General features: G+C 52.4%; 1 protein-coding gene and 1 pseudogene across 1 annotated transcript; one reads left to right on the top strand and one right to left on the bottom strand.

Annotated features, from left to right (window-relative positions):
• The first annotated feature begins 10,680 nt into the window (after positions 1-10,680).
• On the top strand, positions 10,681-24,686 carry LOC131562093 (serine/threonine-protein kinase pim-1-like; annotated as a pseudogene).
• Positions 24,687-25,196: 510 nt separating this feature from the next.
• LOC131562092 (hydrocephalus-inducing protein-like) lies at positions 25,197-55,834 on the bottom strand. The gene is made up of 16 exons (XM_058811668.1): positions 55,805-55,834; positions 53,879-54,013; positions 52,440-52,639; positions 49,675-49,799; positions 48,207-48,411; positions 46,836-47,025; positions 44,299-44,391; positions 42,976-43,199; positions 41,018-41,085; positions 38,626-38,858; positions 36,536-36,636; positions 35,154-35,289; positions 34,542-34,604; positions 31,460-31,615; positions 26,946-27,227; positions 25,197-25,238 (listed from the first exon to the last, which is right to left on the bottom strand). The coding sequence occupies exons 1-16, from the start codon at positions 55,832-55,834 to the stop codon at positions 25,197-25,199; spliced, it is 2,283 nt and encodes a 760-aa protein (XP_058667651.1).
• Positions 55,835-70,200: the final 14,366 nt, after the last annotated feature.

Here is a 70,200-nt window from a genome sequence, read left to right as displayed (position 1 = left end):
CCAACAAATACCGAAACCCCCCTTTTCTTGGGAGTTCAGAAAAATCAATTTGCCATACTTCACCTGGGAATTTACCTCGATTTATGGCTCCTTGATGTACTTTGGTTCCTGTGTTCGGGTTACTTTTCAGACACCGCTCGCACTGGGATGTGACGTGCTTTACAGTAGTAAATAATTTCGGTCCTGCTATCCTGGCTCGCAAATGTTGATAAAGCGGATCTAGACCCCAATGGGCCTTTTCATGCTCCGCCTTCACAATCTGCCACATTATGTTCCCTGGTATTATCAACTGTCCTGTTTCTAATTGTCCCCATCCACTGTCTAACAGTTTACCTTTATTCTTTTGAATCCATCTATGATCTGATTCTTGGTATTCTGGCTGGATATTGGTATCCAGCTCTCCTGGTATTAGGGCCACTATTTCCACTTCTCTTTTCCTTGTGGCAGCCAATTTAGCTTCTGTATCTGCCTTCCTGTTCCCTATTTCTGGAATAGTGTTACCTTTCAGATGTCCTTTACAATGCATTATGGCCACTTGTGCTGGGAGTTGGACCGCCTCTAGCAATCGCAGAATCTCTTCTGCATGTTTGACTGTTTTTCCTTGTGTAGTCAATAGTCCTCTTTCTTTCCAGATGGCCCCATGAGCATGTACAACAGAGAAGGCATATTTAGAGTCTGTCCATATATTAATTTGTATGTTTTCTGCCAATTCCAGGGCTCGGGTCAGAGCTATCAGCTCTGCCTTTTGGGCTGAGGTCCCTGCAGGCAAGGGGTTTGACTCAATTACCCTTTCTGTAGTGGTGACTGCATAGCCAGCCATTCTTACTCCTTGCTTCACGAAGCTGCTGCCATCTGAGAACCAGTTGTCCGCACCTTCGAGCGGCTCTTCTTTGAGATCTGGGCGACTGGAATAGACGGCTTCAATTGTTTCCAGGCAGTCGTGTTCGATGGGTTCTGCTGGGGCTCTCCCTTCTAGAAATGAAGCTGGGTTCACAATGTTAGTTACCTGAATGGTTATGTCATCTGATTCAGCCAAGATGGCCTGGTATTTTAGGAATCTGGAAGGGGACAACCAATGGTTGCCTTTCTGTTCCAGCACAGCCGACACAGTGTGAGATACTAACACAGTCATCTTTTGGCCCAGTGTGAGCTTTCTGGCCTCTTCTATGTTAATTATCACTGCGGCCACTGCCCTCAGACAGCCTGGCCATCCTTTACTTACTTCATCCAATCGCTTGGAGAAGTAGGCCACAGCTCTCTTGTGTGTTCCCAACTGCTGTGCCAGGACTCCTAGGGCCATCCCTTGTCGTTCATGGGAGAACAGCCAGAATGGTTTTGATACATCTGGGAGACCTAAAGCCGGTGCTCTCATTAGCTCCAGCTTCAACTTCTTGAAGGCCCCTTCTGCCTCGGGAGTCCAAACTAGAACATCCTTAGTTTCTTTCAACAAATCGTACAGTGGTTTAGCGAGTATCCCGTACTGGTAGATCCATAGCCGACACCAACCTGTCATCCCCAGAAAGGCGCGCAGATCTCTCACTGTCTCTGGTTTAGGCATTTGACAGATGGCCTCTTTCCTAGCTGCTCCCAGGGATCGCTGTCCTCTGGAGACTTCGTATCCCAGGTACACCACTTCTTTTTGCACCAGCTGTGCTTTCTGTTGAGAGACTCGGTATCCACTTAAACCCAGGAAATTTAACAAGGAAATAGTCCATTCAATGCATTCTTCCTCTGTCACTGTTGCTATTAAGAGGTCATCTACGTATTGCAGAAGGGTGCCATCTCCCAGCGGCCTTTCCCACTGTTCTAATTCTTTGGCTAACTGATTCCCAAAAATCGTAGGGGAGTTCGCCCATCCTTGGGGCAATACCGTCCAGGTAAGTTGGGTCTTTCTTCCTTTATCTACAGATTCCCATTCAAAGGCAAAAATCTTTTGACTCTCGGGAGCTAAGGGAAGGCAGAAGAATGCATCTTTCAAGTCTAATACAGTGAACCAGGCCAAATTATCCTTGAGTCTAGTTAAAAGCGTGTATGGATTAGCAACCAAAGGATGTAATATCTTGGTTATTTCGTTTACTGCTCTCAAGTCCTGAACTAGTCTATAAGCTCCATTAGGTTTTTTTTTTTACTGGCAAGATTGGTGTATTAAAATCCGATTCACATTCTACCAATAACCCCAGTTCCAGAAACCTTTTGATTATGGGCTCAATCCCCTTCCTGTCTTCTATTCTCAAAGGGTATTGTTTTCTTACCACCGGTCTTGCCCCGTCTTTAAGTTCAACAACAATCGGTGCTGCTTGTTTTGATTTTCCAGGTATATCAGTAGCCCATACTAATGGGTATGCCTCGCTCAGGACTCGCTCAAAATTGTGATTCTCAGGTTTAGGTTTCACACAACTGATTGTTAGGCTTAGGGCTGTAATCAGTTGTTCTTCTTTTACTTGAAATTCAAATCTGTCCTTTTTGAACTTTATTATGGCTCCCAAGTTCTCTAGTAAGTCTCTCCCTAGTAGAGGTTTTGGCGAATTTGGCAAATACAAATCTGTATTTGATAGGTTTCAAAAAGTAAGCTTTTTCTGGTTGGCCTGTTGCTCCCACAACTTGTACAAATTCATCACTTTTAGGTACCAATTCTTGATTTAAAACCGAAAAAGTTGCTCCCGCATTAACCAAAAGTACTGTTTGAACTGTGCTTTAACCCACTGAGTTAATTGATCTACTATAATTAACAGATATTTCCACCGACCTACTTTAAGCAAGTCTACAGAATTAACCTGGATCTTTTGAAATAGCCGCTAGGCTGTTTTGCATCCTCCAGAGGGAGGGCTTTTAAACACCTTCTTATTTACCTTTTAACAGGTGAGACACCCCTGGGTAATTTGCCTTTTAATTTCAAATATCCCCATACACCAAAAAATTTTAAAAGGTGATCACAAAAGGCTCTTGTTATCCCAGTATGTCCGTCTATACAAGTTATCTAAGATCTAATGTGCCACTGGTTTTGGCATCATAATTCTATCATCAAGAAAAACTCACTTTTCCTCCTTAAATGTTGCTCCTAATTTCCTTATAGCTACCAATTTTACTAGCAGGAGGGAAAGAGTCTCCTGCTGGATTTCTATTTTTATTTTTGTAAGGTCATGATTTTAGTATCTCCTTTTCTTGAGGTCGCTCTTCTGCTTTTTTTTTTTTTATCAGCCAAATTATTTTTCTGACTCTATTATCCTTAAGTCCCCTTTCCTTCCAAACTTCTTTAAAAGTATGTACTACACTAAAAGCATATTTGGAGTCTGTATAAATAGTCCCTTCTTGCCTTTTTAAAATCCACAGGCTTGCCCCGACCAGGAGGGACTAAAGGGACCAGACTCCTTCACTCTAAACCTTTTTCTACCTCACCTGGATGCCAACCCATGTCATTAATTTCTAGATTGTCTTCTTCAGGTAAAGAATGAATTTCAAGTTTTCCTTCACAGGGTTTTATCTGTAAATTTAGGGCTATTATTAGATCTCTGCCTAACATATCTTCCTCGGCCTCTGGTATCAACAATAAATCATTTACTCCAAATTTGTCATTCGTTTCAACTTTTACTCCTTTTATTACAGGAACAGGGAAAGCTTCTCCTGTAACTCCGATTACTGAGATTTGTTCACAACTGATCTCACATCCCTGGGGTAATTTCATCACTGTTGACCGAGAAACTCCTGTATTTACTAAAAATACAAATTCTTCACTCTGAGGACCTACTCTTAGTTTTATTATCAAGGGCTCTTCTAGGTGTAATTCGATCCTCTTCGTTAAACAAAACTCTTGCCCTTTCTGATTCTCCTGAGAAGTTTTCTCATCTTGCTGTTTCTTCTGTTTCTTTCTGCAATTTTTTTTTGCAGGTGCCCCTTTTTATGACAATAAAAACAGGTAGGTCCCGCACCCTTCAAAGTGGGGCAAGAATTTTTAAAGTGGTTTTTTTTTTTTTTTTTTTTTGTTTTTTTTTTTTTTTTTTTTGCTGCGGGAAAAATGCACAGGTCTTGTGTTCCTAAGAATAGATCCTGGCATCCACTGTTTGTCTTTCCCTGCAAATTTTCTGTATTCAAAACTGTCTGCAATTCTTGAACTGCTGCCACCAAAATTCTGGCATCTGCTTTCTGCTTTTTCTCATTTCTACTACATGCATCACAGCAACGTTCTTTAGGCTTCGAACCTTTCTTATCCTTTTCCAGGGCGAGTACCAGGGGGTCCTGAGGTGCTACGTTTACCCCGCACTCTCTTTGCCACTCCTGTTTATTTCTTAGGGTAAAGAACATGTCAGCATACATCACTTCGTACTCTGTTGACCTCCCATAGTTATTCCCTGTGTTGGTTTAACACTTCACACACAATTTTCAGTCGCTTTGTCCTGGCTTCTCGCGTCGCAGCGATGCTGCGTCTCATTCACTCTCAGCCATACCCACACACCTTTATAAAATAGTTCCTACCTTATGGTCTATATCAGAACAGACTGTTTTACCAGGTTTGGTCACAAGAGGTCGCTTACAGACCATGAGACACCGGTTTGCCAGATTCATACAATCGCAGCCGTAGACAATATAACAATTGCAGGGGGTCACAATTTTCTTCCGGATGTCTATCAACTGATTCTCTTCTAAAAGATTACAAAGAGAGTGACAAGGCGTTTCCTGTAAAATTTTGCAACAGACACATAGAACAGACACAAGAAGATCACCGGCCGACAAACCTCTCAGATAGCAGTCTCAGTTCTTAACCCTTAATTCGCAGTATTATAACATCAAACACAATGTTGAGACAGTTTCCCATACAGTATAAACGAACCAAAGATACCAAGATAAACAAATACTCCTTTCAGCAGGACTTTAACCTGCGTTCTCCCTCTTCTTTGTTTTTTTTTTTTTGTTTTGTTTTGTTTTTTTTTTTTTTTTTTGTTTTTGTTTTTTTTTTTGTTTTTTTTTTTTTTTTTTTTGTTTTTTTTTTTTTTTTTTTTTTTTTTTTTTGTTGTTTTTTTTTTTTTTACCCCTGTGTTTCTATTACCGGGACTCTAACCCAGTGTGGCAGGACTTTAACCTGCGTTTCTATTACCAGGACTCTAACCCAGTGTGGCAGGACTTTAACCTGCGTTTCTATTACCGGGACTCTCACCCAGTAGCAGGACTTTATCCTTTTCTCTACAAAAACAATGCCGGGAATCTAACCCTGGCAACCCAATGCTAGCAACCCAATGCTAGCAACCCAATGCTAGCAACCCAATGCTGGGGTTTTAACCCAGCTGGGATTCGTTACCGGGGCGTCCCCCAGCTTTCCCTTCGGGCGGTCACGTCTGACCCCCGTTTCCCTACCAATAAAACCAATAAACAATTAAAATACCTCTTAATTGAAGCAGGAGATGCAGGGAACCCTCCGTCCACCAAGGCGCCGGTCCAGGGGGGTCTCTTCTGACAAAAAATTCGTCAGGGGCGCCCAGAGAATCCCGACCCCGGACCCGGCCCGGGAGGACCTCAGGGCCCGGATCTCCTGTCTGGTCCCATCTGGGTCGCCAGAAAATGATGCCGAATTTTGCCCCAAAAGGCGAGAATAACTGCTTAAGAGACTCAGCCTAAGTCAGATAAGCAGGAGGTATTTTATTACGACGCGTCGGAGAAATCACGAAGTGGATTTCTGAGTTCACATAGCAAAAGCAAGCCTTATATACAATTTTGGGTATAGGATTACATCAGATCAGATACATAATCATGCATATTCATATGGGGCGTGGTGTAGGCGGAGCGTAGGTGGAGACATCTCTTTTGGGGAATTTTCAGGTGGTCGTTCCTGTTGCCTTCATCATAGATGGGGTCTTTCCGATGAGTCTTCCTCTTTAAACTTTTGAACCTCTTCCCTAATTTGGTTAATTCCCGGTGTACTTGGCTTGGTCTCTATAGCTTGGCAGAGTTCTTAGGGTCAGTTTGACATTGTTGGCTCTGAACATGCTTAGCCCATCAGTTCCCCCTATTCCTATCTCCTTCCTGTCATTGTGTTTCATGCTTTAGCTGATTAATTGCTCTATGTGTTTCCTAATACTATGCCTTCTTCAAATGCCTCACATTCTATGTTTTAACTCATTATTTCTTGGAGGCTATCTGCTTTGGGGCTTCAGTCTTTTGATTCTGTCTTTAAGTTTTTATGAGGTTTTTTTTTTTAATTCTAGCTATTTTATTTTGATGATGAAAAATAGTAAATAAATAAACACAATTGAAAAAACCAAAAGGAGAAAGTGAGACCAGGACCTGCTAGCCTAGAGATTATGGGAGTGCAGCTCACTCAATGTGCCAGTGTCTCACCACATCCTTTCCTCATTGGGCCTCTCCTATTCCTCTTTGGCCATGTTTTCTTTGTGTCATCTGTGCTGCTCTTTGTTACTTGGCATTACAACGGGGCCACACATTGACACGTTTGGGGGACAATGGATCCAAAAGATCCTGTCTAGTCAAAGGTTTTCTACCTAGGTGTGTTCTGTGCTCACCAAAGGCCTGAGCAAAGAAACCAAGAGAAGTGTGCCCAAATCCCAAAGCTTTGCTCCTTTGCAATCTCCCACTGATCTGGCTCACAGGTGTCTTCAATCACAATTCCATAGCTAAGAAAAGGTCATGTATTTCACTGGGAAATGATGCACTGCTTTGGCAAAGTTCACCTGTATGTATATTTACCCGGGACAGCAGTGCAGCTGTGTTGTTTGCACCTTGTTTGCAGAAGATCATTTGGGATCTCCTTTTTGTGTCTCATGCAGAAAGGGAGCTCTTAATTATACCACGCTACCTAAACCACATTGGGATGTAGCTCTGTAGTGGTTCACAATGAAGCAGACGGCCTGCTGTGTCACTGCCAGCCCTGCTGAGCCTGCGAGGGACTGTAGTGTATCCCATGCCTGTTTTGCCTCCAAGCAGAGCTTGGTTTTCCTTATTAGTGTGGAGTAAATACAAGAGTAATAAAATGGGCAATTAAACTGGCCCCTTTGGAGGATACGCTCATGCTTTGGCATGTCAGTCCTGTACCTCATGCACCCAAGGCTTGTTACTCATCATGAAATATTTTAACAAAAAACCTCCGCTCTCATGTTACATCTGAATAAAACTGCATCAGATCATCAAGAATTCTGCTGTCAGGAACAAGACAAGAGCCTTCCGACACTCACTTGCAGCTGTCCCGGATTGCTGCAGCCCTTTGTGCAAAGCTGCTGCAGACAGAGTGTTTGGAGTTGGTTTGGGCCTTTATGAAAGATCTGTGGAGCAGTGTGCAGGGCTCTCCTGGCAGGAAACTGTTTGTCCAAGCCCAGGGACACGGTGCCGGCAGGAGCGGAGCGGCCCCACTCCCAGCCCGAGAGTCTGTGAGCTGAGCCACGCCGGGGAGACAAGGCAGCGAGGGGCTCCAGCCCAGCTGCTTCACTGCCCTGCCCGCCCCATGGAGCTCTGCCGTGGGAGAAAGCCGACACCGGATGAGTCCCCGAGCTTCCATCAGCTGCTGGAACTGCTCCGTGACAGCTCCTGTTCTTCCGAGAGAGACCCCAGCGCCTTCTTGGAACGCGTGTCATGGGGGGATTCTGTTTGATAATAAACTGTTGGGGGTTTTCCACTTTCATCTATCAGTAATAATTTCCCATTGCTGGAAAGGGATTGCAGGAACACTTTAGAGGAGACGACTTCTTGCACAATATCCTGTTTGAAGTTGTCTGAAACTGTGTGAGACAGATGGCTTCACACAGGAGCATCCCCAAGGCTGCTGAGGGGAAGGCACAGAGGAAGACAAACCCAGTATTTCTGAGGGAACTCCCTGACACCAAACCAACCTGAGTTGTCAAACAGCAGACCTGATGTTTCGAGACATGGGCCACAGGGGAAACCTTTCAGTGTGTTTGGTCCAGGCTGGGCTATGCTTAAGGCAAAGGTGTGTCAGTGTGTTGGATAATACTCTTTTCTTGACCTAGAGATGGGGCAACTGAGAGGTGTTTTAAAAACTTTTATTCCATTTTCAGTGTCATGAGAAGGGTGAGACAATACAGATGTTATAATTCACGCCATCACAATCAGAAGCCAACTACTTCCTAAATATTTTACATTATAAGTGTTTCTTGGTCTTTCAGCCTTTTGCCATGCCATGTTGTAGATGCGTTAAAGCCAATTATTTAAAAATACCCCTTGTGGGTCCCACTACAATGCATCTTTCATAGCTCTGTTTTTCCAAAGTCTTATTTGCAAGGCCATCTTTAGAAATATTTTTCTAGCTCCATTACTCTATCAACAATATCTGTCCTATTCCATGGAAAATTTTAAGTTAGCATTCCTTGTCTCAAGATTTATATACAGATTCATATTTTGTGGGCCTTCTATTAGGCTCTAAAAACTTTCTACAAACCCATTTCCCACATCAGTGGACTTGGCTCCTTCTCTCCTCATTGTGCCTGGCAAGCACAGGAGCCCAGAGCTCCTGCAGAACCCATCCCAGCACTCAGTGGGAGCAAACTTGTGTCCAGTCCTCACCCGGAGCTGCGGTGCCCAGCATTCCACCACTCTGGAATGAGAAACTGTTCCTGCTCTTTCAGAAGGAGCTAAGGAGCTTTGGCCTTCAGATCAATTGTCTGCAGGCTCCTGCAGTGCCTGGTGCTGTTCCCTTGCCAGAGGCACCCCAGGCCAGGGGGGCACATCTGGGCTGCTGTGTCTGGCTCTGGGGCTCCCTGTTCTGGGCAGTGAGGAGGAGCTGCAGAGGCTCTGCAGGACTGACAGGACGGGCTTTGGGGCTGGCAGGAGAAGCTGAGGGACCTGGGCTGCTGGAGCTTCTGAACAGGAGGCCCAGGGCTCCTCCTGCAACTGCTCCAAGGGTGGTTTCAGAGAATCTCAGAATCAGCAAGGGTGGAACAGGCCATGGAGATCATCAAGTCCAACCTGTGCCCTGACACTGCCTTGTCTCCTCTGGGCCTCCTCTCCTCCAGGATAAACAACCCCAGCAGCTCCCTCAGCCGCTCCTCACAGCTCTTGTGCTCCAGATCCCCCCCCCACCCCCCCGCCTTGTTGCCCTTCTCTGGACACGCTCCAGCCCCTCCATGTCCTTCCAAAATTGGGGGGTCCAGAAATGCAAACAGCACTCGAGGCGCTGCCCAAGCAGTGCTGAGCACAGGGGAAGAATCCCAGCCCTGCTCCTGCTGGCCACACCATTCCTGATCCAGGCCAGGAGCCATTGGCCTCCTTGGCCACCTGGGCACACTGCTGGCTCCTGTGCAGCCTGCTGTCCATCAGTGCCCCCAGGTCCCTTTCTGCCTGGCTGCTCTCCAGCCCTTCTGGCGCCTTGTTGAGGGAGGGAGGCAGGGAGGGAACGGATCCAGATCCAATCCTTCCTGAAATGTGGTGTTTGCTGGCACTGCCAGTTCCCAGATTTTGATATTTCTCTATTCTGACAGAGCCCAAGTCCAGCAATTTGCTGGCAAAGAAAGTCAAAACCAAGCAAAGACCTGGTACCTACAGCAACCCGATCTTGGGTTTGCTGACACCCCCAGTACCCAGATCGGGAATGTTTCAGATGCCTGCACAGCACAATTCCAGCAGTTTGCTGGCACAGAAAATTAGCATCTGGGAATTTCTCAGTGCCAGCAAAACCTAAATGCAGCAATTTTCTGGCAAAGAAAGCCAGAACCCAGCAGCTTCCCAGTGCTGCCACCAGCACCACCCAGGTCTGGTGTTTGCTGTGCAAGTGCCCAGATCTGGAAATTTCCCTGTCCTGGCACAGCCCAAGTCCAGCAATTTGCTGGCACAGAAAGCCAAAATCCGGCAATCTCCTGATGCCAATACAGGCACCCAGACCTGGTGTTTGCTGCCACTGCCAGTGCTCAGATCTGGATATTTCCCTGTTCTGGCAGAGCCAAGTCCAGCAATTTTCTGGTAAAGAAAGCCACAATCTGGCAATTCCCTGCTACCGTCATTGGCAATGCCAAGATCCGGTGTTTGCTGGCACCACCAGTGCCCAGATGCGGGAATTTCCCAGTGCCAACACAGCCCAAGTCTTGTAATTTTCTGGCAAAGAAAGCCAAAACCAAGCAAATACCTGGTACCTACAGCAACTCAATCTTGTGTTTGCTGACACCACAAGTGCCCAGATCCAGAATTTTTCAGGTTCCTGCACAGCATAATTCCAGCAATATGCTGGCACTGAAAGTTCACATTTCACAATTTCCTGGTGCTGGCACATTCCCCACCCAGATCTGGTGTGTGCTGGCACTGCCAGTGCCCACATCTGGCAATTTCCCAGTGCTGGCACTACCCATGTCCAGAATTCGCTGGCAAAGAAAGCTAAAACCTGTCAATTTCCCCTTGCCAGCACTGCCCAATCTGGAGTTTGCTGGCCGCAGGATCCCAGGAAAGAAGGAAGGAAAGAAAAGAGGAAGGCATCCAGATCCAGTCCTTCCTGGAGCCTGGAGCCTGAAATGGGCTGTTTGCTGGCACTGCCAGTGCCCAGATCTGGAAATTTCCCAATTCTGGCACAGCCCAAGTGCAGCAATTTGCTGGCACAGAAATCCAAAACCTGTGGCAGCTTCCTCTTACTGGCTCTGGCACCGCCCCCACATCTTGTGTGTCATGTAACCAGAACGCAGATTTGGAAATTTCTCAGGGCCAGCAGAGCCCAAATCTGGCAGATTTCTGTCGCTGGCAATGACGCCACCCACATCTGGTGTTGGCTGGCAGCGCCAGCGCCCAGATCTGAAAACTTCCTGGTGCTGGCACAGCCCAAGTCCATGGATTAGCTGGCACAGAAGGCCAAAATTTGTAACTCTGCAGGTTCTGGCTCCAGCACCATCCAGCTCTGGTGTTTGCTGGGACCGCCAGTGCCCAGATTTGGAAATTTCCTGATACCTTCACAGCCCAGGTCTAGCTAGCAATTTGGTTTTAGCTAGCTTAGGAAGAGAAGTTCCTCTTTCTGTGGAGGAACTGTGACTTTCCTTTTTCTTGGAACTGTTTACACCTGCTCTGGGACTGAAAACCCAGACAAACACCGGCAGCAGCAGCTCACACCTGTGGCCCCCCGAGCTCTGGGATGCTGCATTCCAGCACCAGAGGGACTTAGAAGAGACCAAGGCAGCCAACTACAACCCACAAAAAGGACTTCCTGAATTTGCCATCTCTTCACTACTGTGAGAAGTTTGATTTAATATTATTCATTTTTCATGCTTGTGAATACTTCACTTGTGAAATAAACTTGGGTTTTTTCACTTTTCTCAAGGGAAGTCTTTTCCTGAACTATTAGGAGTAGGGGCTGCTCGAACTTGCTTTCTAGACAGACCCATTTTGGAGCTTTCCTCCCAAAATTTGCCCCAAACCAGCACAAACAGTCACAATGAAAATTTCACCAGTGGCATCATTTCCTGGTGGCAAATCTTGTGACAGAAGCTTGACCTTGTTCTCCATGAGAGATTCTTGGGAAGAGCAGACAGGAGAAGATTCCTGGAAAACAGAAACAGCTTTCCAGAAGTGAAATGAAAATGAAAGAAACAATCCAAGGTGTTTTCCTCTATTTATTTCTATGCTCCCCTTTTCCATGTTGCACTGCTTCTCCATCCCAGTAATTCCAGATGCACCTCACCTCTAAGATTGGTGACTTAGTGATTTTTAGACACTCTAAAATACCATGAGCCACACAGAGTTTTCCTTCCCCTGTTTTTACTGGAAAGCAACACTAGATATGTAAGTGCAGTGCTGGGCTCAGGTAGGAATCCTACCCCAAGGGAAGTGTCCCGACAGTGTTTGATCCTCAGCAAGGACAATGCCCAGCAGCGAGCGAGGGGATCACTGTGCCAGCGTGCAGGAGTCAGGGCTCTGCATTTGGGCTCAAGGCTGCAAAGTTCCCGTGTTTGGGCAGACGGAGGGGCTGTCCCCGGGGCGCGCGGGGCTCGAACGTGGGGCTCGTGGGGCGAGCGGGGAACGGACACGGGGACGAACGGCCCCGGTGCTTCAGTTGCAGCGGCGGCAGCGGCGGCAGCGGCGGCAGCAGCAGCGGCAGCAGCAGCGGCGAGAGCACCAAAACAGATACTTCTGAACAGTCTTTCTCCTTTACTTTCTCTTTGTCTCTTTATTTCTCTTTCTCTCCCTTTCCCGCTGTCGGGCACCCTTCTCTCAGTGTCCGTTTCCCAGCGTCCCTCTCCTCTCCCCGCCTCCCTCTCCCCTGCAGGGCAGGGCCATGCCCCCGGCCCGCCCCCGGCCCCGGGCGGGGCTGCCCCGTGCCCGGCCCCGGCCGTCCCGCCGCGGTCTCGCCTCCGCCCGGCTCTGGCCGTACTGGCGGTGGCGCTGCTGGGCGGGCATCAGTGCCTGGTGCGGGGGCGGCATCGCCGCCCTTCGGCTCCGCCTGGCCCGAGCCCGGACCCGGACCCAACGCAGGGTCCGGTCCCGACCCCGGTCCCGGCCCCGGCTTCTCCCGGGGCCCGCGGAGCACACACGCGGCGCGGCCGCTCCCTCCGCCTCCGCTGCGGCTTCCCCGGCCCGAGCTCCGCCGCTCGGCAGCGCGGCCGCCGGCCCCGAGCCGCCGGGGCCTGGGGCGGGTGGGGATGCCGGGCCCGGGGCGGGTGAGGGGCGCTCGGGGGCCGTTGCTGGACCCGGGCCGAGCTCTGAAAGCCGCGTCCCGCCCGCAGGGACGGCGCAGGAGGCCCTGCAGGAGCGGTACCGGCTGGGATCGCTGCTGGGGCGCGGCGGCTTCGGCAGCGTCTTTGCGGCCACGCGGCTCTCGGACGGCGCCCCGGTGAGCGGCTGGGCCGGCGGCGGACGCAGGCAGAGGGGAGGGAGGAGGAGGAGGAGGATGCGTCTGGGCATGACGGGCGGCGAGCTCAGCCCGCTGCTCTCCCTCGCTCGCAGGTGGCCATCAAACGCGTGCCGAGGGATCGCATCCGGCACTGGGGCGAGCTGGTGAGTGAGCGGAGCCAGCGGCAGCAGCCGGGCCGTGCCGGGCGAGGAGGAGCCGGGGCCCGGCGCGGTGGGAGCCGCCGTGAGCCCTGCGGGGAGAGCGGGCGTGGGTTGAGCGGGGCATGCAGAGCATCCCGGGCTGGCTGAGGGCTCCCAGAGCCCCGGCACGGCCTCGGCCCCACTGACGGCGTCGTGCTCCTCCCGCAGCCCGACGGCACCAGCGCACCCCTGGAGATCGTGCTGCTGGCCAAGGTGTCCGGTCGCTGTGGCGGTGTCATTCAGCTCCTGGAGTGGCTTGAGCTCCCCGACAGCTTCCTGCTGGTGCTGGAGCGTCCGGAGCGGTGCCAGGAGCTCTCGGGTTTCCTGGCGGAGCGGGGGTTCCTGCCGGAGGAGGAGGCGCGGGAGCTGTTCCGCCAGGTGCTGGAGGCCGTGCGGCACTGCACCACCTGCGGGGTCCTGCACCGGGACATCAAGCCCGAGAATGTCCTGCTCGACCTGGCCAGCGGGCAGCTGAAACTGATCGACTTTGGCTGTGGCGCCTTCCTCCAAGACACAGCCTACACGCAGTTTGCAGGTGAGCCCTCGCAGGGTGTGCTCCTGGGCATCTCGTGGCCCAGCCTGGGTGCAGCACTGGGATGGGATTGATGCTAAGGCCGAGTTGTTCTGGGTGGGAGGGAGAGTGGGTTTTCTCCACTACTGGGTGGGTTTTTCCTTTGTGTGTCATGGTTGGGCCTTCCTTGTGTTTCTTCTGCCCTCTTCCAAGACCAGTGGCTTCTTTTCCATCCCCAAGTTTGTGCACAAGTCCCAAGTGCTGGTGAGAGGGCAGCGCTCACCCCGTGTGCCTCTGGGGCGGCCCCCACAGGCCCAGGGATGCTGGGGCCGGGCTCTGGGAGCAGCAGCAGCCCCCTGCTGAGCTGTGTCTGTGTTCCACAGGAACCCTGTCCTACAGCCCACCAGAGTGGATCCAGCACCAACGCTACCATGGCGAGGCAGCCACGATCTGGTCCCTGGGCCTCCTGCTGTGCCACCTGGTCATGGGGAAGCACCCATTCAGGAGGGGCCAGGAGATCATCCGGGGGCGAATCTTGTTCCCACGATGGCTCTCTCAAGGTGGATCCTCATCTCTGGGCACGGGGGGAATACCAGTGCTGGGAGACAGCAGCGGGCTCATGGGCAAACCACTCTGGCAGCTGCTGAGGAGGTTGCACATGTCCTGCTCTCCTGCTGTCCTCCAAACAGAGCATCCACGGGGAAGTTTAGGCCCAGCTCTGGGCACACCCAGCATGACCTGGGCATGGGAACAGGAGGGCAACTTCTCCAACTGACTGGTGATTTCTGGTTTCTCTCCCCAGCGTGCCAAGATGTCATTAAGAGGTGTTTGTCCATGCAACCCTCGGACAGGCCATCCTTAGAAGATCTTTTCTGTCATCCTTGGGTGAAGGGTGTTCCTCTGCCCTAGAAGACTGAAGAGATCCACGTGCACAGTTGGATCCAGGGGCCTGGCAGGTACCAGCTCCACACATCTCTTGGCAATCAGTGGCAAAGCAAACCAGGCTGGTTTTGTCCTGCCTGTAGCTCTGAGCAGGGGTCAGCAGAAGGGAACATGCAGCTCTTGGGCTGGAGCTGAGCTGGAGACCCGGTGTGACAAGCACTGGTGGCCACCATCCCCCTGGTTTTGTTTGTATGGTTCATGGATGGCTGGGGCCCTGGGCAGAGCCCTGACAGCCTGGTCTGACCCCAGGGAAGGAGAAGGAGCCCCTGGAGAAGCTGTTCCAAATGGGGCTGGTGCTGGAGACACCAAGGACAACCTCAAAGATGACAATCTCTTCCTTGGCCTGGCCAGCTGAAGATGATGGACTTGGATTCTGGCACCTTCTTCAAAGCCAGGCTCCAGGTCCAATTTGCAGGTGAGTCTATAGGCAGGGGGTTGCTCCCGGATCTGGGCATGGCACAGCTGGGCACCAAAGGTTCCCCCTTTGCTGGGGCAGATACAATGAATTCTTCAGTCAGCTGCCCAGCTGCTTTTTGGCTCTGGGCAGCTGCTGAGGGCTGGATGTGCCGTGGCTGGCTGCAGGCTGGGCACATGTGCTGCCCTCCTGCTCTGCTGCCAAAGGCAGCAGGGATGGGCAGCTCTGGGCACTGCCAGCATGGCCTGGGCACCGCAGGCCTTGGCACAAGGGCACAGGAGCCCTCAGCTGACGGGCGGTTTCTGCTTTCTCTCCTTGCAGCCGGGCTCTGCGGCTGCTGAGGCTGCTCTGGGCTCTGCCAGGGCTCAGCTGGGCTCAGCCCTGGGCCCAGCTGGGCTGGCTCTGCCCTCACATTGCTCTGACAGCTCTGCATCAGACGAGCCCGTTGCGAGCACAGCGCCTGAGCTTTCTGCTTTGGCAGGTGAGTGAGACTCTGCTGCAGGCCCAGAGATTGCAGCTGGGGACACACATCCAACTGGCAAGGACCCAAACTCTCCACAGTAGCAGCTGAACACCTGGATCTGCACAGGGTGTTTTGTCTGTCCCATTCTTCCTTCTTTATTGGCTGGAATTGTGCAATTGCACTTTCTTCCTCCTCTGGCAGTGCCACGAGTGGGCCAAAGCTGGCGAGTGGGCCGTGCTCCTGAGGCAGTGCAGTCTGGAGCTGGTGGATGGAGAATTGCCCTTCTGCACTTCCACACCAGAGCAAAAAGCTGTCAGAGGGACTTTGTGACTCTAAGAAATCCCTGAAAGTTTCAATGGGAATGTTCCGCTCATTCCCAGGCTGAGAAGGAAGGTCGTCTTGTAAAGGATTTGGGCTTTGAAAGAGTTTCCATTCCCAGTCCTGCTTGGAGCTGGAAGGGCACAAAGCAACTTCCTCTTGCCTCGACCACAATTTAAAATAACAATATTGGAAACAATCCCCAAAAACTTTTTAAAAAGACTGCTGAGGTCAGTAAGATGGATCCATGCCATCAGCACATTTACAAAGTAAATAACTTTTCTTTTCAAAAGATCAGTTGCCTCTTAATTCAAAGTTAGAGATGACTTTTCACTGCACACTTGGGGTTTTTTCACACTTTCACATTTTATATAGTTTTTGATTACTTTTTCCTTTTTTTTTCCTTTCAATAGAAAACATGTCCTATAAAAGGAATGTCCTTTGCTCTTGGTTCCCATGTGGAGCAGCTCCCTTCCTGCTGGCTGAGCTGCTCAGGCAGAGCCCAGCAGCTCCTGGCCCTGCAGGGCTGAGGCTTTTCCCCGTTGCTGGGCACAGACTGATGGAGCAGCACTGCTGAGCACGGGCACACAGAGGGACCAGCAGCAGCTGCCTTTGGCCACCTGGGGCTCCAAGGCCCAAACTCTGAGCAGCCAGGGCTGGAAGAGACTGGCAGCATCTGATCCCTGACTCTGGGCAGACAGGGCTGCACAAATGACCCCACAGCAGCAGCAGCAGCAGCAGCACATGGAGCTGACTTTGAGCACAGCCCCTGCCCCTCTTCCCTCCCGTGTGCAGCGGTGTCACAGCAGCCTGAGGCACCTGGGAGCCCCCAGGGCCAGCAGGGACTGGAGATGGCAGCCCTGGGCTCCTGGAGGCTGTGCAAGGAACGGAGCTGGGCACTCCCTGTCCATGGGGAGCTTCCAGATGGAAAAGGCTGCTGTGCCCAGGCAGCTGCAAGGGCACAGAAAGGAGGCTCTGGAGCACTGGATCTGTGCCAGTGCCACAGTCCTGGGCAGCAGCCAGCGAGCCCTGGGGGAACAGAGGGCACAGCAAGAGGGACAGAACCAGGCAAGGGCAGAGACTGGAGAGAGCCAGGCCTGGGAGCAGGAGCAGCTGCTCCATTGCACTCTTGGAGAAAGCTCTTGGCTGGTTCAAAGCGCTGAAAGGTGTGAAGGGCAGAGGAGGAGGCCACAGCAAACAAGCTCCTGTTTGCACAGCCTCCCCTCTCCGTGTCCCAGAAGGAATTGCATGGACTGTGTTCTTCTCTCCGAGCCGTCTTGTTCAGCATGAGCAGCTCAGCACCAGGAGCTGAAGGAGCTGAAGCCTCAGGCCACAGGAGCTGGGCAAAAGGGAACTTTTGGAGCAAAGGAATGCTGCTAAAATAGCCCCAGCTGAATGCAGCGGATATAATCATGGAATCACAGAACACAGAATCCTTTCTGTTGGAAAAGCCCTCTGAGCTCAGCCAGTTCAGCCGGGCACCCAGCAGTGCCAAGCCCAGCACTAAACCACGTCCCTGAAGTGCCAAGGCCTGGACACCAGCCCTGAGTGAGGCCTGGACAGCAGGCCCTGAGCCAAAGGTGGCCTCTGGATGAACCTTCCAAGCAAAGGTTTTCTTTGTATCTGCTCCCTGATGAAATATGCATGGTCATTAACACTGTGATAGATGTAGCCACTCCTTAGTGAAACATGTATTGACCTTTGTGTATTTAGAAGCCAGACAAGGCCATGAAATCTGACATCTGGCCTTGTTTGGGGCTGTATGGTCAAAGTCAGCTCCCTTGGTTCCTCCTTGAGCCCTGGCCAGGCTTTGGGAGGGACCCAAGAGGAGGATGAAAGCAGATGTTGCCACACTAGCAGTGCTGTCAGTTTGTTCATTCAGCACTGTCAGAGCTGGGCCCTCTCCCAGCGGGGTTGGAGCCTCACCTGGGGCTGGAGGCACCTGCAGGAATTCCCAGTGCCCAGGAGTGGCTCTGCAGCCCTTGGCTGTGACAGCTTCCCCAGCTGCTGTGTGGGTCTGGGGGATGGTAAAGGCTGAGGGTAAATGCTGCTGGATCTTTGTTAATCACTGCAGGCAATCTTTGGTGGGGATGGTTGGGTGCATTGCTGAGCTGCTCCTTTTGTGATTCTTTGCTGCTCTGAGCTGCAGGAAATGACACTGATTCCTTCAGCTGGAGTCTGTATCTCTGGTGCTGACCCTGCCCACTGGTAAAACAAAACTGGCACAGTCTGGCCAGATGCCAACAAAATGTCATTTGTTCAATGTAAATGTGAGGAATCAGTCCCATCAGAAATTGCCAGCTGGGAAGCCCTTCCCTGGAGTTCCCTGGCTCTGGAGTGGGCTGAGGTCGGAGCCCCTTGTGAGCAGTGGGGCAGTCGGGTAAAAGAAGCTGCACCCCTGGATGGCTTCAAGTGCATCCAAAAATTGCAAATGGAAAAGGAAAACACCTTGTGGGTTTGGGCAGACAAAGATGAATTTGTTGAGAGTACATAGGAAACAGCACTTTCAGAAGGAACAATGATTATTGGAATGCTCCCACATGGAGCAACAGAAGGTTTTAATCTTGAGCTAATATGCATTTGTACAAGTGAAATATTGATATAATAAATATCTATATACATATTTATAGTATATAAAGACATATATATATATATATTAATATATTCACATATATATGTGGGTATATATGTGTATACACATATGTGTAAAAAATATGTATATATTTTTTATATTGTTTAACACATCCTGCCAGACCCTGTTTGCTCTAAGGGCCCCTGTGGAAAATGCTCTGATCCACGGGGCTCCGTGTGAAGGCTGCTGTGACACTGAGGGACTTGCACAGCAATTCCATCCAGGAGCCTGGGTGCCCCTCAGGCACTGGGACCCAGCCCCTTCCAGCCAGAGGGGAAAGGGCCCCCCAAGCCTTGTTAGCCACAGACAGCATGGGAAAGCTGAACAGCAAAGGGCCTGGGGGCATTATTCTGGAATTAAAAAGGTGCCAGCTCCATGGACAACAGAATTCTTGTTCCTAACTCGAATGAGATTGAGAAAAAATAATGAAGAACGGTGTCACTAAAGTACTACTGATGTCTGTAAGGTGTACCTTGATAGTCAGCCAGAATCTTTGTCTGCCACAAATACCTCTGGTGTTTCACCAAGGGATTGGTCATCAAAATATAATGATGGGTTATGATGGATTGCTGAGCTTCTTTTGTAATTCTTTGCTAATGATGATGTGCTTTGCTGAGCTTATCCTTTTGTAAATCTCTGCAGCTGTGCATGATATAAATGACACAATTCCTTAACTTGGTGTCTGTGTCTTTGGTAGTGACCCTGCCCACTGGTGAAACAGGGCCCCCTTTTGCCTAAGTGTTACCTGGGAAGGCAAAAGCCCTCCCTCCAAAATTCCCCCCTTCCTCCCTGTTCCCCCCTTCATACCCTGAGCATGATGTGCTCTGCTCTGGGCTATGCCGGGGGTCAGTTGGGGTCCCCTGTCCTGGCTGTGTCCCCTGCCCAGCTCCCCCGCAGCCCCAGCCCCTCCCCAGCGTGGCTGGACGAGGGGCAGGACAGGCCTTGGCTGTGCTGCAGCTCAGCAAGAACAAAACCATCTCTGCGTGCTCAGCGCTGTGCTCAGCACCCGGCCCAGCAGTGTCTCAGTGCCAGGGGCTGTGCCCTCAGTCCCTGCCGGGGGTTTCCATGGCAACTGCCAGGCCAGGTGACCCAGGTGTCCCCCCAGTGCCGGTTGCCATGGAAACAGTGCCCAGCCCTGCCCCTTTCTGTCTGGCTGACCTGGCCTTTGGCCCTGGCAGTGCCGGTGGCTGCTGGTTCCTGGTGCCAGAGCGGCCAGCGCGGCACAGGGCAGGTGGCCATGGCACAGCCCCCAGCAAGGGATCCCCTCTGGCTCTGGGCACTGACACCAGCCCTGAGCAAGGGCCCAGGGCAGCTTTCCATGGCCACCAACCATCACAACGGCTCCGGGCATTGGTTGCCATTGCACCAAACCAAGGAACGGGTCCCCGTGGCCGTTGCCATGGCACCTGGTGGCACCAACGAGTGTCACTGCAATTGTACCTGGAACAGCCCTGGCACCGCTTTGTCCCAGGGTTGCCATGGCAGCCAAGGGCAGCAACAGCTCTGCAGGCAAGTGGCCATGGAACCTGGCTGCAGAAATGGCTCCTTGGGCTGGTTTCCAAGGAAACCTGAACTGATGGGGGTTGCCATGGCACCCAAACCCAGCAGTGGGGTCCTTGCAGTGTCCATGGCAACAGTCCCTTGCAATGGCACCACTGCATGTTGGGATGATGATGCACCCTCACAGCTGGCCCAGGGCAGGTCTGGAGTGCTTCTGGTGGCAGCTTGGGCTTGGCACACAGTTGAGGAGGATGTCTGTTTGCAATGGGGAAACTCAGGAGTTTTAGATTGCTTCAAAAACAAATGAAGGAAAATCCCTCTTTGGCTGTGTGCAGCCACTTCTCCAAGCAAAGCAGGTTCCAGGTGAGTGAGGAGAGAGACCATGGGCTTGGGGAATATGAAGCAAGGTTGTCCACACTGGCTCAGAGCTCAAGGCACCACTTCTCTGAGCAGGCCAGGGCTCCTTAGGAGAGTCCCTGGATCAATATCAGCCACTGAATGCTGCAATCACCTCTTGTGTAATAAGAACAGCAATAAAAAGACACCCTTTAAAATAGGACTACATATTTCCTGGAAGCTCTTTGAACTATTTCTCCATAACTGTCAAAGGAAAACCTCCTAATGAACTACACTGGAGCAGAGGGAAATCAAGGCAGAGCCAGGGTTTGTCAGGACTTGCTTGATCCTCATGAGCCTCACTGTGCATTTGGAGTGAGCCCTTGAACCTCAGGGCCTGGGAGGAGATTGCACAAACCTTGCCAGGAGTCAAAGGCAGAGGAAACACCCCAAGTGTCTCCAGGCATTCATGGCTCCCTCTGAGGTCCCTCTCCAACACAGGCTCCTCATGGACTCCTTGGAGGAGAGAATTTGTGGCCAGGATGGCACAAAAACCTCTCAGACAGTGTGGAAAAGAAAATCTAAAGTACCTTCAACACCTTGAGTGTCTCAAAGCATTAATGAGCCCCATTTCGTGTCAGTACAAAGCTCTCCAGGGACTAATTAACGCAGATAATTGGGGCCATGATTGGACAAATATCTCCCAGAGTCTATCCCAAGGGAAACACCAAATACCTTAAAAGAACTGAAGTACCTTGAAGCATTTATGAGCCCCACTGAGTGGTGTTACTGACAAAGCCTCTCTAAGGACTAATTGCAACACATAATTAGAAGCCATGATTGCACAAAGCTCTCAGAGACTCCAAGGCAAAAGCAAAACCCAAAGTCCTTTGAAAAACCTGCAGTCCCTGGAAGCATGAAGGAGCCCCCAGGACCATTCCTGAGCAAGGCTCCGCAGGGACTCCTTCCAGCAGATCCTTGAGGCCATGGGATGTGGGCTAGGGGAGGATGCTGAGGGCAGGACAAGGGGCTGACAGTGCCCAGCCTGGCTGGGGCTGTGCCAGGAGGCCCCCGTGCCTCAGGACAAGGTGTCTCCTCACAGCCCTTGGTGGCACAGACCCTGCTGTGCCCCAGGGCACCAAGACTTGGCTTCTCTTTGTCCCCACCTGTCATCACTGCCTCCAGTTCTCTGCTCTGCCTGGGGCCTGGGGACACTTTCCCTGTGGTGTCCCTGACAGGGATCTCTTCAAAGTACAAGAAACTTCAGTGTTTCAATAGAACTGAGTTCTTAAGGGTTCTTGAGGGTTGTGTGACATCACAAAGCTGGCTTTGACATCACAGAGCTTGCTGTGACATCACAGAGCAGGGTGTGAGGCTATAGAGCAGTGTCTGCTCTCATAGAGGGTGGCTCTGAGGCATCAGAGAGTAGGTTGTGACCTCACCTGGTGGCTGTGTAACATCATAGAGGAGGCTGTGACATCACAGACCAGATTGTGACATCACAGGGTGACTTTGTGACATCAGTCTTCTGCGATGTCACAGCACTGCTGTATGAAATCACAGGATGACACAGAGTTGGCTCTGTAACATCACAGGGTCAGTGTGACATCACAGGGGCTGTGTGACATCACAGGGGCTGTGTGACATCATGGGGGCAGCATGACATCACAGGGGCAATGTGACATCACAGGGGCTGTGTGAGGGCACTGGGGAGGTCACTCTGCCCCGGCCCCCCTCACAGTTCCCCCCAGAGCAGTCCAACCCTGCTCGTGCACAGCGGGGTCCCCTGTCCCCCCGGGTCCCCCGGCCCCGCAGCCTCCCCCAGAGGATGTTCCACGAGATCGACCCCAGAGCCTGACACGGGGACGGGGGGACGGGGCCCTGGGGGTGGGACAGGGGGACAGGGACTCCCCGGCAGCGTCCCCATGTCCCCCAGGGCCAGAGCCTGGGCCAGGGCTCCTTCACCCTGTTACAAACGAGGCCTTGAGAGCGCTGAAAAACCCCCGGCAAGGGATCAGCCAAAACCAGATTTAATATTAAGGGACAGCAGCACAAAGTTCCTTGGCAAGAGTCACTCTGCTCCTGACTGGACACTTCAGGCACACCAAGGAAACAAAGCAACTACAAAACCAAACAGAATCCAGGCAATAAAACCAGAAATTAACCTGGAACTGTCCCTGTGTGTGCATGTGTGAGTGACACAAGGACAGCAAGGGCAAGGATAAAAGGAACATGGCCTGAAAGCTTAACAGAGCTCAAACTTAACAGGACTTTACTTATACATTAACCTTAACTGATACTTTCAACCTCACAGTTTAGCAAAAGAGCAGAGTATAACAGCATGTAACCTAACTTAAACCTATGACTTCGCAATTTAACAGAGGAATAACACTTAACAATATTGAACTTAACATAAAACTTATACTAAAGGTAACTGCTTAGCAAAAGAAAACCTCTCAGCAGCATTTAACTTCACTTAGGCCTTGTGATTTAACCTTCCCTACAGGCCTGACTGACTCAGCTATCCAAGGCACTCAAGCCCCTCAGAGTGCAGCATTTCTGCCACATTTCTCCAGCACAGGCACTCCTGTGTGCACACAGACACAAAGAGTCAGTGCAAGGCACCTGTAAGAAATTCCCCTGAGGGCAGGAAATGCTCACTGTGGGTCCTTTGGCATCTCCCCAGCGGGTGAAGGGTTGAGCCTGGAGGAGTGGGGGGATCGGCCCAGGCTCCGTCGTTGTTCAGGATCCCCGAGTGCAGCAAACGGGAGAGTTCCCGGCTGGGAGAGGCCCCACTCAGAGGGAGTGGCTGGCCCAGGAGAGCTCCAAGGGCTCCTTTTGGAGCGCTGTTTGCAGGGCCCCAAGAGAGGGGCTTCAGTCCCAGCAATGGTTCATCCTGGCCGCACTTGGCATCAGCAGCTTTCTTTGGCAGTGTGAGAACAGGGATGTTGTGCCGCTCAGGGAACACAAACAGGTCCCAGGACTGCTCCTATAGGAACCAGGAGCTGGTTGGGCAGCAGCAGTGCCTGGAGCAGACAGTGTTTGTGATGAGCTGCAGAGGAGCTGAGCCTGGGGCTGTTGGCCAAGGCTGAGGCCCAAGGAGCATTTCTCAGCTGGCAGGGCGGCCTGAGAAGGGGAGGGGGGAATGCAGCAGCACAGGCCCATGGAACCAAGGGAGCATTGTGACACTGTGGGGCCCTGTGAGACCAAGAGACCATTGTGACACTGTGGGACCCTGTGACAACAAGGGACCATTGTGACACTGTGGGGCCTCATGGAATCATGGAGAGCACTGTGACGTTGCTGGGCCTCATGGATCCATGGGGACTGTACTGACGCTGTGTGGCTCCATGGAATGTAGGGATCATTGTGACACTGAGAGGCCTCATCAAAACAAGGGGCCATTGTGACAGCGTGGGTCTGCATGGAACCATGGAGACCATTCGGACACTTTGGGGTGTTATGGAACCAAGGGGCCATGGTGACACTGAGGGGCACCATGGAAACACAGAGACCATTGTGACACTCAGGGGACTCATGGAAACGCAGAGACCATTGTGACGCTGTGAGGCCTCATGGAATCAGTGAGACCATTGTGATCCTGGGAGGACCATTGTGATATTGTGGGGCCTCGTGAAACCAAGAGGCCTTTGTGACACTGCAGGTCTTCTTGTAATCAAGGGGCCATTGTGACACTGCTGGAACCCATGGAATCAAGTCACCATTCTGACACTGCGGGGCCCCATGGATCCAAGGAACCATTGTGACAATATGGAGCCCCACAAAACCAAGGGAACACAAAACAAGTCTGGCTGCTTTGGCCTCCCATAGACTGCCTGACTGGTCCAACTGACCTTTGCATGTTGAGTGTCACTTCTCATCTGCTGCTGAAACACTGAGGCTCTGTGCTTTCCTTCCCAATGGAAAAGAACTGTCCTCCTGCTCTAGGCACCCATGGCCAGAATTGGGATTTCACCTCCAAAGGTCCTTATATCCAGGGATTCTTCCAATAGGAATATTGCCAGGACAAGTCTGTCTGGCAGTGGTTTCACAAGGGTCACCTCTCATCCGTCCCCAAAACATTGGGAAAGGCTCCATGCTCTCCTTCCTAAGGAAAGAACTGTCTGCTTCTCCAGGTGCCCATGGCTGAGATTGGGTTTCCACCTCCAAAATTCCCTAAATCCAAACTCTGCAATTACTGACAATCTAGCTGGCCGTGGCCTGCTGAGGCTCTCACTTGCCTTCCAAACCTTGAGGCTCTGTGCTTTCCTTCCCATGGAAAAGAACTGTCCTTCTCAGCCAGGTGCCCATGGCCACAATTGGGATTTCACCTCCAACACTGCCTGTTTTGACAGACTGGAGGAGATTGTTGGCTCTAAACATTTTGTGTGTGGGGGAGGAAGGGGCAGGTCCAGCCTTGCCCTGCCCTGTAAGCCCAGCCCTGCCCTGCCCTGTGACCCCAATCCCCTCAGGGGCCTTCAGTGGGTTTACGGTTTCTACCTGAAGGGCGGCACCCTGAACCCCCAGCACCGCCGTTCCACCCTGGGCACTGGGGCCCTCTTGGCTCTACTCAGTGCTGCCGCTGTACTCGGGGCACCCTAAACCCCGCTAGGGACCCGTGTCCTCCTACTGCAGGGATTGTGCGCGACTCACACTGCCCCGATCCTCCACGCACCCGGAGCTCCATTCAGGGCTTGCGTGCCAACTCACCAATTCATCTGCCACCTTTACTCAAATTTGGTGCACAGGAAAAACACCAGCCAGATATTTGTAAGAGGTCAAAATGACACAAAATTCTACTGGCAAAGTGCAAAAAATCAAGAACTTTGGAATAGGATTTAACGCAACATCAAATTACACATAAAACATTAATCATAGCAGTAACTTCATTAACTTAGCCCATTTATCCTGGAAACATTAAAACACGTAAGCTGTTAGGGTATCCAAAAATGTTCCATATAAAGAGCATTAGAACAAGAAGAAAGAGAGAGAGACAGAAAGACAGAAGCTCTATAGAAAGACACATATATGACTAACAGCTCCTAGGGTTCCAGTGTGGGTGAGACACAAACCCCAGGAGAGGGCAGAGTCCATACCAGGGGCTCACCTTGTGCTCTATATTTTAAGCCCCCAGGCCCTTGTGAGCCTCCCCCAGGTGGGATTTCTGATCACACAGGCAATCAGGTTGGGTTAGCACTGTACCCACTGTGTGACTGATTGACAGCTCATCCCACAGTGTCTCAGGACATTGATCTCATCCAGCCTCTGACAGTGACCATGGTGACACAGGGGAACCTCATGGAACCGTGGGTCAGTTGTGACAATGTGGGTCCAAGGACACACCGGGGGATGTCATAGGTAGAATAATGATAGAAGAAAAGTATTACCGCGCCTGAGTGGGCGCTGCTGGTGATAGAGAGACGGTGAATCTTGTTTCTTGAATCAGAAGGCTTGATTTATTAAGATATTTTATATAATACATTATGACTATACTAATAAGAATATAGAGAGAGGTTTGCAGAGCAGCTAGGCTAGCTAGGAAGAGATAGAAAAGAATCCCAACAAAGCTGTGGCCAAGGACTCAGTCCTCTGGCTTACACTTTGTGATTGGCCCTTAATTATAAACATGGGAACATGAACCAATCACCAATCAAAATAGGTGCCCCTGTTGCATTCACCAGCAGCTGATAATAATTGTTTATGTTCTCCTCTGAGGCTTCAGCCTTCAAGAAGACACAGAAATCTGAAATAAAGGATTTCTGTGAAAAAATGTCTGCGACATCTCACCTTTCTAAATTGTATAAAATAAAAAAAATGCTGATGTGGAATGAACAGGAAATTTCTTTACCTGTAGAATATACAATAACTAACAAATCACTAGAACAATGCTACAATATAAGAAAAATGCAAAATACAATGCAAAGAGAATTTGAGTCCATGCAGCTGAGTTTCAGGAACAGTCCAAGAGCCAAAGTTGTTTCCCTTGGAATATCTGAGAGTCCTTTTTGGTCCTGAAAACAACTTGCTGCAAAAGGAATCCCATCAATAGTTATCAAAAAACCACTGACAGTCATAACACAATTTTTAAACAGTTTGTGGAATGTCCTTTCTGGCCCTTCAATGCTTCAGAGCTGCTGCCCGCTGTTTTCAATCTTTTTTATTTAATTTTAATTTTTTTTTTTTTTTAATTGAAAAACAAAAGAGCAGCATCCGAGCAGAGCAGTGCCAGACAAGGAAAGGCCCTGGGGGCCCTGGCCCATGCTGAACCACGAACCCCAAAACTGGCTCACAAAGGGGGACCAGGACCGGTAGGAGAAACCAGAGTCCCCAAAAACATAAGGAGGCCACGCAGTGGGACCAGCCCAGGAATTTTTTGAGCCCAACGGCCCAGGCCAAACCCATGAGGAAGGCTCTGCATATCCACAGGCCTGAACCCTGCTGCCAGTACAATGGCAGCACGGGTAGTGAGACGCTTCCTTTCCCCTAAACCACTGAGGCATGCCAGCAGCAGGGAAATAGAAGCTGCCCCGAGAATCTTCATCTCGGGTCTGGGAATGTTTGTTTCCCACAGCAACATGTCACCACCCCTACCGGGCTGGGGACCAGAGGCAGAACTTTCGGGAGCCCCCTCCCCCTCGCCGCTAGGGCACAAGATGGGCGGCAGAGATGGCAGCCTCTATGGGACAGCAACCGAAACACCACCCCCCAAACCGCCGAGCTTGAAAGCCGGCAGCTGGACTGCCGCAAGAGTCAGCTGGCGGGCAGCCCCCGCTCCACTGAAGGAGAGACCAGACTCCGGGGCTGCTTCCTGGAGTGGGCCCGGGGCTGGCGGGCCGGCCATGGGGGGCGCTGGGCCAGGGTGGGGGCCCACGGGGCTGTGGATGACGCTGGGGCTGGCCTGGAACGCGGCAGTGACTCTGGCCACGGAGGAGCCGGCCGAGGAGGGAATCACGCTGATCGTGGGATCAGCCGCGGGCTGCTCCGAGAGTCCCGCAGGTTCAGCGCCGTTTTCTGCCGCTGACTCTGGGACTGTCTCGGCTTGAAGCGGCGGGGATGCGCGAGAACCCACCTCCGCCACGTCCCCCAGCCCTGAAAGCAGCGGCAGGCACGACACGGGGCCGGCGCCGTGCCCCGCCGCTGACTCCGGGGTCTGCTGCAGAGGCGCAGTCGCAGTCTCCTTCGGAGCGCAAACAGGCAGCAGCGGAGCCGGGAGAAGCGGCGGGGCATCGCTGTTGCTTAGCAACAGGTCAATCGCCGAAAGTGCTGTTCTCTTCTGCCTTCTCCGACACAGGCTCTGGCGGGGGCGGGGAGGCCGGTGAAACCGCGGGCGGGACCTCCTGGAGTGACGGCTCTAGCAGGGGCGTGGAGGAAGCCTCGGAGACCGGTGCCGCTCCGATGTGTGAAGGAGGCGGAGTCTGAGAGGCCGGCGCTGGCTTGAGCGGCCACTCCCATCCCCCCGGAAAGAGAGAAGGGGGGGGAGGACAACACTCCATCTGAGCATGCTCCGGAGCAAGAGTAAAAAAAACTTCTTCGCGCCGCGAAGTTTCAGCCCCCCGCGCCGCGAAGCAGGGGGGGCGAAAAGCCCAAAGTCATCACCCATGGGGTCTTCTGCCAAGGGCGGTGGAAACGGAGCTTGTCCATAACAGTTAGAGATCCATTGAAAACAAGCTGCTCTGCGCTTCAGGACTGGGAAAAGCTTTATAAATGCTGGGTAGATAGAAGGCAACACGCGTCCCTGACTGTAGACGCACTGGATAATTGAGTCCATGCACTCCCAGACGAAAACATCTAAAGCGTACAGGACATCAGTAAAAAACCCAAAAAGCTTTGCCCATCGAAAGAACCCATAGATATCTGTTTCTGACAAAAAGCAACCATCTTCTCTGCACCAATATTTCCAGAGGGCAATAAGCTTTTCCTCTGAAGCGGAGAACTGAATCTCTTCTGGCAAGGCATGTGTCTGCCAAACGAACAGCCACAAGCTATGAAGGGCTGGTTCATCAGGGATAGAAAAGCCCACAGTACCTTCTAAAAGAGTCCAGCTTGCTCTGGCCAGCTCCACAGATCTGCTGCCCTTTTCCATCATCTTTCCTGATGGTTTTCCAGAAGAAGGTTCTGTTGTGGTCAGCCTTGGCTGTGAACTCTGTCCAAATCAGGATCTTCAGTTCTTCAGCTCCTGGCTTGAATCCACTTTCTTTGGTCACTTCAAAGCAACCATCAAATGCCACACATACAGGATTTTACCCAGTGCAGCAATTTTGCTCCTCTGGTCTTATTAAATTAATTTTTGCTCCGACACGTCGGGTCACCAGATATTACCGCGCCTGAGTGGGCGCTGCTGGTGATAGAGAGACGGTGAATCTTGTTTCTTGAATCAGAAAGCTGAATTTATTAATATAAGATATAATACATTATAGTTATACTAGAAAGAATAAGGAGAGAGGTTTGCAGAGCAGCTAGGCTAGCTAGGAAGAGATAGAAAAGAATCCCAACAAAGCTGTGGCCAAGGACTCAGTCCCCTGGCTTACACTTTGTGATTGGCCCTTAATTATAAACATGGGAACATGAACCAATCACCAATCAAAATAGGTGCCCCTGTTGCATTCCCCAGAAGCTGATAATAAGCTGTTTATGTTCTCCTCTGAGGCCTCAGCCTTCCAGAAGACACAGAAAACTGAAAGAAAGGATTTCTGTGAAAAAATGTCTGCGACAGAAAAGCCTTTTGAAATGAAGCCTTGTTCAGCCACATCAATAGCTGGCCTATCATCTCTTCTGTGTGCAACTAAGCAGTTACAAGTTCCCATGTGAAGCTATTTTGAGAATGAGACTTTGTGACCATTCTATTCTGAGGGTGAAAAACAAATGCACCTGCAATAACAAGTAATTTGTCCGATGAGAATCAGTGAAGAGGTAAACAATACGAGAGATTTGATGCACAAGTAAAATCTATTTTATTAACCAATAATCGACTAACTGATAAGAAACCTTTGAATGAACTAAAGGTGCACACAAGGTCTGTTAAACTGTGTAAAATGAGTTGTATGAATAAAGAATAAAGAGTTCTTCTCCATCTTAGCTTAGTCCTATGGGATTTCAGTTCCCCCCTTCTTGACGGCTTTGGGTTCTCCCTTCTTTGGAGCTTTGGGTTCCGCCTTCTTTGGGTCTTTGTCTTCCTTCTTCTCTGGGATCTTGGTTTCCTTCCTCTCTGATGCTTTGGTGTCCTTCTTCTCTGATGCTTTGATTTTCTTCCCTTCTGATGCTTTGCTTTCCTTCCTCTCTGGGATTTTGGTTTCTTTTTTTGGAATTTTGGTTTCCTTATTCTCTCGGGTCTTGGTTTTCCCCTTTGCTGGTATTGGAGGTTGCTTGCCAACAGAGACACTCTTCTTTCCCTTCTTCTGCCTCTCTTCCTCCTTCCTCCTCTCTTCCTCCTCTAAGGCTTTTGCCTCCTCCTCGACCTTTTGAGCTGGCTCCTTCAGCTCCCTTCTGCAGACAAAACAGAAAATATGGCTGAGAGTCCCACCAGAATCTTGGGCTCCCTCGTCCTGGCTGGCCCTGCACTTCATTCCTTGACCCTGAGGCCATTTCCGTGAATTCTCCTCAACCCACAGAGGTTGGGAACATCCCAAGTGAGGGCATGGGTGGAAGGGGACCTCCAGGACCGGCCAAACCTGAGCTTTGCCATCATAAGGTCTTGACTGTGCAAGCTCCCTCTGAAGGCACAGCCAGACCCCTCCAGCCCCTGCCAAAGGCTGATCCAGCAGCTCTCTGCACTGGTGCCTGGAAACGCCCTTTGTCTCTTGGCTTCCCAGTTTAAAGCAGAGCACAGATTGCTGACATCTGCTTAGCTCTCCTACAGTTCTTACTCAGCTCATTCAGCCCCCTTCTCCCTGGGCATAGCTGAAGCATGATTTTAAAGAGTTCAGATTTCAGCTGAGGGTTAGAAGCAATTCCCATTGATCAGGATGTAGGTTAGATAGGCAGACCATAGGTTAATGATTATGAGATGCTTAAGCTGGAGCAGATTGTTCTATTGTTTACCATTAGGAGAGGGAAGTGGAGGAAGTGAACTGTTATAAGAACATCTCGAAACCAGTAGAACAATGGTTAGCACCTGGGCTTGATGTCAATCAATCACTAAGCAGGGGACCTTGGATGGTGCCAGAGGGTCACAGAGACCTGATGAAGACATTCCTGACTTCATCCCCTAAGACCACTGACCCAATTCGAGACACCAACCCAATTCAAGGGAAGAATTGCACAGGAGTGAAGGACCAATGACCTCATTTGAATACAGAGCAGGGATGGGAGGTGCTGGGGTTGTGCAGATGTATTGTGTGTAAGATCTTGGGAAATAAAGAGAGGGCAAAGAACCTTGGACAGCGCGGTCACGCCTTTTAGGGACGGCTCTGGTGCCGCCCGCCGGTGTTAATAAACATCCCACTGTCTAACTTTAATTAGTTAGAGAGTCTCTGCCCGTGATCTTCGGTTTTAACGACTCCTAGCCTGCTCCTTCATGAGAACAATCCTATCAGTCAGAAAGCAAAGGCTGCAGGAACTCCTCTCCTGCAAGACAGGCTCTTGTCGGGCAGATTTCCTGCTGGAACCCAGCTGGGACCAAGCAAACCAGTGCTGGCTGCCATGGAAACCACTGGAAGCAGCCTCGTCCGTCTCCTCCCCATGAAACCAACTTCAGCCTGGCCTGAAGAAGTCCTGATGCACAGGCTTGCTTTAAGCACCTCCACTCCCAGCTCCACACTTGGCCTGTGTGTCCTGAGCTGGGCTGCCTTGCTGGAGCTGAGCTTCTCCTGTGCTTGCCTACGGCTGCAGCTGCAGGGGAGCCTAAAGCACAGGAGTTTTTCTGGCTGCTATGCCACCATAAGGAGAACCCTGGCAGATCAGCAGTGCAAGGACTTCATCTGTGGCAGGAGCAGGACCCAAAGCAAGGTTTGCTCTGTGCCCCACGCCTGCCCATACCACAATCACACTGTTCTGGTGAAGAAGGCAGATGATGAAGAAGATGCCACTCAACACCATGGACTTCAAGACACCTCTAAATGCGGTGCCAAGGCAGGCCCAGAGCCCAGCTCCCCGCAGAGAGCAGCTAAGCCAGGAGGGCTCAGCACTCAAATAGAGAAGATGATGTTCTGTCTCAACAGAAGAAGGTCCTTCCTCTCTTGGCAGCCAGGGAGCTCAGAGTGGCCATCCCTATGTTGCTGCTGGCCTTTGCTCTGCAGCTCCTCTGAGCTCAGAGGCCTTGGAGCAGGGAAGCCCTGCAGGGACAATAACCCGTGGCAGAGCAGGAACCCACGGAAGGCTGACTCACCTGTCCCTGAGAGAGGCCTGAGAGCCACAGTTGATCTCCTGGGGGCTCAGGGAGGAGCTGACACGTGAGGCGACCAGCACCTCAGAGGTGGAGCCTCCCTCCATGTGGCACAGCTCCGGGACATTGCAGGTGGTGTTGAGGTGGCCAGAGAAGGTGGAGGTGACCTGCTGGCTCTCTCCTGGCTGCAGCACACCTGGCAGTGGCAGGATATTGAAAGACTGGATGGAAGACAAGTGAGATTGAGGTGTTGAGCATGGAAATGGATGCAGAAGAGCATCTTGGAGCTGTAGCCAGAGGGGCCTATTCCCCAAACACTGCCAGAATCACCCTCACCTCATCCTGCATCCATGCCATTGACCAGTGCAGGGACCATGGGGAAAATCTTCTCCCATACTCACAGCACAATGCATTAATTAGTACATTACATGAAAGTGAACTAGGATGTCTCCTGGCAGTAGAAATTCTCTCTGATGCACAATTTGCCATTACAAAGTTTCAAAACCTCCTGCTTTTAGAAAAGGAGGAGACTCAGAGTGAGAGCTCTTGGAGCTGAGGGAAGGAGTCCAGTCCAGCTCATCTGACTCCTGAGGCTCTTCCCCTCTCTCTCTGATTTAAATGCTTCTTTCTCAAGGTGCTACAGCAAAAGCTCCTGCAACAATTTCCTGTGGAGCACTTGAGGAGTTCCAGGGGGAGCAGTGCCCTCCACAGGTGCTGCACAGCATCCTTGGGCAGCCCTGCAACGTGTCCTGCACGGCCTCTCCAACAAGCAGCTGCTCCAGCAGCACTTTGCGATGGCCTGCAGGGATGGGAGGCCCCTCTGTGGCCAATGCTGAGGGCCCCCAGTGGCACTGGCAGCTCCAGCCCTGCTTGCCATACTGACAATGGGCAAGGGAGTCAGATTCCCTCTTGCCTTCTCTGCTCCCAGGGCAGTGTGCGCCACGTCCAGGGAGCACCTGAATCCCTCCAAGCCTCGAGGCAGGTGAGGGTGCTCAGGACTTGGTGCTGGCACCCAAAAAACAAGCCATTTTCTGTGCTGGGAGGAAGAGACAGCCCCTCTGCAAAGTCTGCCTTTGTCAGACAGCTCCAGGGCCAGCAGTGCAATAGCAGCTCTGGGTGAAAGCAGAGCCCTGCAAACAGGGAGTCTGGCTGCCTTGGGAAGAGGGTCCATGGAGATCAGCATAATCCCAGCTTGCTCTGTGAGGGAAGCTGGAGGTGTTACCATGATGATGCAGAGAAAAGCCTCATCTTACACTGGGAAGGAAACAAGGCAAAAAAATCCCACACTCAGCACAGGCCTGTAGGATCTGAGCCAGCTTCTCCAAGGAAAACTCTCCTATTTCTCCCTCCCCCTCAGCCCATGTCCAGCCACGTGCCCTGCTGCCCAGCCCACTGTCAGGGCACAGCACAGCAGGGCAGCAAAAAGGGAGCTCAGCATGAGCAGGACTTGGTGCTGGCAGGCTGGGGAGGCAAAGCAAGCAGTCGGTGTACAAGAAAATCTACCTCTGCTCCTGAAGAGTGGGTAAAATCCTGCACTTCTTTCAGGGCTCTGGCTGCCTCCTCCTGTCCAGTCCTGAAGTGCCTCCATCGAGTTGCCGCACAATCCAGACTGGTTCTCCTCTCCTTCGGTGGCTGGGGTTTGAATTTAGGTGGGTGGAGCTCATCTCTGGAAAATAAATAACTATGAACAGGGACCTGCAGTGGGAGAGAGGGAGGGAGGGACACCTGCACGAGCAGCTCCTGGCCAGGATGCAGCCCCTGGCTGGGTGCTGGCTCGTTGGACTGAGAAATGGTTTGATCCAGCCCTTCCCAATCCAGGCTGGGGCAGGTCTGTTCTAAAGGCAGCCCAGGGATGGCACTGAGGTGCTGCAGCAGCTGCAACTGCTCGCATTGAGCAATTACAGAGGACAGGCATTTACACCTGGTGGGGATGCAAAAAGCACAGTGGGAGAGGAAAAGACAGAGAAGGCAGCAAAAAGGTGAGATTTGAGACACCGAGGGGCAGACCCAGCCAGTGCCCAGCCAGCACAGCCCACCCAGTGCCCAAGGCCAGAAACTCTGCAGCTCCACCAGGGATTTATCAGGAATGTTCCCCTGACACCGCTGGGGGGTTGGTTGACATTTTACAACACTCCCAGGTGACTCAGGTCGCATTCCCCATCCATCCTTCCTTCCATCCATACATACACAGGCTGTGGTGCTGGGATCCTGCCAAGCTCTGCCAGCCTTGGGCTTGGGGAGATTTCTGCCAGCCGTCCTGAGCTCCGTAATTGTGCTCTCTGTTCCAGGAAGCAAGCAAGAAAGATTTTAAAAAACCCAAAACAAACCACAACAGAGAAACCTAAAAAACCTTCAACAGCTCAACCCTGCTCAAGTTATTTCTTTAGGGACAGCTACCACTCTCCAGCTGAAATGCTGGGCTTTTGGGGAAAAAGAAAATTACATGTTCACCTCCAAATTGAAAAGGATTAAGCTAAGAGAACCTTTCAAACTAAAAGTTACTGTCCGAAAGGTTTTATCTTTGCAAGAAATCTCTAGGTAAGACCAGCCTGACGGTTAAACAACTGGTTCTTCTGGTGGGGAGAAACCCTCCTCTTTAAGGGAAGCAGCCTGATAGTTAAAAGCACCTGTTTGCTCAAACTTCAGGCTCCCTGGCACAGCCTGCATTGCCTTTCCTTCCTGTTCACTGATTTACAGGCAGTGCCACGACGGCCCGGGTTCAGATGTTTGGTGCCATCCGGGGAATTTGGCATTGCCATTTCCATATGTTTTAATCGAAGTTTCAGTCCTTGCAACCACTCTTCAAATGCCAGCTTTCCTTTCTTTTACAGAAAGCTCAAGGTTCCCACAAGTCTTCTGACATCCTCTCTTGCGCTCAGAGAGATGACATTTTCAAACAGATGTTTCCAAAGTTACCAGCATTTGAAAGAATAATGACCTCAAATGCCCCCTGGATTCCAGCTGAGCCCAACTCCATTCTGTGTCAGACACTGAGATTCCCCCCTCTAAGGCAGGAGCTGTTTGTGCCCCCGTCCCTCCTGTCCTTCTCCCCAGCAGCCTGTGCCTGTTTTCCCCGGCAGAATCCCTGTCCCTGTGCACCCTGCCAGGAGCAGCTGCACACAGGCTCACATCTCCCCTTGCCCTCACCAGGGGGTTTCTCTCATCCCCGAACACGCCGATGAGAACGTTGGTGCGATGAGTGCCCAGGGCCTGCACTGCCACCACAACTGGGATCTCTGCTGTGCTCTGGGGCTGCACAATCCCACAGGGCTTGGGGCTGGAGTAGAGCACAGCAGAGTCCTCCTTGCGCTTCTGGAAGGGACACAATGAAACGCAGATTCAGAGGGACCTCTCAAGAAACTGTAGGCTCCTTAACATCCACCACAACAGAAACTTACACACACCTTTAAAGCTCCCCAGGACAAAGGTCAAAGGCACAAACAAGATGCAAGAATTGTAGGGTTAGCACTCCCAGGGGATCCTGCAAGGAGGCTGCCAGCACAGGCACTGGTGTCTGTGGGTGCAGCAGCTTTTCACAACCCTCTAAGATCTCCCACAGGAAAACACCCTGAGGACTAGAGCATCAACTGTTTTTTCAGGAGCTTAAACTGCCTCCTAAAGTTTACAGTTTGGTAGGATCCTGCTCTCAGCAGATCTTTAAGACTGAATAGAAAGCAGCAAGGTCTTATCCAAACCCTTTGTTCCCCTAATAATCTCCTCAGGAATATTTGACAGGAGAAGGTGGATGTGATGCCAAACCTGGGGAATAAGCCCGTAGCAGCCAGGAAGGTGGCTGGGATTCCTAATGAGGATCTTTCTCTCGTAGGGCACCTTCAGGTGGCACTCATCACACAGCAGCACTGGGGAGGACACTTGGAGCTCAGGAACGAGACATCTGGGCAAAGAGATGACCCCAGGACAATCAGAGATACTGAGAGAATGGAGAATGCCTACCCCCAAAGACTGTGAAATGGAGCAGAACCCATTGGTCACTGTCAAATGCACATTGAAGAGCCCTACAGGGATAAATTGCCTTCTACCTCTTCCCACTCCCACATGTCTTGTCAAGGAGGGGCAAACCCTGAGAGGCAGCACCCAGAGGCTGCCAAGTGCCCCAGGCAGAGCACTTTGCCCCACAGCTGCCTCAGCCCCTCCTTTACCCAAGAAGGCTTGCAAGGACTCCTGCAACAGTGCCAGTGACCCACGAGCTCTGGGGAAGCCTTCCCAACAAGGATCAGTGCTCCCTAAGGCTCAAGGAACACACAGCTCCAGGGTCTCAGTAAAACTGACTCCCTTCTCTGCCATTGTGCTGTTGCCCTGCCTGAGAACTCAGCTCTTTGCCCCAGCCCTGGAGGGCACGAGACAGCAGCTGCCCCACAGAGGGGCTGATCAGCCCCTGCCAGGCCCTGCAGCTCCCTGGCTCCTTCACTGCACAGCTCCAGGCACTGCCTGGCCCCAGCTCCACCTGCTGTACACAGTGGCAGCCCAGGCACTGCCTGGATGGCTCTGCCTGGCACAGGGAACAGCACCAGGGAGCTGCATCCCTCTGGGCATCACACTGACACCCACAGCAGCACAGCAGCATGGAATTCTGCTGCAGCAACAACGACTTTTGCTCTCAACTCTGACAACATTAAAGCTCAAAACGGGAAGCAGAGGGAAGGACAAAAACTGGAGCTGACCTGCCACATCAAGGGCTGCTTTCCCCTTGTCACACCTTGCCCTCCCCACTCTTGCTGGGAGCCACTTCTCCCCTGCCATGTGCCCTCATGGACAGAGGCAGAGCCTGACTCTCAGCAGCTGCTTGGTGTGGCCCAAACCAGTGCACCGTGCTCACAGCCAGCACAACTCCACCTCTTGCAGCCTGAAGGAGAGGAGGCCCTCAGGAAATTTGTTCCACCTCAAGCACCAAAAACAAGGCCAATCAATGATATCATTCCTGGTGCCTTTAGAAGAGGGCCCAGGACCATGCTGGGCTGTGAGCAAACGTGCTTTTCACCACGGGCTTCTGCCCAAGCACTGCTGTTCTCGTGTCCAGCTGGCACAACATGAGGACATTCAGCAGCACTTCTCCTTGGCAGCTGCAGCCAGCACAGCCTGGGCAAGGCAGTGCCTGGGGGAGGCCAGGCAAGGGCTGGTACCTGGCTGTGATGATCAGGGATGCCACTCCCTTGCCAATACCCTCCAGGTCCACCAGCAATCTCCGGTAGAACTCCATCACCGTGTTGGAGCACAGGGTCACCTGGTGGAAGAGAAGAACAGTCAATGCTTCCTTACAAAAGCTCATTACCCACGGGTGATAACCTCCAGTTCCTGAGGGAGGATTTGCCCTTCATTCTTCTGCTGCTCCATGTGTAGAGCACAGTCTCAGAGTAACAAAAGCCTTCTGGCAATACCACATTTGTTAAACACACCTTGCTATAAGGGCACAGGTCAGTGTTGGGAAATTTAGGAGACTAGAGAATGTAAAAGTACAAGACTGTGGCTAATTCCAAGTCCTGCACCTGTGAGATAGCGTGTCCTTCGGCCTAGCTGTAGTAGGATAACAAATAGTGAGAGAGACATGAGAAAAGAGAGATGTAACCCCTAAGGAATGAGGAAGAGTTAATGGTATAGTTTAACCAATAGATTGCTTGGCTTACAGAATATTCATAAGCTTATTATTTGCTGTATAAGTGTTTGAAGCTTTCTTCAATAAACTGGACCTGTGATGAACCACCTGGTGTCCTGGTCCCCTTCCTATGTCAGGTCAGCTACGTTAAAACATTAGACTACAGCTCCATGCAACACTGCATTCAAATTAAGGGGCCAATTTCTCATCTGACTACAAAGACATCCATGCCGAGGAAATCTGACTCGACCACAACGAGTTCAGCTTTACAGCAGGAGGCTGAGGGCAAAGTGTGGCCCAGCAGGTGCTGGGCAGTTCATGGCTGCCCTTGGACCCTGACCCCAGGCTGGCTCTGAGAACTCCGGCCCCACGCCAGGAGTGGGGAACTGCCCCGGGCTGGGCATTGACCAGAGGCAGAACCCTCAGAACTGCCCCAGGGTGAGCACTGACCAGAGGCAGAACCCTCAGAACTGCCCCAGGGTAGGCATTTACCACAGGCAGAACCCTCAGAACTGCCCCAGGCTGGGCATTGACCACAGGCAGAACCCTCAGAACTGCCCCAGGGAGGGCATTGACCACAGGCAGAACCCTCAGAACTGCCCCAGGCTGGGCATTGACCACAGGCAGAACCCTCAGAGCCTCTTGCTCTACGCCGCAAGAGACAAGCCACCAACGGGACCAGGCAGAGGAGAAAGGAGGAGGATCTCTGTCTTGAAGTTCCACAAGGAAGGGTTTATTCCAAGCAAAAGGGTCAAAGCCAAAAGAGCCCTGGACACTCCCGTGCAAGGGCTTTTGTACAGATACAAATCAGAGGGTGAATACAAACAGCAAGCCAAAAGGGAATCCTCAGGGGAGCACTGAGGGGATTACATCAAGTGTCTGGGGCCACTTTGGGTAGGAGGGTGGGGAGGATGGCTCACATGGGCCAATGGGGCCTCCAGGAATAGGGGAATTCCAAAGGGGCATTGCAGACAGGGATTGGCTCCAGGTTAAATTGGCAAAGAAGGTTGGGGAACAAAAGGGGCTGGGTTTGACAGGCAGGGAAAGAGCTGGAACAAGGGGCAGGGAATGGCATGAGGGACAGCTTTGAGGGAGGCTAAAACCCAGGGGTAAACCAACTCAGGGAGAACACGGGGTACCACAGAACAAACCACTTAACAAGGAATCAATACAATAAATTTGAACCGCTACACATGGCTGCAGAGTTTTTTGTCTCCACTGGAGCTTCCTGCAGTGAACACAAATCATTCTGCTGCCCAGGAGGGGGGAAATGACACCACAAAGAAAAGCTCACTGCTTGATACAATGACATCTCTCTAACAGCCACCTTCTGCCCTCATCCTTGCTCTGCCCCATTGCAATCAAATCAATCGCTCTCAAAAACACAAGAATGGCTTCAGGCCTTGACCATAAGGTCTGTGAGCTCAGCATATGATTTTGGAAAGCAAACAGTGCTCTTTGAGGAACATCCCGAGTAAGCCTGCCAGCAGAGGCGTCCCAGCAGTGCAGATCTCTCAGTGCCAGCATGCTCCAAGCTGGCACCAGAGCTAAAGCCCTCCCACCCTGCAGTGCAGCTCCAGCCCTGGTGCTGCAGCGGCTGTGGCTGGGCTCTTGCCGTACCTCGATGTCCCGGTGTCCCTGGGGGAGGATGGTGCCTCCGCTGGGATTGATGGTGAACTCCCTGGGCTCCACATGGAAATGGATTCCCTTGCTCCAGGCCGGGTCGGTGTCCCTGCGGATCTGATCCACGCTGTCCACAGCCGGCTGCGTGCCATCGTCCGACATGCGGAGCTGGAACGTCAGGGGCACCGCGGAGCTGTTGGTGAGGCGGCAGCGCTGCGTGTAGGGAAAGCCTGGGCAAGGACACAAATATCCATTCAGGCACCCAGCAGGCCATGATCCTGGGGGCAAGATCCTGGCAGGATCAAAGTGGCATTGGAGTGGAGCTCTCTATGATCTGAACTACAGCTCACCCAGAAGCTGCGTGAGGAATTAATCGTCACTTAGCTCCCTTTGACACAGATTCCAGACTGCAGCCTTGAAAATGCCCACTCCTAGCCCTGCTGAACACTGCAAGCTTCTCTCTTTGTGATGGGGCCAAGCTCCCTCACCTGCCCCAAACCAGCACCAGTTCTCTCTCAGTGATGAGTGTGCACCCAGACCCAGCATTTACTCTGAGAATTCAAGCTGTCCAATTCCCTGCTCAGCCTGCCAACACTCCCACCTTTTTCAAGACATATAAAGAGTGAGTTGTCAGTGAGAAGAAGCTACAGCAAAAGAAAGTGAGGATGGAATCCGCAACTAGAACGTGAGGCAAAGAACCCTAATGCAGCTTCTCTCTGCAGGATCCTTAAGGCATCTCTTGCTTTGGGCCAAACAGACTGAGCACGTGACAGCTCAGAGCCCGCTCAGCTGGGGGCACAGCCGAGCCTTGCGTTGAGATTAGCAATCAGGAACCAGGTCCCACCTCAGCCCACAAACAGGGACATCACAGCCGTGCTGCTCACTGAGAGTGCTGCCTGCAAGGGTTTACCCCACTTTGGCTCTGAGATTTGCTTTCCATCCTGCAAAGCCAGAGATACAGCCACTCATGGTGGGGATGTCCTGCAGAGCGCGCAGAGCAGCCACAGCCTGCTCTGCACTGCACATCTGGCTGGGCTGGCCAGCTCTGTGGGCAGGAGACTTCTCCCCAGGCCTGCTCACCAAGAGTCAATGGGACACAGATGGGGAGGAAAAACAACTGCAGCTGCAGCCCAGAGCTTCTCTGTGCCCATCCAAGTGACCACTGCCAGCTCCAGCAGGGACTCCAGCAGGGAGGCAAGAGAGGCACAAAAAGGACAAACCCAGATGTCAAAACCTCCAAGGAGACTGAGGCCAGCACATGCAGACAACAGTCAAGAGTTACAAAGAAGCAAAAATACAACAGCTGCCTTCAGCCGAAGAGCCCTTAGGAATGAAAATTGATTCAGCAGGATCAATCTCCTGCTTCAGAACCATATTTCCATCTCTTTCCTTTTGTGTTTCATTCCTTCCAAAGGCAACTTGACAAGCGCCTCCGTGGTGATGCAGGCTGGGGAAGAAGCAGCTCGAGAAAGGCAATGAGTTTCCTTCAGAAGTTCATGAACTTCATTGTTCTGGCTTTAGGCTTGGCAGTGAACGTTGCCCTGGGTCTGGGAAGGGGGACAGGGGTTCTGGGGGGTTTTGGGGGGTTTTGGCCCTGGGCTGGGCTTTTCCCTGGGGGGTTCTTGGGAGTTGTGGCGTGATGCCGTGGGCGGCTGTGCAGTGGGAGCTGAGGCTGGGCAGGGAGCGGAGCTTCCCTTCCTCCCGCTCGGGGGTCGCAGCTCGGCCGCTGCTGCTGCGGGAGGTTTGTGCTTGGCCCGGGGCTGCCCTGGCTGCAGCTCAGCGCTGGCACCGACCCTGCCTGCCTGCCCCGCTGCTGCTGCTGCTGCTGCTGGGCACTGCCCGCATCCCCCTGCCCTCTGGGGCTTTGCAAAAGGAGCATTTCCTCCTTCCCTTCCCTTCCCGCACCGGCTGGGGGGGATCCCTGGCCTGCCAGAGCCCACAGCTCCTCCTGCTGTCACCAGAACTCCACCAAAGGGGAAAAACAGGACTGGGAAATGTCTGTTCTTGCCTTCTTGTCTGTGCTCTCCTGAGACAGTCTAGCAAAGAACTGTTATTCCTTTTCCCACACTTTTGCCTGGGAGCCCTGTCATTTCAAAGGGATAATCATTTGGAGGGAGGGGCTCATCTTTCCATTGCAGCAAGATTCCCACCTTCCTTGGCAGACATCTGTCTTTTAAAGCAGCACAGAGACACCAGAAAATTCTGCCTTTCTATTCCTTGCTTCCACTGGATCTCACAATGGCAAAATGCCCCCTGAGGCAGCAGCAGCAGCAGCAGCTCTGCAGTTCACAGCCTGAAGAGGCTGCTGGGGCAGAGCAGGAGTGAGGGATGCTTTTCTGTTGGAAGGCACACATCCCTGAGGCTGTGTCCCAGCCCAGGGAACACTCACCAAAGGAGATGTCCCCGAAGTCGAGCTCAGCGAGGTCGAAGTGTAAACTCGGTGCAGTGACGCTGCCCCTGCAGGCCGAGGACAGAGCAGGCAATGGCTCGGTTAAAGGCATTGCAAAGCTCCGGCTGTCGTGGCTCGGGGGCACAAAACCCGGGCTCAGGGCACCCGGGGTTTCCAACCAACACAGCCCCGTGTGCTCAGCACAGGGCCCTGGGCACAGGAGGCAGCTCCAGCCAAGGGGCAGCAGCCAACAGCCCCTGATGGGCTCTGGGCACAGGGCAGGCAGGAGAAGCCCCCGGGTTGCTGGGGGTCCCATGAAGGACCCTGAACACACACCCAGAGATGGCTCCGTGCCTCAGTTTCCCCATCTGCAATGGCATGGACATCAAGGTGTCCCCACTAACTTCTGTAAGCAGCCCTTCCAACCACAGCTTCCCTGCTTTGCTCCTTCTGAGCTGCAACTGCTGTTCCCATGGAGGAGCTTTCTCAAGAGAGTTTGACCCACACAATCATTACAGACACTTTCTGAGATATAAATCCAGGGCATTCCCAAACATCCTCTGAAAAGAGCAGCAACAGTTCTACCCAGGGCACAGATGATTCCTAGAGGAAAGGACCAGCTTGTCAGCAGTGCACCAGCTGGCACAGCCAAGAGCAAGAGCTTCAACAACCAAACTTGGCTGTCCTGAATCTAGCACAGAACCTCACCTTCCCTTGAACTCAGCAGGCACACTCCAAAAGCCACCAACATCCACTGAAATCAGCACTTGAAGCTGCACAACATTCACCAGTTGATTTCATGGTTGATGCCAATCAGTGCCCACTCTGCCTTTTGGTTCAAAATCAAGAACCAGTCAGCTGTGTCCTCTATTGTACTCACACGACTGCCCCTGGCTCTGCTCTGCACATCTCAACAAGAGACACCTGCCCCTGCTCAAGGAGAAAGCTGCTTATGCACAAACACCCCATGGCCATTTTGGGGGAGGGACAGAGGAGAATCAATTATTTGATGGTGAAAGGTTCCCTCTTGATTTCCAAATGAAAAAAGCAGCACTTTTCCTCCAAAAACAAAGGCAGCAGATTTGTTTCTGCACTATGGGCAGACCTGCTCACCACTTTTCTCTTGCTAAGGAATAACTTCCTTGTTCTTCTTTACCCATCTCCCTTATCTCATTGGTACCATCAGGTGCAGATTGCTTTCATTTCTTCACTGCCTTGAGCCAGTGCTGCCCAAGAGCAGCAGCCCAGCTCCAAAGCTGCAGAGCAGCCAGCATCAGCTCTCCTGCTTCCACTCCATTATCCTGCAGCACATGGCTCAGGCTGGCAGGGACAAGGCCTCACGCTGCTGTGGTGCTGAGCACTGAGCTCTGCCTCCCCTATGATCCGCCCTTCTCCCTGTGGCTGGGCCAGGATTGTCTCTTGCCATGGCACCAGCCCACAGTTCCTGACTCCCACATCAGCGCTTTGCTGGCTATGCAAAGGAGGCACCAGAGCCCTCTGGGCACAGGAGCTGGGGGCACAGCTTGTGCCCCACAGCATGGCCATGAGAGGTGAGCTGAGGCTGCTGCTGCCCATCTGGCATGGATTATTCACACAAGGTTTTACAAACACTGCTGCTGCTGCTGCAGAATCAGCCAGGCTGGCCCATCTGCAAAGCCCTGGGGGCCTTGCTGGGTGTTCAGGTGGGACATCCCAGAGCAGCTGCTGCCCAAAGCTGATCCATCCCACTGCCTGCCATGGCCCAAGGCACAGGGAGATCCCTGCAGGGACGAGTCATTCCAGCTCCCAGCCACCACACAGGGCAGGAGGCAGCCTGACACCAAAGCAATGCCAGCGGCAGAGCAGAGATTTAGACCTCAGGAAACACCTTTCTCCTCTGCTCCACCCCAAAAGGAGGCAGGTGGGGGATGTCCCAGAGACAGCTACAGATGTGCCCACCCAGCTCCCAGGGTCCTTACTTGATGGTCAGGATGGCAGGCGTAGGAGATCCAGCCACACTGAACTGGAACTCCTCCTCAAAGCTCCCCAGCACGGTGGCACTGAAGGAGATCTGCACAGCCTGGCTCCCACCTGCTGCAATGATGCCCTCCTCGGGGGCAAACTTGAAACACAAGCCCAGGTTGGTGGCTGAAGGGAGACAGGTGAAGGGAGCATCAATAGCTCCTTGGTTCATCAGTTTCACCTGCAGCAGCAAGAGAGCAAAATGGAAATACGTGTGGAATCTCCCCTTCTTGTGAGTTATTGTCTAATGATGCAATGAACACCCAGAAAAGGCAGAAGATGCTTTGTGCTGCTGAATGGCAGAAGTCCAAAGATTCAACAGGACAACTTCTGCCTTTGGGTTTTCATGCAGAGCAGTGGCAACTCCACAGAACTGCAGTCACCCTGGGCTTATCCCATGGACACAGAGCAGTGCCCCTCTGCCCAGCAGCACCAAGCGCATTGAGAGCTGGCGCCGAGAGCAACGTGGGCTGATTGCAGCTGCCTAGGGAATCACCCCAGAGCTGCTGCTGCCCCAGTGAGCACAGCTCCAACAGCACCATCTGCTCATTCACCTTTTCCCAGACCATGAAAACAATACATTGAGAATGAGGCATCAGCGTCAAAACGTACAGAGAGCACCATCGTTTGTAACAAATCTCAGCGTGTCTTTCCCATCCACAGCCAAGATTTTGAAAGTGTCTGCCATGATGCAGTGCCTCATGAAGTTTTTGCAAGCTTGACTCTACTGGGGGGGAGACAAATAGGTAGAAAAACCCTTTGCTTTATTCCCAGGAACACTTTTCTCTTTCTAGAGCCAGAGATGCACCAAGGTTGAAGTGCTGTGAGGGACTGGTCAGCAAGGGAGAGAACTCCCAAGGATTTCCTGTGATTGCAGCAATAAGCAGAAGACACTTGGCTGGCAGCTGTTGGCAGTGGGCTGAAGCTCAAAGGCAGCCACTTTGGTGCAGCTGCTTCTGCAGAGCCCAGTCCAAAGGTGCCTTGTGTCTGGCACTGCCACAAAAGCCTCTGAACATGCAGCTTTTTGACCCAGGCTTGGTTTCATGGGCCAAGGAGTTGTTTTGTAGGAAGCCTCCCAGCTGATCCCTAAGGAAGGCTGCCCAAAGGCAGGGACTGGGGCTTCAGGAACAACTGACACACCTTTGTGTCCCCCCAGATTTGAGCAGTCCATCAAATATTCCCTGCTCACAGCTGCCCAGGTTGGCAGCAATTCCACAGCTGCACCAGGCTTGCTGCTGCCTCAGGAGCCATCAGGATCCATCCCAAGCCCTGCTGCTCACCTCATAGACGTGGGGGGTGTTGACGAAAACGTTCCCAAGGTTCAGAGTAGGAGAGCTGAGTTCAACCAAGGGTCCTTGGCCTTCCCCTCTGAGCTGCAGGGGCAGCCTGCTCTCACAGCCTGGGGAGAGATGTCCATTGCAGTACAATCATTCCCTCTGCTACACTGGATTTTCCAGGCTGCCTCAGTGCTAGTCCCCAACTCTGAGCTGGATGCAACCAGCTCCTGATGCTGCAGGAGAAGATATGGACCCTTCTCTTCCCTCAGGACATATCCCCTGAGGCTGACTTGCAATTTCTAACCCATTCCCTGGGCTGCTTTCCAATTTGAGCCACCAGTTTGCTGAGTTTAAAACATCTCTGGTTCCTGTAGTGACAGGCCATGGAGGTATGGGTAGAAATGGAGAGAAAGGAGATTTAGGTGAGATATTCGGGAAGAAATTTTCCCTGTGAGGGTGGTGAGGCACTGGAGCAGGTTCCCCAGGGATGTTGTGGAGGTTCCAGCCCTGCAAGTGTTCCAAGCCAGGCTGGATGGGGCTTGGAGCTCCCTGCTCTATGGGGAGGTGTTCCTGCCCATGGTAGGGGCCTTGGGACTAGATGATCTCTAAGGTCCATTCCATCCTTACCATACTGTGATTCTGTGGTTTCCTTCCCCTGCACCTAGAGGAGCTTTGAAATCCATTCAGTGCAGGCACAAAGCTCCAACAGGGTTTGGCAATTGCCAAACTCCCTGGCCCAGGAGCACAGGACTTTGTTGCCCAGGTGCTCCCCTTGTGACACTCAGCACTGTGTTCTATTGCCACAGACTGAGAGCTGCAAGGTGACAACTGCCACACAGGGAGAGAAGCAGCTGCTGGCCAAGGCTGCTCCCTCTACCAACAGCCCGGGCTCAGTGGGCTCAGCCCCCTCTGCTCTGCTGCTGTCTGGGCACTGGGAGGTGGTCCAGGCTCAGGGAGCCCGTTTCTAACTCAGCTCCTGCTCCCTGATGATGGATCCATGGCAAATGGAGCCATCCTGGAGGCCAGGGGCCTGCAGGGGCTGAGTGCTTGTTCACTGAAGCTGTTCTGCTCTGGAGCTCTCTGGCCTTTGAGGAAATGCTGGCAAAGCCACGGCATGAAAACCTCTCCCTGCACTGCCTGGGCTGTTCTGGGATCACTCAGGCACACACAGCATTCTGAGCCCTGGCCTGGCACGGGAGACTCCCTGGGAGCTGCAGGGCCAGGGGGGATGTGCCAGCACTGCCCTGCTGACCAGGGACCCTTCCCAGCACTTCCATGGGAGCCCAGTGGGCTCAGGCTGGCACCAGGGCTTCACTGAGGGGGAGAGAGGCAGGGCAAAGGAGCTGCACCTGAGATGCTGCAGTAAGCCACACTTCCATACTCCAGTGCTTCCAGGGGTTTAAAGGTCACCTTGATTTCAGCTGAACAATTCGGCCTGATTTCTCCCTCCTACACCAGAAAGAGACAGCAAAAGATTGGTCTGCAAACTTCACATTCTTGTTTTCACCACCCTCCTGTAAGCCTTTGTTTAGAGCATCAGTGATGAGTGAACAACACAAGGAGCCAAGGAAACACTCCAAACCCAGCCCAACACAGCTCTCAATGCTCAGCTGATCAGCTCCCACTCTCCACAATATTCCTGCTGCTCTGACACAAGCTCTTGGGCACATCATGCTGCTGTCAGCTACAGTGGGATGCAACTGCCACTGTGCCCTGCTGGCTCTTGGCCTTAGATGGGCCATAGCTGTAACCAAGAAGAGAACATGATCCCCTTCCTTGGAAATAAAAATATTAGTTTAACCTCTACTGAAAGAAAGCAGAGGCTGGGATTATTCTAGGGTTTACTCCAAGATGAGAAGGGTGTTCCACTGTGCACACACCAGGCATTCATCATCTCTCACAATGCCAGTACTCAGAATCAAGGCTCTGGTTGATGGGAGCATGTGGCAGTTTGCTTGCACCACCAGAAAAGGAAAAGGTTTTCTGTCCCTGTGTGCAGGACAACTCCAAAGGCCCATTTTAACCTTCCACCCTGGTGTCCAGACTCACAGATGACGCTGGAAGGGACACTCAGAAATAGTGCAAGGCATGGTTACAGGAGGGGATTGGCATTTCTGTCATTAACCTTGGGCTGAATTTGGCCTCCTTTTGCTAGGGAACAATTGCAAGCTTCAGGTCAGTGTGTGAGCTGGCAGTGCTCCAACAGCCTCTGCTGAGCCCCACGTGTCAGGGGAGCCCCTGCCTACAAGAACTGCTCCCTGGGACACTGCAAGGACACGCAGGCAGTGCCCTGAGCTCGAGCCTGGCAGCAGAGCTGGGCTTTGTCAGGCTCCCAGCCCTGCCTGGAGCCTGCAGGGCACAAATGCTTTCAGCAGCGAGCCCTGCAGCCTCACCAGAAACTCCATGTCCTCCCTGCCAGCACATGGAGCCAGCTGAGGATCTGCCCAGTGACCGCAGCCGGGGAAGGGGTGGGTGTAGGGAGGAGGGTGGGTGGGAGGAGGAGGAGGAGGAGGAAGAGAATGTTCTCAGCTACCACTTACCATTGGCTCATTAAAAAAAATGTCATCAGAGAACAGCATGGGGTCTTCTTGCACCTTTACCATCTTCTCCTGGACCATGCTGCTCAGGAGGGCACTGTGATCTCCACAAAAGCTCTTCACCTTCTCTGTTTCTTTCTCCTCTGGGAAGTTTTCCTGGGACACCTCTTTGGGCGGCCGCAGCAAGCACTGCCTGCAGCCCCAGGGAGAGACAAGGCCAGCAGATGGTTTCATGAGCCACAGATTTGCAGAGAGAAGTGTGAGCGCCAGAGAGCAAAGCACTTGAGGAGGAGCAGCAGCAGCTCCCCAGCAAAGGCTGAGCCCAAGCCACGAGGGTCCCACAGGGATCAGAGGACAACTTGCTGTTCCCTGGCCCAGCAGGGAGTTTCACTCCACCCTTGCAAGCTCAGCAGAGGTTTGCAAAGCCAGCATCCCTCCAGAGAGCCTCCTGCCTCAAAGCCTCTGCCACAGCTGAGGGAGAATCAACCAGCCATTTCAAGTGGCTTTTCTTCCCACTGAGCTGCTCGGGGGGGCACAGAAAGATCACAGAGCACCCACTGCAGCATTTCCCTGGCAAGGGGAGACAAAGCTGGCTTGCAGCTACGTGTTACCAGCATCACTCTTTGTTTCTTCCAGTTTGGACCTGCCCCGTTCCCTACTCTGCCTTTCACAAGAGCATCCCAGAGCACTTCCACAGGAAATTGATGAATTCAGGCACTGAATCCCTTCAGGGACATTCAAGTTTTTATATGCAATATGCATGAAAACAGAGGCTCTGAGAGGGGAAGGAACTTTGTTGTGCAGGAGGGAGACAGCAAACTCCTGGAGAGACCTTTCCATGAGCCAGAGCTTTTTGGATCCCATCCCAGTGCATGGCACTAGAATGTCCTGAGAGGGAAAGGATCCTGCACTATCTTCTCTCACAAAAAATCCTCTCTGCTCTGAGAGCACAAAACCTCTCTGACAGCAGCACAGGGACACACTACCAGCCCGCATGGGCAAGGAGATTTTGAAGGAACTAAAGGGAAAAAAGAGGGTGTATCACCTTTGGAAAGAGGGACTGGCAACTCAGGAAATGCTTAAGGATGTTGCCAGGTCATGTAGAAAGAAGAGAAGAGAGACAAGAGCCCAATTAGAACCTGAGGAAATCCAGTCATCCCAATCAACCTTTCCTTCCCAAAATGCCATCCCTGGTTGGAGTATAAATGACCTGGAATGCTGAGTGCTGAGCTCCTGAAGCCCAGGGACACACACCCCAGTGCCGGGCATGGTTCACTTGGCCTAAACCATTCAAAAGCACCAACATCCCCTGAGGCCACACGTTAGTTTCAGTCTTGGGCCTGTATCTCACTGAAATGCATCTTTCAAACCAACCTCCTCTTCGCTTCATTCTCTTCTTCCTCAGTAGCAAAAGCCTTCCACTGGAAGTGGGCTGTGATGTTACTCCTGTTTTCAATGAACAGGGTTCTGTGGCTTGACATGCTGGTGAAAGTCTTGTCAAGCTCCACGGAATTTGTGCTCAGCCCAACGTTGACATCTACAGCTTCTCCCTGGAGCTTTGTGTGGATTCTTTCTTCACCTGGAACAAAGCAAAGGGGAGTCTTTGCTCAGCTCACTGGCTGATGGAAGCACAAGGGACAGAGCAAAGCACAGGGCACAGAAGAAAGTGTCCCAGTTTTGCGCTGAAGGAGCACTTCTGTGGACCACCCCATTGATCACATCCTTCAGCTCTGTGTGTACAGCGTGAGGATGTCCTGGGCACCTCCTAAAACACCTTATTTCTGAGGGTGTTTGTAGAGATTTGGCCCCAAGGGGACAGGATGGACAGGGAGATTGGTCCATGTGCTCCGGTGACCCACTCAGATCACCAGGATTTCTGCATCCAAGTCCTTCAGGTGACAGGGCTGAGGAGCCCTGCTCAGTCCTGCCTTGCCCAGGCTCTCCCTGGGCATCCCAGGAGACTCCTGATCCCTTGGATCCCTTCTTGCTGACCAGCAAATATGCCTGGGGGCAGCTGGGCAGCAAAAGGAGGCCCAGAGGAACAAGTGAAGTGACAGCCCACAGCAGGAGGGGACACAGGTGAGGAAACACAACCAGCCTGGCTCTGCAATGTGACAAACCACTACAGAATGAGCACCGTGAAAATCATCTCCTTGTCCAAACCCACAGCCACATCAGTCTTTAAATATTTTATACTGTTCTGATCTGAAAAACCAAGCTGGAGCATTGCAAATCAAAGAAGAAAGGGACAAAGGAAAGATCAGTGAGTACAGAGCAGTTTCTACATTAAGACTGAATGGGATCCCTCAGTCTAGAAATCAAATGGGAGATAGATGTGAGAGGTTTGCAACAGCTTCAACAGCCTGGGAAATGGGGACAGGGAAAAAATTGTTTTGATTTGTCACAAAAAAGGAACTTAAAGGCCTGAAAATGTTGTTAGACAGAAACTACATCTATGTGTAAGGGCCACACAGAAAAAGGGCCTGTGACAAGCCAATGGAGAAGCAGCATATGGGACAGAGGTGTGCAAGAAATCCATTGCATTGGAGACAGTCTGATGGAGACCTCACCTACAGCACTGCCCAGGAATCAAATAAAACTTCACCCAGGCATAGCCACATGGTAGTGGAGAATCAGAGTTCCTCCTTCCTCCACTCAGCAAGTCCCAGCAAAACAGCAGTCAAAAATCTTTGCCTTTCTCAAGCCCCTAAACACCAAGGAGTTCTCAGTTTGCTTTGGGGTAAGGCTGAACAGGGGAGGCACCTCTGGAGGCAATGCAGGGGATGGACAGCAGGGAGCCATGTGCAGAACTGTCCTGTGCCCTGCAGGGCCCAGCACTCACCTGAGCTGCAGCACACGGCCAGGGAGCCGCAATGGGCACCGCTGGCCAGCGGGTGAAATGCCACTGTCACCTGCACGGTGTCACCAGCGCCCAGAGCTCCTGAGGCCGGCACCACGGAGAAAGGACTGCAACACAGAGAGAGGGGTCAGGCCTGGGGACGCCTGGCCATGAGATTCCTGCTGCACTGCAGCTCCCTGCAGCTCCCTTGGCCAAGCAGGGAGCAAACCAAGCACAGGCAGCACAAGAGACAGAACAGACAGGATCACAAACAGCCACTGAGCCACTGCTGACAAGATCCAGCCCTCACAAGACCCTGGGGGTAACAGGGCCTCAGCTCCCCATTCTCTGCATCCAGCTCTCTGCAATGAGCCTCAAGGCTCCCACTGCCAGCAATCCCATCAGAGAATGGTTTGTGAAAAGCACAGAGAGGGTTCAGAGCTATTTGCATGCACAACTTGACACTGACTGCCTCAGGAATTTCTCTTTTCCTGCTGCCTACAAATCCCATCTCAAGAGATGCAAATGGTAGGGCACTCCCTGTCCTGGGAGATTACAGCCTAGGAATCAGACAGGGAGAAGGAACTTTTCCCTGAAGACCAAGGAATAGTTCCTGTTGAATTTGCAGTGTGCTTCTTTGGTTTATTTTACCTTGAAATCATCGTGATTTAGCCTAAAAAGGGCAATTTTTAAAGGCATTTCAATGAAAGCTGCTCTAAGAAGAGGAGTAATCAAAACTCTGAAAGAGTGCAAATGCAGACTAGAGCAATACAGTGACATGGAAACCCAAAAGGACGATGCCATTTACAGTCTGAAGGGTCCAATCCCAGCTAAATGAAGCACCATGAGCAGGAGCACATCAAGGAAGCAGAACCGGAGGTTTCTGTGTGTTTGCCAGCAATGCAGTCTGGGACTCTGGGCTGTCATGCAGGCTGGTAACTGTTTGCTTGGCCCAGCAGAGAAACTCTGTGCAATGTGTTGGAAATAATGATGCAGATGCGTTGGTGCACTTTGGATTTAACAGGAGCAATCAGGATTTAGTCACCAGGTAAACAGCTCTTGCCTGACAAACACAAGACTCTGTGCTTTGATGCTCAGGGACAGCTCAGGGGAAATGTGCTTCTGCCCAGCAGCTGCTGGGCTTTGTGCCCTTCTACAGCCCCAGTGAGGAAACCAAAGTTCCTGGCCTTGGTGCTTTGTTGCTGGTCAATCTGTCACTTCAAATGTGTTCTGGGGACTTTGCTGATGAATGCATCACACACAAAAACAAAGAGAACATTTGGCAAGCTGAACTTTGTTCATGTCAGTAGTAACAGCTGATGAACTCGCTTCAGGTTCTGCTCATTCAGGACCTCTTGCTGTAATTATGGGCTGACCTGTTCCCATTGCCACTGGTGAGAACATCACTGCTGGATGATGGAGAAGCCTTGGGCCAGCAATGTTCATGTGCTGGACGTGAGACTTTGGAGGGAGGGGAGGAAAGACAAGGCCCCAGCAGCCCCAGAGCCAGATCAGTGCTCGTGCTCCTGCATCTGCCCCGGGGCTGATGCCAGCACTGCTGCAGCTCTGCTGGGGCTGGGGGGATCAGGGCCTGCTGGGGGCAAGGCACAGCATTCTGTTCTTAGTCTTTGGCCAGAAATTTCACCGCAATAGAGAAGCTGCCAGTTAGGGGAATCCCTGGCCAGGCTTCAGCACTGCCTTCCATTCCATTCCATTCCCACTCCTGCCCCATCTTACATGCTCCTGCCTTCAGGTGGCAGGATGGGAATAACATTCCAGGGATGACTTCAGGGCTTGCCTGAGAAAGAAGGTGTCTTCTTCTTTTCAAATTATCAGGAGAAGAGGATCCAGCCAAGTTCAGGACTCAGCTGTCAGGACTGAAAAACTGAGTGCAAATCAGCCCCCGCATCGCCTCCATCCCTGGGCTCTACCCACCAGACTCCTCTGTCCCTGCTCTAGCAGTCATCTCTCACACACACCTGGCTCCCCAAGACCCAAAGACACAAGCTCCACAGCTAAACTTAACTCCTCTGAATTTCGGCCAACACCACTAAACTGTTCCCTGAGCCCACAGCTAGAAGAGCTGTGAAGGAGACATCCCTGACACTGTAAGAACCAAATTAAAATCGCTGTCAAGAGGTGGGCCTGGAAAGCTAAATTTTGGGCTTTTCTCTGTTAATTGTCAGCTGCTCCTTAAGACACTTCTCATCCTGTTAGATCCATCCTCTCAATGAATCACTACTGCACCTGACAGGCAGAAAAGATAAGGTATGGAGGGGGTTTTAAAAGGTTGTTTTCTTCTGCTTTTATAACTAGGTCCATTGACATGTTTGTTTTCTTGTAAGGCATCTAAAGACAGGTCCATGTCTCCCAATGGCACCTTGCAACCCCCAGACACTGCTCTTGCTTTGAGCAGTGTCTTTGCTCAGATGATTTCCAGAGGTCCCCTCCAGGATCACTGCAAAGCCACGTGCCTGTGGCCTCCCAGAGAATGGCTCTCTTTGGCTGACAGTGCTGAGGAAGCATTTCTGAAGCTGCTTGTGCTCAGCAGGGTGCAAGCCAGCTCCCAACATGTTCCAGCAGCCTCCAGGAAATCTGGGACACAGAAAGCTCCAAGGCCACTGGAAGCAAGAGCAGATGCCTTCCATCCTGCTCACTTCCAGCCAGGCTGCAGGGCAGCAGATCCGGTGCTTGGTTCCTTCTGTAGCTCTTTCCCAACTCCGCTCTCACCCAAAGGTTTTTGCACAGGGACAGATGAGCTGCCTCACCTCTGCGTGCTCAGCTGGTACCGAGCTGCCCGGGCACCGACATTGCGCACCAGCAGAGTCTGCTGGGTGCTGACCTTGACTGGACACTTGGAGAAGTCCAGCTGGGCAGGGAAGTCCAGCACAGCTCGGGCACCAATGGCCCGAATTGGCACAACGATCCTTTCCCTTGCAGTGAGGCACACCAGCTCGTGGCAATAATCCTGCAGGAAAAGAAACTGGCTCAGCACAGGACATTTAGTGCCATCCCCATGGCAGAAGAAAAACCATTTCCTATACCCCTTCAAGGGCATCCATTTACCTATTGCACCCTCACATGAACACTAAGTTCTACTGCTATGTCACGTTTTAAAGGCACCTGCGCACTTTGCAAAATCCGTCTCAGTGGCATTCAGCTCTTGTGTCACTTGGGTCATACAGATAACAGCCCTAGGCCACCATCATTTTTACTCTAAACTTTAATGATGTTAAAGAATTCCTAAGCCCCTTTCTAAGCAACATGGAGCTGGGGAACACAGGACATTGCTCTTTACAGTTCTATATTCCCACTGTCTGAGAATAGGACAAAGTGTTCAACTGACTCTGAGCAGCAAAAGGAAGAGGAGAAAACAGCTGCACCCAAAGACATCCTGCACCTCTGGCCTGCACCCAGCACTGAGATCAGACTTGCCAGGGCCTCAGCACTGCTGTTCAAAGCTCCCCGCAAAAGCACCTTTGGCACGGAATGGGTGCCAGCTGACAGAGCAAGCACAGGGACAGGCATGAAGACAGAGCCCCAGCAGTGTCACTGCCACGGGCTCTGGGCTCACAGCTCTGCCTGCAGCTTGTACCTGCCCTACACCAGCTCCTTCAGGCAGGTGTCCAAGTGCCCTGCAGCTCAGCAACCTCCTGCTGACCAAGGGCACCCAGGGCCCAGTGTGCCTGTGCCAGGCTGGGCTCACGGGCACAGCACATCCTCTGCCCTGGCCCTGCAGCTGTGCCATGCTCACTTGTGCTCTGGGACAGCACAGCTGACAGGCTGCACAACAGAGGGGGTGAAAAAGCACCGGCTGTGCTCCAGCCCAGGGGCAGGCAGGGAAGCTGTTGGCAGTCCAGGAAGGAGGAAAGCTCTCTGACCTCTTTGTTCCTCTGGTGTTTTCCATCAGAATGAAACCCCTTCCACTGGACCTAGAGATGGCCCAACATCTATCAAGAGCCCTCTGTCATTTTCATCCTGTTTCCCGTGCATCTTCCCTTGGCAATGCTCAGCAGTGTGCAGGGAGGGCAAGCAGAGCCTGTCAGGCCTGGCTGCAGTGCCTGCCAGCAGTGCCAAGGTGTGACTGGCTGCAGGCTGCCTGCCCACGCCTGGAGCCCAGCTCACAGCATGCAATGGGCTGGAGCCAGAGTGCAGGGAAAACAATGGCTGTGGAGATCATTGTGTGCTTTGGCTCCTCCAGCCTCACCTTGTTCTTGCTGGGGGTGAAGCGGATGCGCACAGGGGCAGAGGCGCCCGGCGGCACGGCACGGTACGCATCGCTGGAGCTCACCAGCTGGAAGTAAGGTGAGCTCTCCATGGAGACCTTCACCACGTGAAGAAACTGCAGCAAAGACATGAAATTATGATTTTGCCACTTGTGGAAACAGGACGAGGGGAGACCTGTCCATGCCCTGCTAACATCCCTCCCCTGCCCCTTTTCCAAAGCACTTCCAGCTGAGCAGGCACAGGCACATCATTCACAAGGCTGAACTTGAATCCCTTCTCTCTGGCTCCAGCATTTTGGCCAGGGCCAGTAGGGCAGCGCCTGCTGGGAAGGAAGGGCCGAGCAGGTCAGCACCAGCAGGATGGAGACACAGCACCTGAACCAAGTCACCTGCATGTTCAACAAGGCCAAAAAACCTGCTGGCTTCTGCCTGCACACAGCCATGAAGTGGTCATGTTCCAGAGGGGGAATGTGCTACCTAAAAGCAAACCAGCCCATTTCTGTGGGGGAAGGAAGAAATTCCCTTCCAGCAGATCAGGTTTGGGTAGGGAACTTCTGGGGATACAGTCAGGCAGGCAGAGCAGCAAGACAGGAGACCAAACACTGTGGTCTTACTGGGAATAAAAGCAAACCTGAAAAGCAAAAGAAGGAATGAACACAGCAAGACAATCCCTAAAACAAGGAGATGGCAAAGAGAATTTAAATGGGCAGCAAAGCAGCAAGCAAGAATCATAAAACCATGAGAGCAACCAGCTTGCCAAAAGTGACAGAAACACAGACAGGCGGTGTCTATTGACCATGGGGCTTCAGAGGCATTTTCTGCCTGGAGAAACAGGGCCAGCACTGTCTGACAGTGTGGTTCCAGTATGAAAAGCCAATCTTGGCTCTCCAGGGCTTCCTGCTGCCTGTGCAGGCAAGCTGGGCTGCTGGGCATTCCTGCCTGCAGCCAGCAGGCCAGGTTCGGCCCTCTGGGGTACACATGCACAGCACACATGCATTTTCTAGCACAATGATATCATCAACCCCTGAGCACCAAAATGCTCTCCAAAAGTCTAAACCAGATGATTTGGACTCCCTCCTGTCTCCTCCCACCAGCCCACTCTTGGCACAAGCCTCACTTGAGAAAATGTTTCCCTGACTGAAATTCAAATGGTCTCAAGTTTTCCTCAATACAGTGGAACACAATTGACATTTTTCAACTTTTTCCCTCTCAGCTCTCTTGGGAAACTGCAAAACAATGCCAATTTCTTCAGGTGAAGGTGGAAACCTCCAGGAGCACATGGCTTTGGATGTGCTGTGCTTCTGCAAAGGGAAAGCAGAGCACCGTGTTGCTTCTGGAAAAGTTGAGCAGAGCTGGATGAAGCTGAGCAGGAGCCTCAAGTGGAACCTGAAGGCCTCTCACTGCTTCTGCTCCATCACTCTGATTGCAGGGCTCTTGCAGAACACGGTTCCTGCAGGGCCAATGCCATTAATGAGAAGTGATTCCAGCATAAAGTGCAGAAGGCTCAGCCCCGGAGCTTTGCCTGTGAGCTGCACAAAGGGAGCCAAACTGGCTGAGAGAGGCAGAGATTCCTACCAGGAGCCAAGATTAACCAAGGACACACAGGATGTGCTATAGACCCAAGGCAAAGCATGAGAGCAGGTAAGAACTGTACAGCCCTCAACATTCCTGTCAATCCAGAGCTTTCAAGAGAAGGAAACTCCTTTGGGATAGACACCATCAACGCCTGGCCAAAATCTGGGGACAATTCCCAGCACAGGAAGATTTCCACCATCTTGCAGAAGAAGGTGCTGAGACATTTTCTTCTGCATGTGCTGCAGCAGATAACTTGCTTTGCTGTACACTGAGGGAATGACAGCACTCTCCTCTTCCAGCACAGCGTTAAAGCTCTGCGTGCCAGCACTTACCTTGTCCTTATTCATGAGAGACAGCACCATTTCCGACACCTGCCGAGCGACGAAGTTCTGAAATACCAGCTCTGGTGGGGAAACCCCAAACCAGCTCTGTTTCGGGGCAGCTGATGGCAGCTGGAGAGGAGAGAGAGCAGGGAGAGCTTCAGCTGCTGTGAGGAAGGTTCATGCAGGAGAATCTTCCACTGATCCCCAGTGAAGTACAGACTCCGAGGGAGCACGTCTGCCCAGCCCACACTGGGCAAACAGTGGCTCACCCACCTCTGCTCTGAGCTCATCCACAGCTGCTGGGCCACACAGAGCAGGCTCAAGCCAAGCTGCTCTTTTGGCATGGATTTCTCCAGGTTTCTTTCTCCAGAATGCCAGGCAGCACGTTCCTAAAACACAGCCCTGTGCCCATGCGGTCACAGAGCTCTGGGGCACTGACTGAGCACTCATGGAGTAAGTAAAACCCATGAATTTACAGGAGACTCCATGGGAAAGGATTTGGGATGTCTTTTACTCTGAGACAGGGAAACCGAGGCCCACACAACTGCAAATATCTTTTTTGCTCTAGAACTTAGACTTCAGTAAGAAGAGCACAGGACCAGAGCAGGTGTGAGAGATGAGGTGACATTTGGCTGAAGCCAAAAGGTTATTAAGCAAAAGAATGGAATTTGTTGGTTCTGTGTGTTATTTGTGGTTTGCATTTGTTCAGGTTGGTTTGTTGAGTGTCACAGTGAGAGGGGCAGGGTTGAAGACCTGACCAAAAGGAAGGAGGACGAGCAGGGAGCGGACAGAAAAGTTGGTGCTCAGTAGAGAATGGAAGCTCCTGAGTACCCATCCAATGGCAAAGGGCACAGGGACCGCCCCAGCCGGGTACAAAGGGGATACAAAGATTGCCATTTTCTCAGAGGGTGTGTGTGTGCCCTTGGCTCTCAGGGAGGGAGACATCCCCAGCTCAGCTGAATCCTTACTAAGAAACACTTTTCTTTTGCTTTGATGATTTTGTTCCTTTTCATTGTATTTAAAAGTTAGTGTGTTCCAAAGAGAGGAAAAGGCAAAAATAAAAAGACAAATGAGCTGAAAATAAAAAGACAAGTAAGGTGGATGCTGAATGAGGATAAGTTTCAGTTATTTTCTCAGCAACTTGGGTAAAAGTAGAGTTGGTATCTCCTTTTTCAATGGCCTTTAAATGGGTGCTTTCCTGTCATTACTGCAACCTTATTTCATGCCATTGTAGAGGCACGTCTGGAATGACACAACAACAGCAAATGCTTCTGGAGCAGAGACATTGCTTGGAGAAAACTCTGCCCTGCTTTGTCTGCCTTCTCCAGCCACACTGCTGTCACCGCAGAGACACAAGCAGGTCTCCTCTGTGACTTCACAGCAGACACATTCCGCTCAAGGGAGTGGCTGCAGCACACTGTCCCTTAGCTGTGCCCTTTCCTGAGGTGTTCCCAAGGCCCCTCTCCAGGACAATCCTTAACCTGGATTGTGTTCCGTGTCTCTTGCTGCCAATTTCCTGCTCAACAGCCCACCTCAGTCACCTACCCGTTTGGACTGTGCTTTATACCGAGCTAGTCCTGCCAGAAAAGCAGCTTTAAACACACCTCTGAGTAGGCACTGATCCAGACAAAGCACATCCATTCCCCTCTGCCTAGGGCCAGTCCCCTGTACATCTGGCAGCCTGCAAAATCTAACACCCCGTCAAGCTCCAACACATTGTTCCAGCCCAAAGCAGTAATGCAATTTGTTGTGTTCCATCTGAAGGAATTCCTGCAGATCCTTGGCCTTCAAAGGCCAACGCTGCCACTCTGCAGGGAATTCTGTGACCCCGAGCATTTGATGGTGACCACACCAAAGCAAGAGGTGGCTCCTTCAGCAGGAGAATGGCAAAGGGCAATTTTGGGCCTCTGTGTCCCCAGCCTTCCTCCCATTGTTTTAGCAATGGCAGCTGCACTCCAGCACACCCCAGCAGCTTCAGCAGAGGGTATTTGTGTTGGCTTAGTGCAGATCAGGACTCCCAGTCCACCACTCCCAGCACCTTGCAATGACAGCAGGACCTGGACACTGAGGCATTTTGCTGGAGGCAAGCCTGTCACAAGCACACACCCTCTTCAAACTTCATGTGAAACAGAAAGGAAAAGAGCAGGAAAAGGCTACCTTTGGGCGAGTCTCACTCCTGTCTAGAAATGGGCCAATTCTGGGCAGAATACTCCCCCCAGTGCTGGCCTCCTTCTTCCTGCTGAGAAACTTCTCCCTCTGGAACTTAGAGGGAAGCAGCTGAAAGGCAAAAGTAAACCAGCTAGAGCCTCAGAGTTGTGCCTGTTCAGAAAGGCTTTTCTCGAACAAGTGGCACTGGTGAATAACTTGTGATCACAGCCACTAGGACATTCCTGGAAGCCCTGGGAGTTTCCTGCTGAAATACTTAGCATCAGTGAATTAATAATACAGAGTGGAACACACATACTCCAGCCATATGGCTCTGTCCCATTGGCTTCTCCATGACTGGATGGGACATGGTTGGGGATTTCTGCTCTTTGGGCATTTGTTTCCTCTTACGTTTCATTGGATTGAGGCAGTGACCTTTCCAGGGAATGGGGAGGAGCTCTCAGAACTGCCTGAACTCCATCCCTGCACAACGCTCAGAACTCACAGCAAGGAGATATCGCTGCTGGATGAGTCCAAGAGATGCAAGAAAGGAACGCTGTACCAAGAGTGAGGTGCACAACAATGTCTCTAGGTTTTAGTTCTCCCTGTTGATTGTTTTCTCTGCCTGGGCTGACAGAGCCCGCCACAGAAGAAAACAGAGGCATCTCCTTGACAGAGCCTCAGCAGTGGGGCATCTTCAGCCAAGTGAGCTGCAGACAGCAAGGGACCTTTGCGGCCCTGGCTCCAGCACTGCCTGCAGGCCTGCATCTGTGCCCACACAGGAGCTGGGAGAGAGCAGCTGCTTTGGAAGCTCTTCCAGCTGGGACCAGCCGTGGCTCTCAGGGCTTTGGGCAGAGTTTGAGCTTCCCCCCACCAACACGCCCAGGTGCCCAAGGGCAGCATGGTCAGAGCAGCACCGGTGAGTGGTGCCCAGCCTGACAGAAGGAATTCCTGTGGCACAGGGAAAGGGACAGAACACATGCTCAGGCCTTCAGCTGTACATTGGTTTCACTTGGCTCTGCTGGCACAGCCAGGCAAGACACAGCTGAAGCATCCCACAGTGTTCCCTATTGCACCAGGACAGCCCCAGCAACAGCAGCACAGCACAAAGGGCTGGGCAGGGGCTCTGCAGCTTCACAGCACTGCTGGACAACAGGGGCAGGGAGAGCAGGGACACCAGGGCAGTGCCAGCCTTAACACAGCCCCAGGGGGTACTCACAGTATTAGGCTTCAGCCCTTCCCTGGACAAAAGACGAGGTGTTGGTGTCTTCTTTGGCAATCCAGACGCCATTTCCAAGGGACGGTGTCGCAGGTGAGCGACAGTGCCTCAACAAAACTGGAAGGAGCAACAATGGAACTCTGAAAATCCACAACCCAATTCATGGCAGATTCAAGGCATATTCTGGTGCTAAAAATCTTACATTACTTGAAAGTAGCTAAGTGCTTGTTTGGTGTAAGTAGCTAGTATAATTAGGCATCCAGTTGGACTTTATTTGAACTCTATGGCTACCTTGTGCAATTCAAAGTTAGATCATACTGAAACCTGGAGCTAAAAATCTGAACATTAAAAGCAGTTCGAACAGACAAAGCTGTAGCTTAAATATTACTCAAAAATTGCTAGAGTGGGCCTCCTCTTCTTTAGGCTAAAGCACCCTTGCTCTCTCAGCTGCTCCTCACAGCTGAGAGACTAATGAGAGACTGGAATGTTATGGCTAATGGCTTAAATATCATTATAAAGGACTTTCTGCCCATTGTGACAAAACTCTATAAAGAAGCTGCGAACACCCAAGCCCACCCCTCCCTGAAAATGCCTCCTGACTGGAACTTGGCACTGTGAGTTAAGCTGCCTAAGGGAACTTGAGACAAGATCAAGGTGACACTATTGTCCCATTAGCTCAGGTCTGGGGACAAGTAAACAAGGCTGAGGAGTAAAACCTATCCACAACAAAGCCAAACCCAGCAGCTGTCCTGAAAATCAGCTCTGTCTGGGTTCAGGCTGGGGAAGTCATAGCCACAGACTCTTCTGCTGAGGCCAGGTTTGCACACAAACCTCCCAGCAAAGACCTCCACAGTGCCTCCAGACCCATTCCTGAGGCCTCGCACCAGACGACTGCAGGGCATGCAAAGTAACACAGCAAATCTGAAAATCCAGAACCCAACTCATGGCAGACTCAAAGGATATATGGGTGCTAAAAATTTTATATTATTTGAAAGTAGCAAGAGACAGTCCAACTTGCCCCACTCCTGGGAGGTACCTGGGCAAGGTATAGCCTTGCCCAAATCTGCATTAATCCATTGGAGTCTTACATTTTGCCAGACCTCACCACAGAGAAGACCAGAAGAGGATTTAATGGTAGGCCAATGGGAGCCATGGAATGGTGATATTTTCTACTAAACCTCTCTCTGTCACTCTCTTTCTCCTCCCCCCCTTGCCAACCTCCAGCCCCCTCCCACTTTTTCTTTTCTTTCTCTCTCTTTCTCCCTCACATTTACTGTTCCATAAAATCCAGACCATTGACTTTGGCATATGGTCTCCTTTGCACCTCAATACAGAGGCAACTCCCTAAAAATTTTAAAACCCAGATGATAAAAACCTACTGAAACTTGAACAGAACTCATTCACCTTTAAGCAGTTTAAGCAGTTACTATAGGAAAAAAATGTATATACTACTATCTTTAGAAAATGTTCCCACTTCTTCCTGGTCAAACCACCACAACATGTCACTGAACTGCTGCGCCAGAAGACTGGCATGATCACATCCTCTATTTCCCTTTGGCATTCTCTTTCAGAGCACAGATGAAACAAAACCAAAAAGTTCAACTTTAGTCGGTCTTTACCTTCAAGTGAAATTCAGGACTCCCTAGCAGACACCAGTGTTCTGCACGCTGCTGGGCTTTTCGCAGAGGCCAATGCTCTGCACCTTTAGCAATTCTCTACGCCGACAATTCACCCGGCGAATGGCCCGGTGCAGCCGCCTGCAGGAGCCCAGGCTGCGCACACCCAGCCAGGGCCGCGCTCTCAGGCAGCTGAGGCCGCGCCGCTGTCACAGGCGCTGAGGGCCCGGGCGCGGTTACCGGGCAACCGCGGCGCCGAGTGCGGGGCCGGGCCGGGCCGCAGGGCTTTGCCAAGGACATTGGCACTGCAGCGACTGACTGCAGTTTGAGGCTTCCCAAGAGTCTTTCTATAACCAATGAAAGGTTAAAATGTGGTGACAAAGGCACCTATGCCAGGTCTGTACATTGCTCTTTGCAGCACTAGTATCCGACCCTGGCTGGAACAGCAGGAGGGGCTGAGGCAGCAGGGAAGGGGGCTCAGCCGGGAGAAAAGGAGGCTCAGAGGGGACCTTCTGGCTCTGCACAACTCCCTGACAGGAGGGGATAAGCGGCTGCTGCAAGTTCAGGCAGCGCCGGAGCCGCCTGGCTCCCCCTCTCCGCCCCCGCTCCGCCTCTTCCTCCCTTCCCTCCTCCTCGTCCTCCTCCGCTCCCGCAGCCCTTGCAGCCCCCGGCAGGGGCGGGGATGGAGCCGGGACAGGTCGGAACGCAGAGAGGCCTGGGGGGATGCCAGGACTGGGAGTGACTGGGCTGTACTGGGATCATCCTGGGAGCAGCTCCTGGGTGACTGAGTTCTACTGGGATCATCCTGGGATCACACTGGCAGTGAGGAGGAGCAGCGCGATGGCTCCAGCGCTGGGGCTGGGGGCGCTCCTGGGGGGCCAGGGGCGAGTGGGACCCCCGGCACCGGGACCCTGAACCGCCACTGCCAGCACCGGGACCCCCCTGCTCCCCTTAGCCTGCACAGGGACCCCCTGAATCCCCCTGTTCTGGACATCAGGTCCCGCTGCTCCCCTTTTCCCGGGCACCCCATGGCTCCCAGCCTCCAGACTTGGCGTAGGCCTGACTCTGGGACAACCTGGAACGCCTTGGTCTCCCATTCCTGCCTTTCCCAGGCACACCTTTCTGCAAAAGCAGAGACAGCCTGAACTGCCCCTTCCCGAACATCCCGGGTGTCCCCACTCTGGTCCCCCCTTTTTGGGAAACCCTGGACTCCCCTTTCCTGGGCTCAAGGAACCCCTGGAACTCCCTTCTACCTCTCCACATCCCTGCCCCTGTCTCCTGTCCCTCAGCTGAGCACACGGGGCTGTGTTGGTTGGAAACCCCGGGTGCCCTGAGCCCGGGTTTTGTGCCCCCGAGCCACGACAGCCAGAGCTTTGCAACGCCTTTAACCGAGCCATTGCCTGCTCTGTCCTCGGCCTGCAGGGGCAGCGTCACTGCACCGAGTTTACACTTCGACCTCGCTGAGCTCGACTTCGGGGACATCTCCTTTGGTGAGTGTTCCCTGGGCTGGGACACAGCCTCAGGGATGTGTGCCTTCCAACAGAAAAGCATCCCTCACTCCTGCTCTGCCCCAGCAGCCTCTTCAGGCTGTGAACTGCAGAGCTGCTGCTGCTGCTGCTGCCTCAGGGGGCATTTTGCCATTGTGAGATCCAGTGGAAGCAAGGAATAGAAAGGCAGAATTTTCTGGTGTCTCTGTGCTGCTTTAAAAGACAGATGTCTGCCAAGGAAGGTGGGAATCTTGCTGCAATGGAAAGATGAGCCCCTCCCTCCAAATGATTATCCCTTTGAAATGACAGGGCTCCCAGGCAAAAGTGTGGGAAAAGGAATAACAGTTCTTTGCTAGACTGTCTCAGGAGAGCACAGACAAGAAGGCAAGAACAGACATTTCCCAGTCCTGTTTTTCCCCTTTGGTGGAGTTCTGGTGACAGCAGGAGGAGCTGTGGGCTCTGGCAGGCCAGGGATCCCCCCCAGCCGGTGCGGGAAGGGAAGGGAAGGAGGAAATGCTCCTTTTGCAAAGCCCCAGAGGGCAGGGGGATGCGGGCAGTGCCCAGCAGCAGCAGCAGCAGCAGCGGGGCAGGCAGGCAGGGTCGGTGCCAGCGCTGAGCTGCAGCCAGGGCAGCCCCGGGCCAAGCACAAACCTCCCGCAGCAGCAGCGGCCGAGCTGCGACCCCCGAGCGGGAGGAAGGGAAGCTCCGCTCCCTGCCCAGCCTCAGCTCCCGCTGCACAGCCGCCCACGGCATCACGCCACAACTCCCAAGAACCCCCCAGGGAAAAGCCCAGCCCAGGGCCAAAACCCCCCAAAACCCCCCAGAACCCCTGTCCCCCTTCCCAGACCCAGGGCAACGTTCACTGCCAAGCCTAAAGCCAGAACAATGAAGTTCATGAACTTCTGAAGGAAACTCATTGCCTTTCTTGAGCTTCTTCTTCCCCAGCCTGCATCACCACAGAGGCGCTTGTCAAGTTGACTTTGGAAGGAATGAAACACGAAAGGAAAGAGATGGAAATATGGTTCTGAAGCAGGAGATTGATCCTGCTGAATCCATTTTCATTCCTAAGGGCTCTTCGGCGGAAGGCAGCTGTTGTATTTTTGCTTCTTTGTAACTCTTGACTGTTGTCTGCATGTGCTGGCCTCAGTCTCCTTGGAGGTTTTGACATCTGGGTTTGTCCTTTTTGTGCCTCTCTTGCCTCCCTGCTGGAGTCCCTGCTGGAGCTGGCAGTGGTCACTTGGATGGGCACAGAGAAGCTCTGGGCTGCAGCTGCAGTTGTTTTTCCTCCCCATCTGTGTCCCATTGACTCTTGGTGAGCAGGCCTGGGGAGAAGTCTCCTGCCCACAGAGCTGGCCAGCCCAGCCAGATGTGCAGTGCAGAGCAGGCTGTGGCTGCTCTGCGCGCTCTGCAGGACATCCCCACCATGAGTGGCTGTATCTCTGGCTTTGCAGGATGGAAAGCAAATCTCAGAGCCAAAGTGGGGTAAACCCTTGCAGGCAGCACTCTCAGTGAGCAGCACGGCTGTGATGTCCCTGTTTGTGGGCTGAGGTGGGACCTGGTTCCTGATTGCTAATCTCAACGCAAGGCTCGGCTGTGCCCCCAGCTGAGCGGGCTCTGAGCTGTCACGTGCTCAGTCTGTTTGGCCCAAAGCAAGAGATGCCTTAAGGATCCTGCAGAGAGAAGCTGCATTAGGGTTCTTTGCCTCACGTTCTAGTTGCGGATTCCATCCTCACTTTCTTTTGCTGTAGCTTCTTCTCACTGACAACTCACTCTTTATATGTCTTGAAAAAGGTGGGAGTGTTGGCAGGCTGAGCAGGGAATTGGACAGCTTGAATTCTCAGAGTAAATGCTGGGTCTGGGTGCACACTCATCACTGAGAGAGAACTGGTGCTGGTTTGGGGCAGGTGAGGGAGCTTGGCCCCATCACAAAGAGAGAAGCTTGCAGTGTTCAGCAGGGCTAGGAGTGGGCATTTTCAAGGCTGCAGTCTGGAATCTGTGTCAAAGGGAGCTAAGTGACGATTAATTCCTCACGCAGCTTCTGGGTGAGCTGTAGTTCAGATCATAGAGAGCTCCACTCCAATGCCACTTTGATCCTGCCAGGATCTTGCCCCCAGGATCATGGCCTGCTGGGTGCCTGAATGGATATTTGTGTCCTTGCCCAGGCTTTCCCTACACGCAGCGCTGCCGCCTCACCAACAGCTCCGCGGTGCCCCTGACGTTCCAGCTCCGCATGTCGGACGATGGCACGCAGCCGGCTGTGGACAGCGTGGATCAGATCCGCAGGGACACCGACCCGGCCTGGAGCAAGGGAATCCATTTCCATGTGGAGCCCAGGGAGTTCACCATCAATCCCAGCGGAGGCACCATCCTCCCCCAGGGACACCGGGACATCGAGGTACGGCAAGAGCCCAGCCACAGCCGCTGCAGCACCAGGGCTGGAGCTGCACTGCAGGGTGGGAGGGCTTTAGCTCTGGTGCCAGCTTGGAGCATGCTGGCACTGAGAGATCTGCACTGCTGGGACGCCTCTGCTGGCAGGCTTACTCGGGATGTTCCTCAAAGAGCACTGTTTGCTTTCCAAAATCATATGCTGAGCTCACAGACCTTATGGTCAAGGCCTGAAGCCATTCTTGTGTTTTTGAGAGCGATTGATTTGATTGCAATGGGGCAGAGCAAGGATGAGGGCAGAAGGTGGCTGTTAGAGAGATGTCATTGTATCAAGCAGTGAGCTTTTCTTTGTGGTGTCATTTCCCCCCTCCTGGGCAGCAGAATGATTTGTGTTCACTGCAGGAAGCTCCAGTGGAGACAAAAAACTCTGCAGCCATGTGTAGCGGTTCAAATTTATTGTATTGATTCCTTGTTAAGTGGTTTGTTCTGTGGTACCCCGTGTTCTCCCTGAGTTGGTTTACCCCTGGGTTTTAGCCTCCCTCAAAGCTGTCCCTCATGCCATTCCCTGCCCCTTGTTCCAGCTCTTTCCCTGCCTGTCAAACCCAGCCCCTTTTGTTCCCCAACCTTCTTTGCCAATTTAACCTGGAGCCAATCCCTGTCTGCAATGCCCCTTTGGAATTCCCCTATTCCTGGAGGCCCCATTGGCCCATGTGAGCCATCCTCCCCACCCTCCTACCCAAAGTGGCCCCAGACACTTGATGTAATCCCCTCAGTGCTCCCCTGAGGATTCCCTTTTGGCTTGCTGTTTGTATTCACCCTCTGATTTGTATCTGTACAAAAGCCCTTGCACGGGAGTGTCCAGGGCTCTTTTGGCTTTGACCCTTTTGCTTGGAATAAACCCTTCCTTGTGGAACTTCAAGACAGAGATCCTCCTCCTTTCTCCTCTGCCTGGTCCCGTTGGTGGCTTGTCTCTTGCGGCGTAGAGCAAGAGGCTCTGAGGGTTCTGCCTGTGGTCAATGCCCAGCCTGGGGCAGTTCTGAGGGTTCTGCCTGTGGTCAATGCCCACCCTGGGGCAGTTCTGAGGGTTCTGCCTGTGGTAAATGCCCAGCCTGGGGCAGTTCTGAGGGTTCTGCCTGTGGTCAGTGCCCACCCTGGGGCAGTTCTGAGGGTTCTGCCTGTGGTCAATGCCCAGCCTGGGGCAGTTCTGAGGGTTCTGCCTGTGGTCAATGCTCAGCCTGGGGCAGTTCTGAGGGTTCTGCCTCTGGTCAGTGCTCACCCTGGGGCAGTTCTGAGGGTTCTGCCTCTGGTCAATGCCCAGCCCGGGGCAGTTCCCCACTCCTGGCGTGGGGCCGGAGTTCTCAGAGCCAGCCTGGGGTCAGGGTCCAAGGGCAGCCATGAACTGCCCAGCACCTGCTGGGCCACACTTTGCCCTCAGCCTCCTGCTGTAAAGCTGAACTCGTTGTGGTCGAGTCAGATTTCCTCGGCATGGATGTCTTTGTAGTCAGATGAGAAATTGGCCCCTTAATTTGAATGCAGTGTTGCATGGAGCTGTAGTCTAATGTTTTAACGTAGCTGACCTGACATAGGAAGGGGACCAGGACACCAGGTGGTTCATCACAGGTCCAGTTTATTGAAGAAAGCTTCAAACACTTATACAGCAAATAATAAGCTTATGAATATTCTGTAAGCCAAGCAATCTATTGGTTAAACTATACCATTAACTCTTCCTCATTCCTTAGGGGTTACATCTCTCTTTTCTCATGTCTCTCTCACTATTTGTTATCCTACTACAGCTAGGCCCAAGGACACGCTATCTCACAGGTGCAGGACTTGGAATTAGCCACAGTCTTGTACTTTTCCATTCTCTAGTCTCCTAAATTTCCCAACACTGACCTGTGCCCTTATAGCAAGGTGTGTTTAACAAATGTGGTATTGCCAGAAGGCTTTTGTTACTCTGAGACTGTGCTCTACACATGGAGCAGCAGAAGAATGAAGGGCAAATCCTCCCTCAGGAACTGGAGGTTATCACCCGTGGGTAATGAGCTTTTGTAAGGAAGCATTGACTGTTCTTCTCTTCCACCAGGTGACCCTGTGCTCCAACACGGTGATGGAGTTCTACCGGAGATTGCTGGTGCACCTGGAGGGTATTGGCAAGGGAGTGGCATCCCTGATCATCACAGCCAGGTACCAGCCCTTGCCTGGCCTCCCCCAGGCACTGCCTTGCCCAGGCTGTGCTGGCTGCAGCTGCCAAGGAGAAGTGCTGCTGAATGCCCTCATGTTGTGCCAGCTGGACACGAGAACAGCAGTGCTTGGGCAGCAGCCCGTGGTGAAAAGCACGTTTGCTCACAGCCCAGCACGGTCCTGGGCCCTCTTCTAAAGGCACCAGGAATGATATCATTGATTGGCCTTGTTTTTGGTGCTTGAGGTGGAACAAATTTCCTGAGGGCCTCCTCTCCTTCAGGCTGCAAGAGGTGGAGTTGTGCTGGCTGTGAGCACGGTGCACTGGTTTGGGCCACACCAAGCAGCTGCTGAGAGTCAGGCTCTGCCTCTGTCCATGAGGGCACATGGCAGGGGAGAAGTGGCTCCCAGCAAGAGTGGGGAGGGCAAGGTGTGACAAGGGGAAAGCAGCCCTTGATGTGGCAGGTCAGCTCCAGTTTTTGTCCTTCCCTCTGCTTCCCGTTTTGAGCTTTAATGTTGTCAGAGTTGAGAGCAAAAGTCGTTGTTGCTGCAGCAGAATTCCATGCTGCTGTGCTGCTGTGGGTGTCAGTGTGATGCCCAGAGGGATGCAGCTCCCTGGTGCTGTTCCCTGTGCCAGGCAGAGCCATCCAGGCAGTGCCTGGGCTGCCACTGTGTACAGCAGGTGGAGCTGGGGCCAGGCAGTGCCTGGAGCTGTGCAGTGAAGGAGCCAGGGAGCTGCAGGGCCTGGCAGGGGCTGATCAGCCCCTCTGTGGGGCAGCTGCTGTCTCGTGCCCTCCAGGGCTGGGGCAAAGAGCTGAGTTCTCAGGCAGGGCAACAGCACAATGGCAGAGAAGGGAGTCAGTTTTACTGAGACCCTGGAGCTGTGTGTTCCTTGAGCCTTAGGGAGCACTGATCCTTGTTGGGAAGGCTTCCCCAGAGCTCGTGGGTCACTGGCACTGTTGCAGGAGTCCTTGCAAGCCTTCTTGGGTAAAGGAGGGGCTGAGGCAGCTGTGGGGCAAAGTGCTCTGCCTGGGGCGCTTGGCAGCCTCTGGGTGCTGCCTCTCAGGGTTTGCCCCTCCTTGACAAGACATGTGGGAGTGGGAAGAGGTAGAAGGCAATTTATCCCTGTAGGGCTCTTCAATGTGCATTTGACAGTGACCAATGGGTTCTGCTCCATTTCACAGTCTTTGGGGGTAGGCATTCTCCATTCTCTCAGTATCTCTGATTGTCCTGGGGTCATCTCTTTGCCCAGATGTCTCGTTCCTGAGCTCCAAGTGTCCTCCCCAGTGCTGCTGTGTGATGAGTGCCACCTGAAGGTGCCCTACGAGAGAAAGATCCTCATTAGGAATCCCAGCCACCTTCCTGGCTGCTACGGGCTTATTCCCCAGGTTTGGCATCACATCCACCTCCTCCTGTCAAATATTCCTGAGGAGATTATTAGGGGAACAAAGGGTTTGGATAAGACCTTGCTGCTTTCTATTCAGTCTTAAAGATCTGCTGAGAGCAGGATCCTACCAAACTGTAAACTTTAGGAGGCAGTTTAAGCTCCTGAAAAAACAGTTGATGCTCTAGTCCTCAGGGTGTTTTCCTGTGGGAGATCTTAGAGGGTTGTGAAAAGCTGCTGCACCCACAGACACCAGTGCCTGTGCTGGCAGCCTCCTTGCAGGATCCCCTGGGAGTGCTAACCCTACAATTCTTGCATCTTGTTTGTGCCTTTGACCTTTGTCCTGGGGAGCTTTAAAGGTGTGTGTAAGTTGCTGTTGTGGTGGATGTTAAAGAGCCTACAGTTTCTTGAGAGGTCCCTCTGAATCTGCGTTTCATTGTGTCCCTTCCAGAAGCGCAAGGAGGACTCTGCTGTGCTCTACTCCAGCCCCAAGCCCTGTGGGATTGTGCAGCCCCAGAGCACAGCAGAGATCCCAGTTGTGGTGGCAGTGCAGGCCCTGGGCACTCATCGCACCAACGTTCTCATCGGCGTGTTCGGGGATGAGAGAAACCCCCTGGTGAGGGCAAGGGGAGATGTGAGCCTGTGTGCAGCTGCTCCTGGCAGGATGCACAGGGACAGGGATTCTGCCGGGGAAAACAGGCACAGGCTGCTGGGGAGAAGGACAGGAGGGACGGGGGCACAAACAGCTCCTGCCTTAGAGGTGGGAATCTCAGTGTCTGACACAGAATGGAGTTGGGCTCAGCTGGAATCCAGGGGGCATTTGAGGTCATTATTCTTTCAAATGCTGGTAACTTTGGAAACATCTGTTTGAAAATGTCATCTCTCTGAGCGCAAGAGAGGATGTCAGAAGTCTTCTGGGAACCTTGAGCTTTCTGTAAAAGAAAGGAAAGCTGGCATTTGAAGAGTGGTTGCAAGGACTGAAACTTTGATTAAAACATATGGAAATGGCAATGCCAAATTCCCCGGATGGCACCAAACATCTGAACCCGGGCCGTCGTGGCACTGCCTGTAAATCAGTGAACAGGAAGGAAAGGCAATGCAGGCTGTGCCAGGGAGCCTGAAGTTTGAGCAAACAGGTGCTTTTAACTATCAGGCTGCTTCCCTTAAAGAGGAGGGTTTCTCCCCACCAGAAGAACCAGTTGTTTAACCGTCAGGCTGGTCTTACCTAGAGATTTCTTGCAAAGATAAAACCTTTCGGACAGTAACTTTTAGTTTGAAAGGTTCTCTTAGCTTAATCCTTTTCAATTTGGAGGTGAACATGTAATTTTCTTTTTCCCCAAAAGCCCAGCATTTCAGCTGGAGAGTGGTAGCTGTCCCTAAAGAAATAACTTGAGCAGGGTTGAGCTGTTGAAGGTTTTTTAGGTTTCTCTGTTGTGGTTTGTTTTGGGTTTTTTAAAATCTTTCTTGCTTGCTTCCTGGAACAGAGAGCACAATTACGGAGCTCAGGACGGCTGGCAGAAATCTCCCCAAGCCCAAGGCTGGCAGAGCTTGGCAGGATCCCAGCACCACAGCCTGTGTATGTATGGATGGAAGGAAGGATGGATGGGGAATGCGACCTGAGTCACCTGGGAGTGTTGTAAAATGTCAACCAACCCCCCAGCGGTGTCAGGGGAACATTCCTGATAAATCCCTGGTGGAGCTGCAGAGTTTCTGACCTTGGGCACTGGGTGGGCTGTGCTGGCTGGGCACTGGCTGGGTCTGCCCCTCGGTGTCTCAAATCTCACCTTTTTGCTGCCTTCTCTGTCTTTTCCTCTCCCACTGTGCTTTTTGCATCCCCACCAGGTGTAAATGCCTGTCCTCTGTAATTGCTCAATGCGAGCAGTTGCAGCTGCTGCAGCACCTCAGTGCCATCCCTGGGCTGCCTTTAGAACAGACCTGCCCCAGCCTGGATTGGGAAGGGCTGGATCAAACCATTTCTCAGTCCAACGAGC

This window comes from Ammospiza caudacuta, chromosome 10 (genome assembly GCF_027887145.1).
Source record: "Ammospiza caudacuta isolate bAmmCau1 chromosome 10, bAmmCau1.pri, whole genome shotgun sequence".
NCBI classification, from domain to species: domain Eukaryota; kingdom Metazoa; phylum Chordata; class Aves; order Passeriformes; family Passerellidae; genus Ammospiza; species Ammospiza caudacuta.
Note: the sequence above shows the minus strand (reverse complement) of the source record. Positions and strands in the feature narration are given on the sequence as shown.

Bases quoted from the DNA above. Each gene is read 5' to 3' on its own strand.
- LOC131562092 (XM_058811668.1), bottom strand. From the start codon at position 55,834: ATGGTGCTGTCTCTCATGAATAAGGACAAG. The intron at 49,800-52,439 runs GTGAGGCAGCTC...TCTGTGTTGCAG, and splicing joins TACCAGCTGAGCACGCAGAG to TCCTTTCTCCGTGGTGCCGG. The intron at 41,086-42,975 runs GTAAGGACCCTG...CTCGGCCTGCAG, and splicing joins CCTGCCATCCTGACCATCAA to GGGCAGCGTCACTGCACCGA.